The 71738-nt window shown below is 32.3% G+C and overlaps 6 protein-coding genes and 2 long non-coding RNA genes across 14 annotated transcripts; 1 reads left to right on the forward strand and 7 right to left on the reverse strand.

The window, feature by feature from the left end:
• Positions 1-12030: 12030 nt before the first annotated feature.
• Positions 12031-14250, reverse strand: LOC129285059 (uncharacterized). The gene is made up of 4 exons (XR_008587070.1): positions 14016-14250; positions 13706-13797; positions 12662-12735; positions 12031-12554 (listed from the first exon to the last, which is right to left on the reverse strand). It is a non-coding gene; the product is annotated as an uncharacterized LOC129285059 (long non-coding RNA).
• Positions 14251-23761: 9511 nt separating this feature from the next.
• On the reverse strand, positions 23762-25030 carry LOC129287037 (disease resistance protein At4g27190-like). Its single transcript, XM_054923180.1, has 3 exons — positions 24378-25030; positions 24053-24275; positions 23762-23850 (listed from the first exon to the last, which is right to left on the reverse strand). Exons 1-3 carry the CDS (start codon positions 25000-25002, stop codon positions 23784-23786), a joined length of 915 nt encoding a protein of 304 aa, XP_054779155.1. The 5' UTR covers positions 25003-25030; the 3' UTR covers positions 23762-23783.
• A 1094-nt stretch (positions 25031-26124) lies between these two features.
• LOC129287038 (uncharacterized) lies at positions 26125-31502 on the reverse strand. The gene is made up of 2 exons (XM_054923182.1): positions 31474-31502; positions 26125-27620 (listed from the first exon to the last, which is right to left on the reverse strand). Exon 2 carries the CDS (start codon positions 27616-27618, stop codon positions 26563-26565), a length of 1056 nt encoding a protein of 351 aa, XP_054779157.1. The 5' UTR covers positions 27619-27620; positions 31474-31502; the 3' UTR covers positions 26125-26562.
• Positions 31503-37303: 5801 nt separating this feature from the next.
• LOC129284968 (uncharacterized) lies at positions 37304-39337 on the forward strand. The gene is made up of 2 exons (XR_008587039.1): positions 37304-37408; positions 38778-39337. It is a non-coding gene; the product is annotated as an uncharacterized LOC129284968 (long non-coding RNA).
• An 11896-nt stretch (positions 39338-51233) lies between these two features.
• Positions 51234-57721, reverse strand: LOC129284803 (disease resistance protein RPS2-like). 6 transcript variants are annotated; one of them, XM_054920275.1, is made up of 10 exons: positions 57617-57721; positions 54118-57040; positions 53911-53974; positions 53709-53816; positions 53398-53603; positions 53123-53264; positions 52213-52436; positions 52030-52108; positions 51819-51932; positions 51234-51726 (listed from the first exon to the last, which is right to left on the reverse strand). In XM_054920275.1, the coding sequence occupies exons 2-7, from the start codon at positions 57008-57010 to the stop codon at positions 52265-52267; spliced, it is 3585 nt and encodes a 1194-aa protein (XP_054776250.1). In that variant the 5' UTR covers positions 57011-57040; positions 57617-57721; the 3' UTR covers positions 51234-51726; positions 51819-51932; positions 52030-52108; positions 52213-52264. The 6 variants fall into 6 exon arrangements, with proteins under 6 accessions (XP_054776250.1, XP_054776251.1, XP_054776252.1 ...); XM_054920276.1 differs by having other exon boundaries at positions 52030-52111; XM_054920277.1 differs by having other exon boundaries at positions 51819-52108; positions 53911-53971.
• Positions 57722-62799: 5078 nt separating this feature from the next.
• LOC129285663 (FHA domain-containing protein FHA2-like) lies at positions 62800-67231 on the reverse strand. The gene is made up of 5 exons (XM_054921430.1): positions 67145-67231; positions 66877-67042; positions 66615-66714; positions 63872-64046; positions 62800-63132 (listed from the first exon to the last, which is right to left on the reverse strand). Exons 1-5 carry the CDS (start codon positions 67229-67231, stop codon positions 62899-62901), a joined length of 762 nt encoding a protein of 253 aa, XP_054777405.1. The 3' UTR covers positions 62800-62898.
• On the reverse strand, positions 63901-68653 carry LOC129284935 (transcription factor WRKY45-2-like). Of its 2 annotated transcripts, none has more exons than XM_054920455.1 (9): positions 68418-68653; positions 68127-68256; positions 67934-68035; positions 67602-67810; positions 67371-67434; positions 67174-67275; positions 66877-67088; positions 66523-66714; positions 63901-64029 (listed from the first exon to the last, which is right to left on the reverse strand). In XM_054920455.1, the coding sequence occupies exons 1-5, from the start codon at positions 68458-68460 to the stop codon at positions 67376-67378; spliced, it is 543 nt and encodes a 180-aa protein (XP_054776430.1). In that variant the 5' UTR covers positions 68461-68653; the 3' UTR covers positions 63901-64029; positions 66523-66714; positions 66877-67088; positions 67174-67275; positions 67371-67375. The 2 variants fall into 2 exon arrangements, with proteins under 2 accessions (XP_054776430.1, XP_054776428.1); XM_054920453.1 differs by having other exon boundaries at positions 67371-67446.
• Positions 68654-69222: 569 nt separating this feature from the next.
• On the reverse strand, positions 69223-70440 carry LOC129285664 (disease resistance protein RPV1-like). The gene has a single exon (XM_054921431.1). The coding sequence runs from the start codon at positions 70438-70440 to the stop codon at positions 69223-69225; it is 1218 nt and encodes a 405-aa protein (XP_054777406.1).
• Between the last annotated feature and the right edge of the window lie 1298 nt (positions 70441-71738).

Here is a 71738-nt window from a genome sequence, read left to right on the forward strand (position 1 = left end):
TCTCACATGTCATTTTCATTAAATATACCTAACAACTTTATTTTTTTAAAAAAAAAATATCAGCTTTTAAAAATATCCTTCATAAATCTATATTTAATTATTAAAAAGAGAGAAAAAATGTAATATTGAAATAAACTTATTTAATAAAATATTTATCTTCTCATAGTATTTTATATTTTAAAAATTTAAATCTTTTTCAAAAGTGTCTTATAATTTGAAATGGATAGAATATTAATTATTAAAATTATAAAATACTTTTCTATTTTCAATATTAATTTTAAATATAATTTTCATAATTAATCCTACATGTTAAATATCATATAAATTTATTTGAACTTAGATACATTGATTTATTTTTTATATACATTAAATTATGAATGTTACAATATGATATAATTGAAATTTCTATAATTAATCATGTATATGTATAAATTAAATACATATTTTTACTTATTAAATGAGTTGAATAAATTTAACATCATTATATATAATTTTATCAATATTTTAATTTAAAAACAATGTACTTTATAGTAATTTTTAGATCTAAAATTGATTTTAATTATATCATCCATACATTTTAAATTTTGTTAAAATTAATTTTAAAAAATTATATTTAAATATGATCACATTATAATATAATTAATTATAATTATTTTTATTATTAATTATGTTCAATTGAAATTCAAACGGTCTTATAAATAAATTTCTCATAATTAACTCTCAAATCATCCCTTATCAAAGACAAAAATTGGGATGCGGTTTCGTACTGCCATGCGGTTTCGTAATCCATTTGATGGACCCGACAACCCGCTACCGGTATAATTAGGGGTAGAAAAACATACAAGCTGTCACCAACAGTGAGATTGAGAAAAGAACCACCAGTAGCATAGTATATGGCCACTATATACAGAAGAGCCATTTTTAGTCATAATTAACGTCCTAATTATCCTTTGATCAAAGTTCCAAAATACTCAGTCTGTTTTCTCTCTAGTCTATTCTCAATCAGGTATCAGCCGAGCCCATTGTTGGATCACGTTTGGCACCGCTTGGTTTGGTTTCATAGTTCATTTGATGGACCCCACAGCCTGCAACGGAAAGAAATGGGTCATAATTACGGGTAGAAAGACAACAAGCTGTCACCAACAGTGACGCTAAATAATGATAATAATAATAATAATAATAATAAAGCACCAATAACTAGGGCTCAAAAGATTGATTCGATAGGATTTTGACCTCATTTAAAATCTGATTATTTTCATGAAAAAAATTGAATTAAGCAACTCATGATGTTATTTAATTTTGATATAACCCAAAGCTGAATGAGATTAGATTAGTTTAATAGGACTAGAAGATTGGTTCTGATCCTGTCTAGCATCTCACTTTTTTTTTCTTTTTTTATTCATGAGAGGTAGTAATTTATCTCAACATAATAAATTCAAGTAATATAATAAAATTACTTATAGTCACATAACATTTATCATAACAATAAAAATTATAAATTCACAATAATTTCTAACAATAAAAAAGTATTTCAGTTACAATACAAATTATTTAAATTAAATAAACTTCAACATGTTTAAAATTTAGTACACCAAGCTAACAACTGCTTTCACTAATAAAAGGAGAAGATTGAGATTGGTCAATATTAAAATTTTGCTCGATATTCATGACTTCTCAAATATAAAGCACAAAAAATACTAATCATTATGATAAATTAACTTATGGTAATAATAATTAATACATTAATTATAATTATATTAAATAAATTTATAAGATTGAACCGGATCAAGTGGTCTAGATGTTTGGTCTTTTATCCCATCCAATTCAAAAAAAGAGTCTAATTTTTTTTATTTTTTTAATCTTAAAAAACTAATTTTTATTTAAATTAGATAAAATTGAATTTGTCTTGAATTGAATCGAACCGTATTAAATTAGAAGACCTTTATACAACCTTCAATAGCATAGTGTATGGCCATCATGTCAAGAAGAGCCCTTCTTAGTCATAATCAACTCCCTAGTTATCCCTACATCAAATTTAAAAATTCTCTCCACTCTAGTCTCAACATGTATCACCCTGAGTCCAATGTTGGATAAGGTTCTGTACCGTCGGTTAGGGTTGCATGAGAGAATTTTAATAAAAACTTCTCAATCACACTTATATAAATTTAAAATTCTTCAATTTTAAACTTATATGGTAGTTTAGGATTACTTATTTGATATTAATTTTAAAAAAATAATAAAACTATTTTTCATTTGAATTAATATCAAAACTTTTCTATTTTGCTTATTTATTATTATATTTCATTTATTAATATATTTGCAAAATATTATTAATTGTTTTGCTTAACTTGTTTTTCATATTTAAATTATTTTAAGATAACTTATTAATTTTTATACTGTATTTTATTCATTTATTTATAAAATATTATTCATTATCCCACTTTACTTAATCATTGTCAGATTTACACTTGATTTCATTATAAGAAAATGAATAAATGAAGTAAGGTAATGAACAATATTTCACAAGTAAATAAATAAATAAAATAGGGCAATTAATAGGTGAAGTAGATCAGTTTTAATATTAATTTAAATAAAAGACAAATTTATTATTTTTTTAAAAAAAATTAATATCAAATCAGTTTTGTTGAGTTATAATAAAATTTTAAAAATTTAAAAGTTTTAAGTTTAAACAAGTGTGGTTGATTTTTTTTTTTTTTTTTGGAAAATTTCTCCTTACCTAACTAATTTGAAGCCACAGAAAGAAATAGGTCACAATTAGGGGTAGAAAAACAGCAAGCTGTCAAGCACCCACAGTTAGGCTAAATTAAGAAAAAATTAATATTTTAGTTGTTATAATTTTAATTTAGTTATAATTTAATTTTTAAACTTTAATTTATTATAACACAATTCATAAATTTGGACCCTTCAATTCAGTCCTTATATTACTAATATTTTAAATTATTAAATTCTTTTAATTTTTATAAAAACTATAAATATTAAAATTTTAAAATATTTTTAATATTTATATTTTTTAAATATAAGAATCAATATTTAAATAGTTGAAAATATGTGAACTGAGTTGCAAGACGCAACATTCAGAGAGTAAATTATAATTGAGTTAAAACTATAAAAACTAAATTATAATAAGTTAAATTTAGAGATTAAGTTATAATTACATCAAAATTATATAAATTAAATAGTTGATTTTTCCTTAAAAAACACCAATATTGTAGTGTACTATATTCTAACAAAAAAAAATGTAGTATATAGCTACCATGTAAAGAAGCACCATATTTAATTATAATTAATTCTCATTATCCCTTGAGAAAAATTTAAAAATACTCATTTCTTTTTCCTTCATCTAATATCATATCCTGGAGCACCTTGAGAAAAATCTTAATTATATAAGCGAGTACATTATATATTTTAATAGATTAGTTTTTTTAAAAGAGAGTAATGATTTTATGATAAAGCGATACCAAAATCAAACTCAAATTTAGCTAATCAGTAGATTATCTGTGATGGGACATCATGAATTGATTAGGAGAATTATTATGTTTTATATTGGAGGGATTTGGAGAAAGTTTCAGTTATACAAATGGTGAACTGCATATTTTAATATGCTAGCGTTTTGAGAAAAAGTAATTCGCGACACTAGTATCAGTCCATCACTTCTTTAATCTAGTCTCTATTAGCTGAGCCGGCAATGGTATGGTTTCATAATTCATTTGATGTACTGACGACCTGCAACGTAAAGAAATCGGTGGTAATAAAAGGCAATTAAATAGAAAGCACCTGCACCTTGCCAGACCCGACTTCTCTCTTTCCCCCCTCACTTGCGCACACAGTATAAAATATTTATTAAAGTATTATTAAAATTTTAATAATATGTTTTATTACTTTAGTTCAAATTAATATGAATAATTTAAATTTAATATTAAATTTTTTTCATAATATTTACAAATTAATTATAAAAATATATTTTAAATAGTATAGATTTAATATTAAAATTTTAAAATCTATAATATTAAATTTAGACCATGGATATTAAATCTAGACTATCAACACCAATAATTCAATTTAATAAATTTCTTGAATTTTTAGAAATGGATTATCCAGAATTCCAAATATAATCCGGATAGAGCACGTTTAATATTAAAATTATAAAAAAATTAATATTAAATTTAAACTATTCATTTTAAATTTGAACTGTCCAAATTGTTCATCAAATTTGACAATAGATTTATATTTTTTTATTTAAACAAATTTAAAATAAAATTAAAAAATAAAAAATGAAAATATTTAATCTGAAATATGTGGAAGGCGAATAATCATGCTGAATATACTGTACAACAAGCTGCTTCTTTGGAACATCTAACAGCTGTGTGATGCAGCTTTCCTTCTTTGGAACTCCTTGGAAAATTTATAGAGACCAGAAAATCAAGGAGAAGTAAGAAGGAATTTACTTCATTTCAATTTTTTGTGGGATGTGAATACTCAATACATCCGAAAATCCTTGAGCTTTTCGACTATAGAATTTTCAAGTATGTAAAGTATCACAATGGTGACAAAAAATTTGACTTGGCGATCACTGAGATACTCCCTCAAGCCGACACATTTGAATTAATTGGTCATGAGAAAGTTGAAAATATATTGGGGTTGTTAAACAATACATCAAGCTTGATATTTCTCCGTGGTTTACTTATAGAAAGGTGCAGTCAAATTTCAACTTTTGTTGCAGGAGATATGGTTTGTAATGCTATTAATGGCACCTTACCTGAAAATGCAAGTCTCTTACCAAATTTGGAGCAATTATATTTGGATAATTTGCTGCATTTGGAGTGGGTTTTTAGGGGTCCTTTACCTCGTCATAGCTTTTCCAGGCTGCATACTTTGACATTGAACAACTGTCCAGAGTTGAAAAGTATCTTTTTCAAGGTAGGATTTGAAGATTTTCATGAACTACAGAAGTTAGTTGTTCAACATTGTTCAGAAATTGAGGTTCTTATCGTGGTGCAAGATGTCACTGAAAGGGATCAAAGCATACTTCCGAAATTGAAGGTCGGTGATATTGGATAACTTGTCGAACTTAAAATTCATATGCCCAGAAAAAAATTTATCGTGGCGTGGTTTGGAGCAGCTAAATGTACACCAGTGTCCTGAGTTGAAATCCTTACCTTTCAACACAAGCAATGCATCTAAACTAGGAACCATTGAAGGTGAGAGTGAATGGTGGAGCAACTTGGAGTGGAGTGATGAAGTCCGCCAACGATTTGAATCAGCATTTTCAGCTTTTACTTAATATTTCTTCATGTTTTTGGTCTCATAATAATCAATCTTGGTGTCAAAAGTGAAAGACTTGTTTGGTCAAGTGTTCTCTTTGATTCAAATGTTTTCTTGTTGCTCGTAATTACCTGTACTTGTGTGAAAAGTACAAGACTTGTATTTTACGTTGTGCTTTCAAGTAATACTACGCTGTAAAATCTCAAAAAATATTGTCATCCTTGATTTTTGTTTTAATTATTACTAAAACTCATTTGGGTAATTTTTTTACTTTTCATTTAAGGGATTTGGTCTATCGTAGGATCTAGGTGATAGACCTCATAACATGAATGATATTGTATTAATGACAACGAAGTTTGAGGATAGTAATCATGAGTACAGTGACATGAAAGGAGCTCAAGGCAAGGAGCAAGAAGTCCAATACTTCTAATCCAACATGTTTAAAGACCCTTTACAACATATTGGAGGTTCAATGATAAGAGCCCCAACTAAAGCCATAAAACAAGCCTTATTTAGTCTTGTGCAAGAAATCTAAGAGCTTGGAGAGCATTGGGGCACTCTTCTCAAACCCAACTTAAAGCATCTATACATGTATAATGTGCTTAAAATCTAAATTCATGAAGAGTCAAGCCTAAGAAATGCAAACCTTAACCTAATGCAAGGAAGATTACAAGTTGAGTTTCTTGTAAGTAAGGAGGTATGAAACTCTAGTGAAAAAGTCAAGGGCGGCATGATTTTAAATCTTTTATGATTCCTTGATTGTCTCCTAAACTGTTTCCTATTTTAATAGTCCTTTAATTTGACTCCTTTTTTTAAGGAGCAAAATTAGTCTTAGTTTCCTATTTTGAGTCCAGTTAAAGATTAAGATTAATTATATTATTAATTTTTAAATTTTGTAATCCCATAATTTTAGGATCACATCTCCTAAATTATGTGGCTAAATATTTTTTTATTATTTTATATTATTTCTCCTTTTAGTATTAGGAAATTAAGGTTTTAATTTTAAGAAATAGTTTTCTCTATGAGCCTATATAAATTAGGCATGCTCCCTCTTGTAAACGGGACAGTAGTTGAATGAAATTATTCATTTTATAGTTTATAACTCTTCTAAGTCTTAGTGCTTTGTGGCGGCATCCCGTGTGAGAAATAAACATGATCAACTCTTATAGTGTCTTTGAAAGTTGAAATTTCTAGAGGCAAGTGCTCTAAAGGATCTTATCCTTGATCATTATCCTGTTGTTTATTTTCTTTCTTTCTTTATTTTCGTTATAAATTTCATCACTTTCTTTTTTTTTCTTGCGTTTTTGTTGTATTTCAGGGTTCTGTTCCTAAACTAACATGATTCCACTTCTGTGTCCCTTATCACTAGGTTGATGAACTTGGTTTGAACTAAGCCCTTTTTTTCCCCTAACAATGCCACATGTTTTACGGAGCGTTAATTTCTTACTTTCGCTGTAGTTATTCATGTTTGCAACTCAACTAGGCAATGATAAAATTGTGTGCATCCATTGATCAGGTTTTTTTCAATTCACTTGGTTAGTTCTATGCTAATATGCTCTAATTTGTCTCTGAACTTAAATATTAACATGAGACCATAATTAATCTCATTTCATATGTTAAAAAAATGAAAAGGGAACCCAAACAATCCATATAGTTAGATTTATCTTGTATTAACTATTAAAGCCCAATACAAATTCATGGAAAACATGCAAAAAGATCCACATTCATTATAACTTAATCATGAACAATAAGTTAAATATTTGTAGTTTTGAGACCTTAGACAACATCATATTTTCAATATTCGCAAGCCTAATTGCGGGATAGACAGAATTTGATTTTAATCAATTTTCAGTAGCCAGTAATTCCATCCTTTGATCTTTAATCATGAATAACTTATAGTCATGCACTAATTTGTAGCAATTTTAAAAATGTCATACTCTCTCCGTTTCAAAATAAAAGGCATTTTTGAAGGAGTTGGATGTTAAAAAATGTAAGATATTTTTAGTTTTTCGAGATGTAATCATTACTTTTTTTTTTTTCAAAAGTGCTCATATTAATAGTGACTTTATATTTATTGTAGGATATTTAATAGGTATAAATATAAAAAGATAATGTTAGTTTGAAAGTAGGTAACTACTTTATTGAGGGGTGAGATTTAATTAAAAATATTTTATATTTTTAAACAGAGAGATTATATATGAAATCAATTCAGGTAGTTGGAAAATTTACAATTTCAGTATTTAACACTCAAACTAGGAAAATTTACAAGTCACACTTTGAGTATTTGACACTCACACTAGAAAAATTTACAAGTGCATGTTCAAGTATTTAACATTCAATGCTTGAAAGATGACCTCCACTCCTTATCATGACCTCTATCATGATGATATCCATAGAGAGAGTGACAAGCTTTTCAAATTGTTAAATCTAGAATCTCGTTTGGCAGGTGAGAAATTTGAATCCCGTCAGGATCAAGCATCATAAGATTTTTCAGTCAGCCAATCTTTGAAGAAAGTTCAACGAAAAGCTCACAATCTTTTATGAAATTTTGTGTGCTCTCCTAACTTTAAAAAAAATTAAAGATTATTTTATTCTTAAAGTATACATAAAAAGTCACAAATAATCTTAAATTTAATTATAAGTTAATTATATTTATTACAACAACAACAACAACAAGCCTTTATCCCACTAGGTGGGGTCGGCTACATGGATTGCAAGACGCCATTGTACTCTATCATTTATCAAACTTTTAGGAATATTATTAATTAAGAGATCTACACACCAATAATGGCAACAAATATTTCAATCAATCCTTGGGATCATTCCTTAGTAACCATGGCATTATCCACCAAAGTACTTGTGTTCATACCCCAACAAAATGGCATAGAAGAGAGAAAAAATAGACATATGTTAAAGGCTTCCCGAGCCCTCATGTTCACTTGTCATGTTCCAAAATACTATTGGTGTGTCGCAATTCCCACTACAACATATCTCATAAATAGAATGCCAAGCCAGGTTTCGTCCTTTGAATCACCACTTAAAAAATTACAAAGCGTACACCCTACAGCTCATGTTAAGACCAATCTTTTGCTACATATTTTGGATGTGCATTATGTGTATGTTGATGATATAATTCTCATAAGAGATCATGTTGAGGAAATAGCAAGAATGAAAGCTACTCTTGGAAAAGAATTTGAAGTCAAGGGATCTTGAAAACTTGCAATACTTCCTTAGGATGGAAGTTGCAAGATCAAAACGAGGTATCTATGTATCTCAAAGAAAGTATATACTTGATCTTTTAAAAGAGGCAAGCATGTTAGATTGTAGATTTAAGGAAACTCCTATTATAGTCTCCAAAAGAAGAAAACGAAGTCTAAGAAGAATTGTGAGGAAGGGTTAGAAGAAGATGAAGATAACTTCAATGATGAAACCGAAGAAGTGGAAAACAAGAGGCTGCCGATAAAGAAAGATACCAGAGACAATAACAACAACAACAACAACAACAAGCCTTTATCCCATTAGGTGGGGTCGGCTACATGGATTGCAAGATGCCATTGTGCTCTATCATTTATCAAACTTTTAGAAATATTATTAATTAAGAGATCGCGTTCAACAACTTCCAAAAGTGTTCTCTTAGGCCTTCTTCTACCTCTCTTAATCGGACTCAAAGTTATATGTTCCACTCTTCTCACTGGTGCCTCCCTTGGTCTTCTTTGTACATGCCCAAACCATCTCAACCGATTTTCTACCATTTTTTCCTCAATAGGTGCCACCCTCACTTTTTCACGTACGTGCTCATTTCGAATTTTATCTTTACGTGTATGTCTGCACATTCATCGTAACATTCTCATCTCTGCTACTCCAACTTTATGCTTTTGCTGTCCCGTTAGAGCCCAGCATTCACTACTATATAACATTGCCGGTCTGATAGCAGTGCGATAAAACTTTCCTTTAAGTTTATTAGGCATCTTACGGTCACAAATATTTTCTTTGTCATTATTTTAATATTAAAAATATTTAATGTTCATTAATTATTAATATATCTCATTATTTTTTAAATATTTTTTATCATGTTAAGGGTCATTTTTATCCCTTAACTTCTATTTGAATGATTATTTTGCCCTTTAACTCAAATATTTTATTAAAAAATATAATATGGGGCTCATAAATGATGAGAAAACGGCAAGATGATAAAAAAATATTTAAAGTTGAGAGATAGATTGACTCATAATTAAATTTAGGATCATTTATAATCTTTTATGTATAGTTTAGAGGAGAAAAAAAAGACTTTTAACCCATTAGAAAAATGAGCTTGTAAGATCATCTATGCTAGTGCATGACAAATCAAGAGTGTTGAGTTGAGGCAGACGGTCAAAAAATGATAATGATATTTCCATCAAATTGAGGTTGTTCCCCAACAATAAACATTTCAGTTCAAAAAATTTACACAAGGCGAAAGATTAATAATTAAAGTCCCATCAAAATTAAGCTTCCCAATGTTATACCTTGTCCATAAATTATTAACTTCCTCTAAAAATTATAAGGTGGAGGGGTTAAAATGTTTTTAAAATGAACACTCATTGTCTTTATTTTTTAAAAGGAATAATATCAACCTCAAAGTATGAAAAATGAAACAACGTCATTTTTTTTAATGTCTGACCAACATTTGACTAACGATTGATTAAAAGAAGTAGAAAACTTTGATGTTGCATTCTAATTTTCTTAATTGTTGGATTCAATTTTAAATCTTGTTTTTCTTTTCACCTTCTTTCTTAAGGTCTATTTGATTCAAAAGGAGGAGAGAGGAGGGGGGGAGGGGAACTCCCCCCTAATTTGGGGGGAGGTTTTGGAGGACAGAAGAAAAAATTTTAAAAATTTTCACTTCCTTCTCTTACCTCCAACTAAACACACCTTTAGTGGCTCACGCCTCTCTTTCCTTCCATACCCTCCCACAACCCAAAGAATCTCTGATGACAACAAGCAGACTTATCAAAGTAGCGACGGCGATTTGGCTTAGGAGATATGAGGGATTTCTTTTGATTCGATTTGTCCCTAGCCTTCCAACTCCAACTTTGAACAGTCAAAGCCATCCTCTAAATGAGCAACAGATCTCTAAAATCCTTCACGAAGGATGGTCAATATGAATGAGGAAAATCAAAATCAAGCAAAGAAAGAATACATAGTTCTAATATGGCTCAAGGAAGAAGTAGTATGTGTTAATTTGGGAACTACATCATTATTATTCGAAAACTAATGAGATAAAGGCTCCATCGTCACTGCTTGTAATTTTCCAAAAAATAAAAAAAATTAGATCAAAAAAATTTCATCGACAAATTACTGTAATTTTCCAGTAAAGCAAAGCGTTTCAGAGTGGGTAGAGGGGAAAAAAAAAAAAAAACGCTCGCACCCAAACGAGACTGCCGATACCTGTAACTTGCAACCTTCAATGAGGAAAGAAATCGGAATGATTCCGAGTGGGTAGTGGAGGAGGAGGAGGAGGAGCGGCGATGGTGACAACCTAGAAGGCTAGAACGACGAGTGAGAGCTTTCACTCGGTCTACAACTTTAGGCTAACTAGTTGCTGTTGGAAAGGGATGAAGAAGATGAAGAAGAAGACAAGTGAGGGCATAGTGGACGAGAAGGTGGGGCAAGTGGAGGAGGAAGAGGAGGAGGAGCGACAGCGATCCAGAGTGGGCAGAGAAGGAGGAGGGGCGACGGCAAAGGGGATGAAGAAGACGACGAAGATGTCCAATAACGTAGGAGAAAGAGGAAGGAGGGCAAGTGGAGGAGAGAAGGGAAGATGGGAAGTTATATGTCAGAATTTTTGGTTAAAAAGTAACATTTAATGGTGAAAAGTCTGTACAGATTAATAAAATAAAATTGTTTTCTTGCTAAAAGTTTTTGAGGTAATATTATTTCTTTGCAAAAGCAAACGTACTGGGTGTTCATTTAAAAAAAATTTTGAGATATTTTTTTAATGTAAAATTATATGATAATTGATAATTGATATTTATATGCAACTTTCGAAAGATAATTAACGCGTGAATAGAACTTGCGAGTTGCATTCTGATTCTCTAGTTACACCATCTTTGAAACATACTCCATAATAATTTGGGGAAATGAAAGGTGGAAGAGGGTCCTACTAATTATAACACAATTATAAGAAAAAGGATGAAGAGAAAATATATCAAAAGTTGCTTTAGACATTTAAAATTCTTTAATTGCATCAATATTATCAGAAACTAGGCTGAATATTAAACCAAAAATATCATTGATTCACAATTTACATGATTTAATCAGGTTAAACTAATAATTAAATTATATGTATATAATAAAATAAATATAAAATTGTTACTTGACTTAAAAATAAAATTAAATATTTTAAATTTACTATGATTTAATTAGTTACATGATATAATATAACATTAAATAATTAAAAAATGAGTCATTTTCTAAAAAAATAAAAAGAAGTGGGTCAGTTTTTGAGCTGTTCAATTTTTAAGAATCAAATTCAATTCTTGATCCCAAGCGATCTAATTGAATCCAACTCTGTAAATGGTTTTTTGTCCTAACTGAATTGTTAACAGTTTCAATTAACAATTCAACTAGTCTGACAATCTAGTTTGATTTAGTTTTTAAATCATTGAATTGTGTTGAGGTATTAAAAAAAAAAGAAATTGAGACATTTTTGCCACACTGTTCAGGAGAAATCAATATACATCTACATTTTAAAACTCCATAACAACAAAAAACAAATCAATAAATTTATTAAAACAATGATACTCCCTACCCATATGATACAAGTTGCCAATCAATCAGCCTTTAAAAATGGGCACGCACAAGATACCCAAATGCCTAGCCCCAATGTTTCGAAATCACTCAGTTACATGCCTGACAACCAACGCTATTTTGTTCAAAAGACAACAATAGAAACCTTGCTAGTAAGGCTGACGACGATTTGTCTCGCGAGTTCTTTCAGACTTCATTATCAACATGCTCGAAATCCATAATCGATTCACCTGAGGTGAATCATCAGACAGCCAGCAACAAAGGCGGTCGTATTCCCCGCTTGTCCATCCAAAAAAGTCTTGGTCACAACCAGGTCCACCGTGAATTCTTGACGTGGGCTACACACTCCTTACAACACTTGTATGGCCACCCCATTATATATAATTCACATGGAAGTTGCCCAAAACACCAGTATTAGTGCCACCAATCGCCCATTGTTGTTGAGCTTCTCTAGAGTAGTGACAGTCAACAAAATAGTCAACCTAACAAGAGAAAGAACAATATCAGTTTGTGGATTTGTGAGTACAGAATATGCATGGTGCTAGTCCAGTTCGCTAAAACATATTCCATTAGAGAGGGAAGAACTCACATTATCCAAGCTCCAACCTTTGAAGAGCATCTGTGAAGTTTACTTCATTTCTAGCATCTTTCCGATCCCAGATGCTATAAGGAATCAGAGTAGAATAAAATATTAGAATCAACCTAAACAGGCAACAAAATAAAACTTAGAAGAGAAAAGGAGTCAGGATACGAATGTGAAAGTTCTCAAAATCCATATTAAGTGCAATAGAATATAATTGCTTCTGCAGACAGTGCTGCTGGAAGTACTATCATTCTCCGGAACCGGTTTCTGCTGAGCACCGTGATGCTCATCATCCAGATTATCTGGACCATTCAAATTTTTAATCTAGATGATCCATATTTTTTCAATTTCAATTTCAATTTTATATTTTATAAAAATAAAATTTATAATTTTTTTTGATAAATATATTCATCATCAATCTGGACAGTATTGATTCAATCTGAAATTCAGAGTAATTCAATTTAATATTATAATTTTCATAAATTGAATATCTAAATGTACTCTAGACAAGACAGATTTAATATTAAATTTTTTAATAATTTTTTATTTTATTAATTTTTTAATATTTTTTATTTTAATAAATATAAAATAAAAATAAAAATAAAAACCTTAAATCTAGACCTTACAAATAAAAATTTAATATTGAATTTAGATTATCTAGAATACATTTAGATAGTTAATTTATGAAAATTATAATATTAAATTGAATCACTCAAATTAAATCAGTACTGTTCAGATTGATGATGAATATATTTATAAAAAATTATAAATTTTATTTTTGTAAAATATAAAATTAAAATTAAAATTAAAAAAATCTGGACTATTCAAATTAAAATCTAGATAGTACCGAAACCAGTTCCATCATTCTCCACACACAATATGAGTTCACATGATAGTTATTTTAGGCTTTTAGCAGTGTGAATTGCCCTTGGCAACTGTTAACAAAACTGAATGCAAGATAAAGGCACAAAGCACATCGTCATTTACACCACCAAAGTGCTGAGAGGACTATATAACTATCAAGCAAACAAATTTAAGGAGATAACATACCTCAAGGTTTCAATATGCGTTAAACACCAAAGCTTCAGGCAACTTTCACCAAAAAAACCCGCCTTTGAGATTGAAGTTCCCACATTAATAACCTGCATTTTAGGTAACAATTTGTATGAATAATGTACTGGAGTCCAAACTCAAGTATAGAATAACTCAACCAAAGATAATGATTTTTCAAAATCTAAAGCTCTAAATATGTATGCATTGCGTAATGATATATACATCTTATATTTATCAATTTGAAAGCTAATTATAACTAGTGAAACTAAAAAACAATGGCACATCTGCATTGGAATCCCATACTTACTGATTCCAGATGATCTTCATCATCGATATCTCCAGCAATGTCAAATGTGCAAATCAACCCATCTACCGAAGAAGAAACTATTATAGGTATTATCAATCATATTTAATAAGTAAGCCATATTTTTGAGAAAAAAACCAGTTTAATATTTCTAAATTCCCTCAATTCTAAAAATTAATAAAGAAAATTATTAATATAAGAATGATTACTAAAACTTAATATTTTTATAATTAATAAATTTTTTTATACATTCTCTAGAAGTTCATTTTTTAAAATAAAAATAAAAATAGTTTTATATTTTAAAATTGTTCAAATGGATCCTTAATAAAGCACATAAATTGAAGTTCAAAAAAAAAAAAATTAATTAATCTACTATATAAGAAATATTGAATAAGAATCATTCCCTCATTGTCTACCAATGAAAATTATGAAAATGATAGATGCCCAACTATCCCATGTCCTATTCTTCAAGCTCAGTCAATAACTGTCGATATCAAGCCTGGCAGCCTTCATCTAGAACTTTTAGTGCTTCCCAACACGTGGATGAAACTTTTTAAAAATATGTAATAATTTAATTAAAAGAGATTTATTATTTATCTTTAATATCTTGAGAGAGATCATTCTTAATGTTGCTGAAATTAAACTTATCCCTTATACTTACCAAAAAAAAAAAATTAAACTATGAAACAGATTGCCTAAATCACCTAGCCACAGGGCCATGTTTAATGTAAGGTTATTAAGGCTACCAATCTCCTAAAGTCTCAAATAATGTTTACTTATTCTCTATATAACAGGACATTAATTTTCCTGGTAAATATTAATGTTAATTAGATATTTTTATTAGAAATTTATTTTTTGCTAATAAAACCTGTTATTACTTTTTTCATTAAACCATGTTAATTACATCTTTCTATTAAAAATTCATTACACAACATGTCACCACACCTATCACTCCCATTTTTTGATATCAATTAATCATTATCTAATTAGATAAGTAACATTCATATATTGTCAGTCTGCCACAATATAAAAGGGGAGCATCTTGTCACAATCTAGCAATTCTCATTTCTCCTTCTCTCTCAAACGAATCGTTTTCTGTCATTGCCGTCATTTCATATTGAAAAAAATTTTGCTATGTTGATGTTGCTTGAATATGGCGCAATGTGGCTTTGTTAATTTACTTCTCGTCACTACCGATTCCAAATACTTTGATTTTCTTATTGGAGTTTTTTACTTTCTATCTAATTGGGGGGAGCAAAAAAAACTCCAATTTTAGATGAGGTAATACTTTTGACTATATCGATTCAATTTTAGTTTTGACTTTACAATACTAGTAATAGTTGTCATTGCTGGAAGAAATTTTTAAAAATTAAAATTTTTTAAATCTTATTTAAGATAAACCATATTATAAAATAAATTAATAATGTATTTAAATTAATAAAGATTTGGATTAGGATATATAAAAATCATAGATTTAATGACATACAAATCCATTTCAAATTATAATATCTTTATAATTTCAAATTCATATCAATCATTTGAAATTCTAATTATTTCAAATGTCTCGTTCTTTTTCATCTTTTTTTAGTATTTGTACATCTATAACTCTCATATTTTTTTCATTTTTTGTCAGTTAAAAAATATAAATAAACTTATTATTTTGAATCTCAATTCATCTCTTTCTTTCATTTGAAGTTTTTTAAACTACTCAAATAAATAATTTTAAATACATGAATGTTAAATGTAAGAGTTTGCCACATCTAAATCCATTAATCCAAATGCAACTTAAATGAATTAAATATATTATCTATTAAAACTGAAATGTTAGAATTACTTGATTACAAAAATTTAATCTGATTACCCTTGAATTGTGAGTACCACATGCATCAAGAAAAAAAGTTTTAGGACCAAGGAGAGATGAGTGAGAAAAAGAGAGAGCGTCTAGAGATCGACGAAGGCAACAGTGGTGAGGGAAAGGGTGGTGATCCTGGAGGTAATTGATGAAGGAAGGAACAACTTTATTTTTTCCAGCACGAACAATGATAGATATCGTCAGAGTGGGAAGGAGGATAAGGTGGATGAAGGCTTGAATTCTAGGAAAAAGATATCCTATAAGGATTCTTTGCTGAGTTTGAATTCTGCAGGATTTCTTTCTCCCAATGATGAATCCGATGATATTATACATGGCTGGAAGGGCTACCTTGAAGTTAAGGGCACAGGAGGCTATTAAGAGGGCAAAAGGGAAAATGAGTGAGGAAGAATCAGAGTAGGAAGACTTGTCTGAAGATTAGAGGTCCATGAAAATCCTAGAGTTGAAGATCCTTCAATAAGCATATCTTGCCTAGTGCAAGCCCTGGTTAAATTCCCTTATTGTGAAATTATTGGGACGTAATATCCCATTAAGGTTTTGGAGAATTAGGTTAATAAGAATGTGGCAAATTAAGGATCCTATGTGAATTACACTACTAGGCAATGGATAGTTTATTGTCTCCTTTTCTAACAAGGATGATATTGACCATGCTTATCAAGAGCAACCATAGATAATAGATGATCACTATCCTCTTATGAAAAAATGGAGACCTAATTTCAATCCTTGGAAAGCATAAATACAATGAAGGATAGCAGCTTGGATTTGTGTCCTGGATTTTCCTGTTGAATTATATAATATAGAATTTTTGAGGATGATAGGGGATAAAGTTGGTACTATTCTAAAAGTTGATTGATATACTTTCATATATGATAAGGGTGCCTTTGCTAGAATATGTGTTGAACTTGACTTAAGCAAACCCCTTATGCCCGTCTTCACTGTGTATCGGGAAGAATATAAAATTGCGTTCGAAGGTCTTCATCTCATTTGCTTTCATTGTGGCCAGTTTGGGCATCATTTGAATGCTTGTCTTGATCGAGTTCAGACCTATGAACAAGAAAAAGAGATGAATGACAATTTCACTAAAGAGAAACAACAAACAGATATGTCTATTGGAAATATACAATCAGGGGATGACCAAAAGGTGGAGGTGATCATGTTGAAAAAACAAGGAGAGATTGACGACACTTAAGAAACGGGCCAGAACGACGAAGGCACACCAGAGATGGTTTTTAGCAGTAAATACGGACTTGATATGATTGTTGAGCAAGATTTTCATAAGAAGATGCCAAAATCAAAGCTTAAGGGAGCTGCAACTGGTTCGAATAAGGGAAAGGAGAATTGGGATTTGGTGAGTAGGGAAGTAAAGCTAATAACAATTCCACTATTATGCATGGAAAGAAATATGAGGTGCAGCGTAGATTTGGCAGGGAAGTTGTAAACTATAAATCAAAGTGGACCTCAGTGGGAGGAAAGAGTAAAGCTACATTGAAAGTTAAAGGAAAAAAGAAAGAAAATGTAGCACCAAGCATAGGTTGAAATGGGCTAGATTTTATTAGCCCAAACTCATTTGATGCATTTACTAATTACAATAAGTGAATGTCTGGTAGGGATAATCCTCAAATAGATAATGGGCCAATTTCTTTAAAGTTGAAGGCTGATCAACATGTGAATGAAGCGGGCCAGGATGCTAGTAGGTGCCATGTCGTGAATCAGCTACCTATTAATGTTGAGTTATTTCCTTAAGAGCTGGATGCCGTGTCTAAAATAGACATCACTTTTTGTGAAGGTACTGATACGGGCTTATAAGCCCACTCTTTTTAATATGTTTTTATGAATTTTATATGGAATTCTAGAGGCATTGGATCACGTTCTTTTCTATGCCTTATTAAAGAATTGAAGTGTAAATATAAGGTGGAGGTTTTGGCAATAGTGGAAACTCGAGCTAGTAGTTCTAATGCTGTTAATATTGCTAAGTCTCTGGGTTTTAATAATTTTCATATTGTAAATGCAAGAGGTTATAGCAGAGGTCTTTAGCTTTTGTGGGATGATTTAGACTAGAAAATTGAGATTCTTAGTAGTCATGCTCAATGTATTCATTTTAAGGTCAAGAAAAATGATACAAATTGGTAGGGCACAACTGTGTATACAAGCCTAAATGTTGTTAACAAAAATCTTCTTTGGAATGAACTTAAGCGTATTAACATGAGTATTAATTATCCCTGGTTCATAGGAGGGGACTTTAATTGTACTTTGTCTAGCCATGAAATATTATCCTTATCTCGATATTCTACTACTGCTGATCATAATTTTTGCTTAGTGGTAGATGAATTGGAGTTAATTGATATGGAGTGTAAAGGGCCTTTGTTTACCTGGCATAGAGCTAGGTGTGAGAGTAAACTTGATCATGTGCTCATGAATGAGGAAGGTAGGTGTAAATTTCCTAATGTATCTGTTGTCAGTTTACCTTATTTCAAATCTAATCATAGGCCTATTATTCTTAAGTTGTATGAAGACATTATTTCATGTTCTTCACGGCCTAAACCATTTAGATTTGTCACTTCTTGAGTTCTTCATAATGAGTTTGATCAATTGGCACATGAGAATTGGAATAACCAAACTAGCTAGAATGAAAACATGTGTTCTTTTATTGAGGCTGTTGTGAAAGGAAAAGATGAAGCTTTTAGGCATCTCAAGAACAAGAAAAAGTTATTGATTTGTAGGCTAGAAGGCCTCTATAAAATGGACCAACTTTGTTTCAATGCACTCGTGATAATTGAGCTGCAATATAGACTTTGGCTTGAACTTGAGGAAATTCTTATGTAAGAAAGTCTCCTTTAGGTGCAAAAAGCTAAGTATGACTGGTTTGTTTTTAGTGATAAAAATACTAGATATTTTCATGCTAAAGCTAATGCTCGAAGAAGAGTGAATATAATTGAAGCTCTCAAGAAGGAGGATGGCAGTTAGGTTTATGATACTAAAGAGATTGCTCAGATTGCTAGAAGTTTCTTATCCAATCTTTTTAAGGATGATGGGGGACCTAGACATACTATTCAGTCCTTTCATTCCTTTTCGAAGGTTGGTAATGTTCAAATCACTCAATTATCTAGAATGTTTGATGCCGAGGAGATTCGTGGAGCTTTATTTGACATAAGATCATTGAAATCTCCTGGACTAGATGGGATGAATGCTCTTTTCTTCCAAAGCCAATGGAACTTAATTGGGCCTTCTATAATCTCTATAGTGCAAAGAAGTTTCAGAGATCCCTCTTTAATTAGAGATATTAATGGTACTTTTATTGTGCTTATTTTTAAGAAAGAGAACCCAAAAACTATTCATGATTTTAGACCTATAAGTTTGTGTAATGTAATCTACAAAATTATAACGAAGGTGATTTCTAATTGAATTAAAGGGATTTTACCTTCTATTATTGCCCCCAACCAGTGTAGTTTCATGCCTGGAAGGAAAAGTTCTAATAATATCATTGTTGCATAGGAGGTGATTCACTCAATGAGAAATATGAAAGGAAAGAAAGGTTTTATGGCCATTAAGATAGACCTTGAGAAGGCTTACGATTGTATTAAATGGGATTTTGTTTGGAATTATCTAGTTGGATTAAAACTTCCAATTAAATTGGTTGATGTTATCTCTAGATGCTTAGACACTTCTAGTTTACAAATTTTTTAGGATGGCTACAAGATGGAGGAATTCTTTCCTACTCGTGGGCTTCGACAAGGTGATCCTTTATCCCCCTATCTGTTTGTGATTTATATTGAGAATTTAGCTCATATGATATAGGATGAAATTCATAAGAGTGCTTGGCGACCAATTAGACTTTTAAAATTGGGACCTGCCTTCACAATTTTAATGATCTTGTGATTTTTTTTGAAGGCTTGTATTAATCAAGTAAAGTTATTAAGAACTGCCTTTCTCAGTTTTGTATGGTTTCAAATCAAAAAGTTAACCAAGCTAAGTCTCAAGTCCTTTATTTTGCTAATGTACCTCATCCTAGGAGGCATCAATTATTCAAACTGTTGGGTTCTCCAGTACAGTGGATCTTGAAAAATGTCTAAGGGTCCTTATGCATCATAAATATGTTACTAAAGCAACATATGGGTATATGATGGATAAGGTTAAGAGTAGATTGAATAATTGGAAGATTTCTAATCTTTCTTTGGCAGGTCAGAATACTTTAATCAAGTCTGTGCTATTTGCTATTCCCCAATATCCTATGCAAACAGCTTTGCTTCCTACTATAATTTATGATGAAGTGAAGAATCTTGCTAGATCTTTTCTTTAAGGCTCTTCCCAAGAGAAAAGAAAGATTCACCTAATGGCTTAGGATAAGGTTTGTCGGAATAAGGATAATGGTGGTTTGGGGATTAAATCTCTCACCGCTCAAAATCAGGCCTTCTTGATAAAGAAAGGGTAGGAGCTTATCCACAAAAAGGATTCTCTTTGGACTAGAGTTGTATGTGCCAAGTACAAATATGGGGATAACTTATTACTAAAAATTGAAAGGAACAAACTTGGGTCCAAAATTTAGAGTGGTATTAAGAAGACTTGGGACTTATTAGAAATGAGCCTACAACAATTTACACTTCCTAATAGGTAAATCTCTGTCTGTTGGAGACCAAAAAAATAATAGGCACTTCACTATCAAGTCAACCTATGAGTTATGTTGTGATGATGACATTACTCCTTCGCAGGTGTATAGGAAGCTATTGAAATTGAAGATTCCATTTTGGTGTAAATCCTTTTTGTGGCTGGTTGTACAAGATAGATTGTTGACAAATGAAGTGCGAAGTAATCAAGGTATGTGTGATGATGCTAAGTGCTTTAGATGTGATTATGATTGTGAAGATATTTTACATGTTTTTTAGGACTGTGCCTTCTTAAAAGAAATCTGGCTTAGGAATGTTCGTCCTGAACATATTGAAGAACCTTTTACCTTAAATGCATCGAACTGGTTTAAATGGAACCTGTGCTCTAATGTGGGTAGAAATGGTGAGGATTGGACTGAATAGTTCTCTATTGTTTGCTAGCTTTTGTGGAAGAGACGAAATGAATTTGTTTTTTAAGGGAAGGATACGATCATTGTCAATATTGGGGCGTATGCTAGAGGTATTATTAGATGTATGAGCTTAAGTCACAATGAGCTTGGCTTGAATAATCTTGGCAGGCAAGGATTATCTCAGCATTCCCTTGTAGTAAATCGGGATGTTGACAGCTTTAGTATCTTTGTTGACGGTGCTTACTTGATTAGCACAGGAGCAATAGGGTGTGGAGGTAACACCGGGCAAACAGGTTACGGGTCAACCTGCAGGTTAGCCCGCATGGGCTGACATTTTTGCGAGTTAGGTTGGGCTAGCCTGTCAAATAAATCAGGTTAAAAAATTCAACCCAACTCATTTTCTAGTAGGCTAGCCAACCCACGGGCTGGCCCACAAAAATTTATCAAATTTTTTTAACAATTTAAAATTTATATAATATAAATATATATTTATTTCATATTTTAAAGCAAATTAACAATTAAAGAACTTGTACATAAATAAAATAAATATAGAATTCAATCAACAAATTCATTTTGCTAGATTTTTACTATCAATCATCTTCTCGTTTAGAAGTGTTATCTTTCTCAATGAAAAAAATTTAAATATAAACCCATATTATTTTTCTCAATGAATTTATATTTATGATTTCAATTAATAGATCTTATGAGATTAATAAACAATATATATTCAAAATATTTTTATGAAAACTAATAAATTATTGATTTACAAACTATAACAAAAATTTTATTTGCAAAAAAGATTTACACTATATTTTAAATGTAAAGAACATATTTGGGAGTCCTAAATTATATATTTGAGAAATATTATCATTATTGTAGATTTATAAAAAGATATAATGTGATTAAAAATAAAAAATTATTTTAAAAAAATATGCTAGCTTGCAGGCTAGCCCGTTTTAGCCTGCTAGTTTTGCGGTTGGGCTAGCCCAACCTGTTTTAAAAAATGGGCTAATTTGTTCAACCCAACCTATCAAATTTGTGGGTTACATGAGTTAGCCCGCGGGCTCAACTCGTTTGCCCAACTCTATGTGGAGGTTTAGTCAAAGATGGAAATGATGTTTTGACAGGTGGATTTCTTGTTAGATTTCATGAAGGTGATGCGCTTTTTGCTAAGTTATGGGCATGTCTTATGGGCTTAAAGTTTGCTTAGGATGAAGGAATTCGGGTTGGAACTTTGTTCTTTGATTGCTCAGATGCGGTTAACCTTCTCCAGGGAGGTGATATAAACTTTCATGAATATGCCCCAATTATACAAGAAGCACATGAGATGCTAAAAAGGGATTGGAGGATATGGGTTGATCTTATTGCTAGAGCTAATAACCATGATGCAGATGGATGTGTAAAGAAAGCACTGAATATTTCACAGAGATTTCATTATCTTCAAGCTGAAGACCTCTACAGGAATGTTCTCTTTGAGCCTCCTTAGTTTTCTGTCTTTCTTCTTTTTTTGCTTTGTGTTTGCTTTGTTTTGTTTTATTTTCTCTTTATAAAAAAAATTAATCTGATTTTGTAGTTTAAAAAGTTAGAAAAGTGATATGAAAATAAATAAATTACAATATTTTAAGTCTCCAAGATAATTTTACTTTCAGCCTCAAAACATTCTATCTTCGCCATAGCCACGACCCTCAAGGATGAAACTAAAATCCCAGGCCACTGCATTAAGAGATCTCTATGTCTTATTTCTTGCGTCATAACTAAGTCGGGGCTTCAGTGTTTTGTACAACTACGTTTTATATGGATCCCCTTTTTCTGCTTTATATTATTGTTTTCAAACGGTAGAGTTAGACCATTCAAGTTTAAATTTGGATAATTTAGGTGACTTTATTTTATTTTTTATCATGAATGTTTTTTTTTTGACAACTAACATTAATAGATTATTTTTACTTTGTATTCTATATTTTAAAATAAAAAATATTAAAATGTGAAAAATATTATCCAGTAAATCTGTACCGTCCATGAGGATCCTATAACATGCCAATGGGAAGCCTTAAGATTCAGGAGGAGGAATAATCAGCGTGTAGAGGCTATATCATGTAACCATGCTTTGCTGCTTTATGTATATGCTTTCATTTTCATTCCAGGAAAAATAATAATTAAAAGGAAAAACTTATATATTAGTGGACTAATTAAAAACCTGGACAATTTGATGCTTTCATAATTGAAGGGGTTTGATTACATAGATTTTTTTATTATTATTAATACTATTATTCATATTACAAGTGACAACCTTAATAGATTGGAAATGGATCTACGATATTATGAACCTGTGGTTCATTCTATTCCACTTTTGTTCTCTGATTTGGATTATGCTTACCAAGCCTTGGTCACGTTTCTTAATTAACAACGTAAACGGTGCTGTTAGTACTAAACACTAATATCAACAATCATTTACAATTGAAGTCAAGCAACGGCACATTTCGTGTCCTGTATACATTCAATATCTTCAAATTTATACGCCCCAAAACTTACATTATGAAGGGAATAGTTTCATTAACTCTACCGTCTGTGCAAAGGCATGCTCTTCTATGGCGTGATAAGTTATTATATTTGTAACTACAAACTCATTATAATCTGAAGTAAATATGTAACAATTCTAGTTTTGGTACTATTCAACAATTAAAAACGTTTTGCTAAAAAAGGAAAAAAAAAAAAGACAATTCACAAATGAAAAGGAAGTGAAAGATTTTAATTTACAGAACAAAGATCAAGGACTGTTTCAAGAAGATAACACTACAATTATCCCAACTAGAACTACTCTCATGTTAGGTATGAGGAGTGACCGCCCACAAGCCTGGAATATACAAAGCTTACATCTAATTTGTATCAGTCTTTAGTGAGTTGTTGCAAGTGTTGTCCATAACAAGGGCTGTTCCACAGGGCATGCTCCACTTGAACCTCTGCATATGTTTGATTGTTTTAGATAGGGACTAATATCATGTTTGGTATACAAAAAAATGTTTTCTAGAAAGGAAACAAAAGATGTGCATTTCTCATTTTCTTTCTAGGAAGCATTTTTCTACCTACTAAACATTGCATAAAAATTTCAAGTTTTCCCCGAGAAACAAACGAGATGCATCAATAAATTTTCAGTAAGCATACCTTGAATGGAAAACCTCTAATGGGTTTGTGTCTATATTTTTGGCAGGTCCACTGCTTTTATGACTATGTATTAATACGGGTGGCCTTGGAATGTGCGTCTTTCCTGAATTCATAACAGATTTTCTGCTTCCAAGTTGTAATGGTGTTGGCCTGTTGGCATTTAGCTTTGTGCCCTTGAAGACCCTCTCACTAGAAGCCTGCAATGGCTCATCCACCATCCCACCTGTTGTGATCATATTTAACAATGCAGAGGAATTCATTAAGCTAAGGTAACATTTATGTCATTAATATATAATGCAAATAAAATATTTTTGGGATTACTTACCTGTACTATCATCAATATCATCATTGAAATCTAATTGACTTATAATATCAGCCTCTTGATTGATTGGGGAAAATATGCTATCAAACATTGATGGCTGACCTATTTTTCCCCATTCTGCTTCACTCCATGTTAGTGCCTCCCACCACTTAGTTTCTCCTTTGATGATTTTCAAATTTTTGCTTGACAATTCCATCTTGGAAAAGCTCTGAAGTTTAGGGCAATCATAAATTCCAATATTTTCCAAACTTGGACCCATGTGTAATCCATTGGATATGCTGATCAGCTCAGGAAGATGGATAAGTATCATTGTTCTCAATTTTGAGAGAAAAGTTCCTGCTTTGAGTTTGGACGATCCACAAGATATTAAAGCACTTACTTTTGGACAACCTTTGACTGCAAGCACCTTTAAGAGTGAAAGATTGCTTATAAAATTCAAGGTGAAAATAGTTGATAACTTGGGGCAATTGTGCAATGTCAAGGACTTCAACATACCAAAACAGTGACTGGAATGAATTTCTCCTTCACAAATGCTTCTTAGATTCTTCATGTAGGATACGCTCAATAATAGCAAACGAGGAAATATATCCTCACTTCTTGAGTATCTTCCATCAACAATTGTTTGCATTTCTTTACACTCAGCCAATAAGCACACTTGTAATTGTATATTTGTCATGCCAAATACAGAAAGATCTTTGATGGTCAAGTGTCGATCTAGGAATAAAGCCTTGCTATATCTGACAACATCTTTTATTTCATGAGGGACATCAACACCTTTCACAAACATTAAGCTACACTCACTCTGTTTAAATTTTTCTTCAGCTGAGGGTAGCGCACCTGATATGATTCGTGACATATGTTGGCCAACAATGAATCTAAAATCAAGCTTAAAAATGTGAGCTGGCAAAAGATTCAGCAGTTTTGGTTCTGGAATGTATAAACTAATAGTTTCCAAGCAATGCAATGCCAAGATTTCTGGTAGAATAACTTGTACATTCTCTTGCCATCTCTCATCATTGGGGTTTACATCAATGCTTAAATGTTTTAACACCTGAAGTTTGGAAATCACCCCAAAAGGAACAATTGTTGAGCTAGTATATTGTTTGCTTTTCTTGCCACGATACTCATATAAACAAAGTGTCAAACTTTGGAGATTGGTCAACTCTTGGATCTCTGCTGGCAAATGTATGATTTGAGTCTTGTCAAGATCAAGCTTCTCAAGTTTCTTCAGTCTTCCAACCTCTGGAGGTAGTTTCTTGAAGCGCTCGCAACCTTTCATAGAAAGTTCTCTAAGTTATTCCAACTCAAAAAAGGAGCTTGGCAGTTCTTTTATACTGGTGTAGGATAAATCCAGGAAGAAAAGAATGGGCATTTTGAAGAAGAAAAGGGATGGGATTTTTGTCAAGTTGTCATTGTTGTGTAACATTAACACTTTGAGTTCAAGACAATTTGGGGTCAAGGGTAACTCAGATAGCTTATTGTCTGCTAAATCAATGTGTACAGAATTATGCCATAGCTCAGTATTTGGCGGTTCAACCAACCCTTTCCCAGATTTTTTCAAGAACAAAGGATTCTGATTGTTTAATGATTGCAAAATAGAATAGATGTCTTCTGGCATTTGGATATACCTTGAATTAGTGTCTTTAAATTGCAACAAGACAAAACAGTCCACTAGCTTTCTCAAGATAAGCTCTCCTTCCCCACCGGGCACCAGTTGGGAAGAAATCCAATCACTGTCAGATTCATTTTTGAGCTTCACCAGCAACCACTAATTGATTAGAAATCCAATCACTGATCAATTCATTTTCAATCTTCCCAAATTTGATACCAGGAATGAACAAACATGATGTAAGACAATGCTTTTGTGTCGTACTTAAATCATGCCAGATGAAGTTTATGAATGCATTAACCATCACCCTGCTCTGACCATGAAACACAGTTAAGCAATAGGAAGGATGAAGCAAATGCAATTTAACAACAGCATCTTCCCAACGTTTGACATCTTTCTCACTCCTTAGTGAATTTGCTACTATAGAAATGGCAAGAAGATTGCTACCACACTCTTCAACTATCTGAATTGCTATTGTTTGGATTGCATTAGGTGAACATAGAAGCTCATTGCTTACATTGCGACAGAAGACCTCCCATGGCAACAAGTGATCCTTTGTCTTGATATTCAGATCCATTGCTATATTAATTCATCATTAACTTGCTTTGGAGATTCAGAAGTAATTAACACCACAACTCCAGGAAGTTGTGTCTCTGGAAAACCCATTTTCCGTGGGTCCAAAGGCTCTTCATCAGCATCTCTATCCACCAGAAGCACTAAGTATCTCTTGCTTGACATCTCTTTTTCAATACTTGTTTTAAGCAAATCATCATTGCCTTCCATCATCGCAGGAAGCTGAAGGTGTTGAGCTATCTGTTGTCGAACATGGACCTCCGCTTGACTCTGGTAATTTGAGGCATCGATAAGTATGACTTGATTGAAGGTTTCATGAAGACGAAGCATAACTTCATTGTCTTTCAAGACTGATTCTACCTTTTCCATGACTAGTCTTTTCTCAGCTGCATCTCCAGTAGATAACAAGATATGATGTATGTCACGTGCATGATCATCCTCAGATAGTAAAGTTTGAACCAGTTGATCCACAGCAAGTTTCGCAGCAAGACTAAGAATGTCTTGAGGGATCCCATAATAGTAACCATATATGGAACTCCAACTCCAGCCTGTTTCTACGATCTCTAATATGTCTATTGGTAAAAGGCCTTGAAAGCATTTAAGGGGCTTTTGAGAAAGTAGGCGATTCAAATCTTGAAGTGAATGTTTCCTATTTGATGCTTCACGAATCCAAGCCTTGAGTTGGCTATCATGCACTTTTTTTACAGGATAATTCAACAGAAGCCTGATAAGATCTCTTATGTGGCTCAATTGCAGCAATAAATTCCTTCTCTCCTTGTCTTTAAACGTTGATGATTGTATCAGCGGTTGATCATACTCCTTCAATGCTCTGGACTCGTTGGAAAAATCAAGTGGTTTTCTTCTCCCAAATGGCTCTGCTTTTTCTTTTTGAATAAGATCCAGTGTCTCAGTTTTGCCAAATGGCTGAGCTACTTGGATTGGATATAAATCATGTGGCTCCTTTTTGGTGACAGCATGTGCTTTGCTACTACTAAACTTCATTTGTTCGTCTCTACCCTCCACAGTAAGTTGTCCAAATATGTAAAATGGCGTGCCCTTCATACCTATGCATGTGACGAGGGAAAACTAACGTTAGAGTTAGTTAAATAGAAGAACGTAGCTAATAAGTATTTGGAGGATAGATAGCGGAGGACAAAGCTCGTTATCGGTTTATCCAAATCTGTTGTTTGTAGGGTGTTTTGGGCATGTTTGGCTTCTCCTCCCATTCTTTTATTTTATTTTAAAAAAAGCTGTTTTCTAATATACTTAGAATTGTTTTTTTTTAAAAAAAATATAATCATTGATTCTTTTAATTTTATCAAATTTTGTTGTTAGTCTTTTTAATTTTTTTCAATGTTTTCAATTTTTATAAAAGTTAAAAACGCTGAAAATATTAAAATTATAAAGATTCAAATAATAAACATCACTCAATCTTATTGAAATTATATAACTAAAAATACTGGAAAAAATTATAGGAATAACTCAATAAAATTATTAAAACTAATGGTTATGTTTTTCTTTATATTAAAAAAAGGTAATAATAGTTTTAAAAACAATTAAATCCAAAACACTTATTTGTTTGATGAAGGTCTTTAAATAACAATGCCTTTAGCTCAACACCATCTCCATCATTAACTTACTCATGCAATTGAGGTTGTTTGTGTAACACCCTCAAATTTACAAACCGATTTTTCGCAAATTATTAATTTAACAACTCATTTTTTTTTCGTTGAACCCTTATCGTACCCTTATCATGGTAGAAAAATTTCTACCATGATACATCCAAGACAATATACCACAGGTCTTAAAATATTTCGAAAAGCAATTAGAACCATGAGGGACAGATATGATCCTCATAGCATGTTATTCAAATCAGGTCATAATTAAAAGGGACAGACATAATCCTCTTGAACATATAAATGCATTTATTAAAAAGGATTAGAGTTTACATGCTCCACAAAGAAGATATGTCCTAAGTTGGCACAAGATACATTGTATAATTCAAAATAAGAGGCAACGTAAAAGATGGTGTCTCATACACCATAATTACACCTCTGGTGCTTTATCGGCCGGACTCGCTCCTGTAAAAATATTAACCACGGGGAATGAGACTTAAAAGTCCCAGTAACCAAAAATTAATATGTAATGATGCATGCGGATGTAACTAATCATGCGATTGCTAGTGGGCACACAAAACATTTAACCGAACAATATTTTCAAACAAACCGAACGAGTATTTAATTGCATGACTGCACCTTATATCCTCCTTTCACCATGCTCGGACGCCAAATCACCCGGCCAAAGGTGAGTTGGACCAAGCGACACGCCACTCATTGGGTCCAATGAGGGCTTACCACGTGGTAATAATTAACCGAACAGAAATTCCCATTAACACCATACATTAAATACCCTGACAAGTCATGCATCATTCAAATATCCAAACAGAAATATATCCGAACAATAATATCTCATCATGATAAACAAAAATAAATCTTTTAACCCACTTGGCAATAATTTCAAACAAGTATATACAATATTTATTTTCAATAATTCATAATTTTTCAAACAATAAAACAACAAATAATCATTCATAAACACACCCATCACAACACATTAATAATGGTTACCTTGTGTCTTGAATAATAAGTTCCCCTTCACAACTCCTTTTTCACTACTATCTTTGTCAATATAATCTACATAATTATTTCACAATACTATATATTAATTTTATATTAAAATAAATAACTCTAATTTAAAGAGTTAGAAAGTCTTAGATCTATAGTCCATATTAACACTAATTTAAGATTTATGCCTCATTTAACTTCCCAAATTCTTTTCTAAAATTCTCATACCCTAATGAACTATTTTTTTTTATCCTCAATTCACTTCTAGTATCACAATTTCATCCTTCTATATTCTAAAAATTCATCCAAAAATAAATTAAAAATTTTAGAATTATCCTGAAGCCTCAAATCACCTTTCTAGAACCTCAAAAATACCTATTCATACTTAAATAAATATTTAATAATCATAGGTTTATCCCTACGTCTCAGATTCCACATAAATTTAATCATATAGATCTAGATTTTAACTCAAAAATTCTTAAACATGAGTTTCAACCTCAAAAAAAAAATATTCTATAATATTTATTATATCCCTAAGAGTTTTAACCTATATTTTTACTCCATCATGTCATCAGATTAACTATCCTATAGAAAAATCCTAATCAGAATATTTACTCTATCCTACAAAATAATCATATCACTAGAAAGCTAATATTATTTAGAAAATAACTATAAAATTAATTTTGTAATTAAATAAATTTTTAAATGCTAATCTAAACAGGAAAGTTAGAACATATCTGAAGAAAAAGAAAATAATCCCCCCTTGTAAGAAAAACGCCGAGCAATGTGAGAGGAAGAGAGAAAAATAATATAAAAATGGGATTGTGGTCCCAAAATTATATTTAAAAAAATTATAGGTTCGAATTTAATTATTCAAACCTTTGGGCCAAAAGTTGCAATTTCTTCTAAATTGTATCTTAGCCTCTCATGCTTCCTAATGCACACACCCCCTCCTTTTTATACATAAAGGCACCTCTTCTCTTCCCTCATCTAACCAATGTGGGACTTAAAAACAACAACCTTCCACCCTCCTTTTTTTTTGTTCCTTCTACCTTCTCTTTTTTTTAACACACAATAAAAAATTATTTATGTATTATATCTTAACTAAATATTGCTTATGTGATTTTAAATTTAAATTTTTAAATTTATAATTAAATACCTAACCATAATATCATTTCTAAATAACCTCAAATAATATAAATTCCTATTATTATTATTTTTTTTCTCAAAACCTAAATTCCACAATTTCTTTATTATATAAAAATCAGGATGTTACAGTTTGTATATAACATATATTTATTATATCATTATTGAATAATCATATAGTAACTATCATATTTTGACTAAAAACTTGACCACAAAATGGAATTGAATACAATATTTTTATATTATTTTTTTTAAATCAATACACTGTAATGCAAGAAACCTGCCGCCCGCTGGCGGACAAATACATACAATTGGATTTTTGTTCTAATTAAACTATACTAGTGGAGATTTTGTTAGTATTTCTTATCACAAGAGAACCACAAGAGCAACGTACATAATACTCGTGATTGTAAAAGCTGTATAATTATATTATATATAAATTATTTATATAAATATTCACCAAAAAAATTATTTATACAAATATATTTTTAAATAAATTTAAATCTTCTGTTTCGTTTTCAACCACGTGTATAATACTTATACAATAAATTATTATATTTAAAAAATAATTTAAGTATAGTACTAAATATTTTTTCAATGGCTTACAAGGTATCCCTCTATTGATGGCAAGATAGCATTAAATATGAGTATTTTTTTCTAGATGAGATTCAAATCTTGATTATATTGTAAGGTACATACTAGCTTTTTCATTAGATTCAGCCTTTATTATATTATAAACACAGTTTCCATAAACATGAAGCGATTTTTCTGCCAATAAAAAAACCGAATGGAATGGTGGATACTCTTAAAAGATATGATGCTATAATAAAAGGATTAAAGATAATCAATATTGCATCCAATCTAGATTTAAACCAAATTTCGTAACTAATTTGCTAAGCACAGAATTGAAAAAGAAAAGCTACGAATTATAGAATTGTAAGAATCCTTCTAATAGCACTCCATCCGTAATTAATAAGATTAGAAACAAAGTTGAATAATAGATTAATTGGTACTTCTAACAAATCAGCTATTTGTACTTCTAAATCATTAATATGTAAGAAATTTGACCCAAAGAAAAAAAAAAAGCATATGTAAGAAGTTGGCAAGACTGAACAGATCAATGAAAAGAATGAATCGTAGTACGTACCCAACGGTGCTTCCTCACCCAACTCAAAAACCTTAATGGCCTCAGATAATAATGTTGTTTAATGGATAACGCCTTCATCTTATCCTTTTATTTTTGGCGCCATATCGACTTTGACTTGTTAGTTAACCAACTACCATTCTTCTTTCCGCTTGAATAGTAAAATACCAAATAGTCAGCCAGTATTTTTCGGTGCATCCCTCTTTTTTTTTTTAAAAAAAAAAAGCTCAAAAATTTCTCGTCTGACTTATTTATGAGGTTATATAATTAATGAGATGTCGGTAAATTTTCTGGAGTTTAACTTTAAAGAATTAAGTACTTAAACTTATGTTCTTATTTCTAATTAGATCAAAACAAATGGATTATAAATTTAAAAATAAGTTAAAAGTATTAATAACAAATTAACAAGAGTTAAAATAATATAAATGATAGAATAAATGAATAAATTACCCACTGAACCTTAAGTTCAATAGAATTATAGACTTTGAATTTATTTATTGTGTAAATTATTTCTTCAACTTTTAAAAAAAATGCAACATGGGCTTTGCCATTGACAAAAGTTATTTTGAACTTTAGTTGAATATAAAATAATAGAAATACCACGTAATCATTCATGTCCTAATAATTGGGCAAGATAATAGTGACCTATTTCTTTTTTCTCTTTTATGAATATATTGTTTTTTTTGTCCCGGTCAGCTTATGAATATATTGTTATACTTTAGTGTTTATCATCTTTCAGGTGAAAATCATGGGGAGATGTAGTAAGCCATCCAGCTCTACGCAACTCAAATCTATACTATTTTTTAAAATTAATTTTTCTTTATGTGAATTATTGCAATTATGTATTTGATTGTGAATATTTTGATTTGCATTTGATTAGGACATGCTCCCAATTTAAGGTAGAACATTTTTTTTTAGTCTAATCATTGATATCTTCTCAAGTCTTATGGTATTATGCTAACAGTAGGCGTAATGGTAGCAATTTAAGCCAGTTGGTTTGCATTTGCGGGTTGTTGACCTTTCAATCCACCTCAAATTATAAGACAATCTTGAAGGTATTTTATTATCTCAAAATATAAAATAATTTGATAAAAATAAAGTTTCATTAATAATACTTTTTTAATATTACCTTTTAAATAGAAAAAGAGAGTTGAAATGATATTGTAGTGGAATGATTAAGTGTGTAGGGGCATTTTGAAAAGTTTATAGTTTTATTTTAAAAAAGTAAATTTGTAAAGTATTATTATTGAGCTTTATTAACATGTATAATTTTGTCTCAAATTATTTTATAATTTAGGATAGATGTGGAGTAATACAATAAAAAAAGGTACCCCCAAGTGGAAAAATATAGGGTCTAAAGTGCATATCTGATTATATTGGTAATGTAATATTCTAGTTTTTATAGGAGTTTAATTATGTGAAACATGAATTTTGAGGATTTTACCTTGGGATTTATGTATTTTGTTGAGGTTGAATTGAGGGAATTAAATTTGGGATAGTGATAATTGAGGTTTGATTGAGTAAACAAAATTAAGTTTAAGGAGGTTTAATGGTAGTTTAGGCACTTAAATTTAGGCTAAAATGGACCTAGAAACACGTATAAAGGTTAAATAGATTCAAAATACAGATGCTAGGTTGAGTTGGGCCCACCTGATGGGTTTTAATGAAGTGCCCCATTTTTGTACCGTGCATCGTGACTCATGGTACATCTGTTGTGGTATAAAAATTTGAATATTAGATTTGTCTTCATGACATACCCAAAAGTAAAGGTTTTGAGGTAGTTGTGGACGATTTTTTTGGGAGCACGGCTAAGATCTTGAAGTCTCCAACCTTAAGGCACGTTTTTTGGATCCAAATCTTTAAAGTAAGTTTGTTTAATCTTTATGCTAGCCTCCAATCCCTTCTCTTCAAGGACTTAAATAGCTTTGGGTGTTAGGGTTTCATTTTCAGAAATACCCACTTTATAAATCTGAATTTTAAGTGTTGTTTGAGGTTAAATAAATGTTGTTTAAATAGTTTGGTGTTGTTTATGGTCAAAGGATGATTCAATTTGAAACCTTAAGTTTGAAATTGACATATTAGTGATGTTGAATTATAAGATGTTAAATCTATACAAGAGGAGTATAATGAGAATTGTTGGGACTAAGTTTAATCATATAAGTGTATGGGAAGTGCTAGGATTAATGAAATTAATTAACCTAATCCTAAGATTAGTGTTTGAGTGTTATGATTAGCCCTAATTAGAATTTATTAATGTAAAATTTGCATTATTATATTGTGTAGATTGTGGTGTTGACACTGTGGTGAATGGCTATTTGCATATTCAGGGAACTTCGCATATAAGGAAGGAAGGTAACTATTCTAACTTGTTTTTGGTGTATGACTTGTAACTGATGGTGTGAAATTTTGATATGAATATTTGTCTTATGAAAATATGCATTTGAAAATAAATATATGTGTTTTGGAAAATTGTGTTGTCAAGTGAGGCTATGATATGATAACTTGTGTTTTCAACTAAGTTATTGCACTTATAAGCATGATAAAAATGTGTTTTGATTAAATGTGGAAAGCAATGTGTTTTGGATCACATAGTTAGTGTGTAAGGTTAGGAGCTATGTGTGTTGGTTCTTATCGCATGGTGCGTGGTATATCCTTATTTAACCCAATGGATGGCATGTGTGGCTTGTACTAACTTATCTCTAGCCAGGTGAGCTAGAGTATCCAGCATGATGTAAGGTGGAAATATGGTATTGTCATGCATAATTGTGTGCAAATTGAAATATTGGTGTGTGTTCAAATTTGTTTATTTGCCTACTTAGCAATTCACATGATTATTTGCATGTTCATGCATCATGACATTTTAATTTGGTTACCGGGGGCCCTCATGTCTCATTTCCTGTGATTAACTATTTTTTTCAAGGAAGAGCTTAACTGGAGAAGAATCCAAGCAATAGTTTTAGTGTATGGAACACCTTTTATTGTTAAAGCCTCGTTTTAGCATGTAATATGTACATTTGCTAACCTAAGGCATTTTATTTTGTAAAGTGAGCATGTGACTCCTCTTTTGGCTTAACAATTAACTATGATAACCATGAGAATGTCTTTTTGACTCTCATGGCGGTGACGTTTAATACATTTTGGAACATCAAATGATTATATGATGAGTTGTGTTGCTTTATGTTTTACAACTATTATTGTTCATTTTAAGCTGTGTTGAGTGGCTGCGATGCATCTATAAATATTATAGGTACTAGCATAAAATTTGAGGTGTGTATCTATTGTTCCATATGTGTGTGATGTGTTCAAAAGTCCTACACATTAGTTAATGGTTTTGGTGTCAATTTGGAAGTTTTAGAAACTTTGACAGCGTGTTTTGAAACTAATAGATGTTTTAGTGGATAAAATATTTGCATGGTGAAATTTGTTGACAAACCAACTTTAACAAGTTTTACCATGGTAAAAAAAATTTTCTTAAATATATAAAACAATTTCTACACCAAATACTGTGGCAGGAAAAAGTCTATCATGATAAAAAAAAAGTTTTACTTAGATCCCATTTCAAAAAGAAGATTTGAAATCCAAGTTATTGTAGCATTTTCCCACAATTATAAAATCAAAGATCCTAGGGCAAATAATACAAAACATTTTTATCTTTTTCAAAAATATTCAAACCTAGCGATTCTAGTGTCCATCCAACTATAAACAATAAAAACTCATTCATTAGCTTTGGTTTGATACACAAATAGTTTTAATAGAAAACTTATTCTTTAAAACCTATTAAGGGTCTAGACATCTTTTCTCAAATAAATAACTTCATAACTTACAAACCAAAGTCAAAATTTAGGGTAAACAACTTGACCACAACTCATTTATCTCAAAACATAATATACAACTTCTAAAAATTAACAATACAAGTTAAAATTTACAATTGAGTTACAGTCACCTAATATAACTTATATAGAGAAGTAGTAAAATCTCATCTCATCTCTAAAATACAATTTCAATACTTTAAGTCAAATCAAAATTAGATCATAAGTGTCAAACACAATTCTTATGACCAATATATATAAAGTATATAAAAATCTAAATAGTTTATGTTTTATATTAACATGTATCTTCAAATAAATAAATACGGTGTGTAAGTTAAGGATGTTTCACGTGACATCTGTCGGCCAACGATGAATCTAAAATCAATCTTGAAATAGCGGGCTGGCTGCATAAGATTAAGTTTTTGGTTCCTTAAGGTGCTAACTAAAGCCGCGTTTGGTACATTGGAGATTGACTTGAGAGAAACCAAAATGAAATTGGAATCAAGCTTTGAATAGTTTGGTATATGTATCAATTCAATTTTTTTTTATGAAATTCAATTCTATTAAAATATCTAAAATTTAATAAATATCATGGTAAAATTGGGAAATTGCTATCAGTCAACCCTTCATTATCGTCGCCATTATTGGGCCACCTTCCTCCTGCTGTCACGACCACCACCACTTTCCTCCCGCCGTTCACAATCATTCTTGATTATTACTTGTTTTTCTTTGGCTCTCGTGCACCTGCGAAGCTTCGTAGAGGAGCATTATGGGGCGAAATATGAAAGCAACTTCATATACTATTATAAATTTTATGATTTACTCCCTCCAATTAAAAATATATTTTGAAAAAATTTACATATCAATAAAATCCTCATTCTTATAAAAAAATATATATTAATTTTTTTTTACCCTCAATCACAATTATATAAAGATATGTATTTACACATACATTTAAGGTAATAAATACAAAGGGTAAAATGAATTTTTTTTATATAAGAAAAATGTTTATATTTCGGATCGGAGGAAATATTGAGTTGTGGGGCAATTTTTTGAATTAAAGAGAATCTTCTCTTTCAAAAAAAAAAAATCCTTATCTTTTGTTAAAAAAGTCACCCGATTTTAGACTGATATATGTTCTCAAATATTAAATGATTTATTTAACCAACCAATATAAATTTCGCAAATATATGTCGGTCTTATATATAACTAATCCAATTTTTTTTTAATAATAGTGACTATTCTTAGTTTTGATTTTTCTAATCCTTTATCCATCAGTTGTTGGAACTTCACGTCATGATTAATTATAGGAGGGAAAATGTGATATGCACCGACGCAATGAATTCGTCTGAAGCACATCAAATTAAAGAACCGTAACCTATCAGGTTTACTTGCCGGTTCGAATAAACTTATGTAACATGAAATTACACGAAAGACTATATCTTACTTCCAGAAATGGGCCGACTTTTTGGGAAAATTAATGTCTTGTTTTGACTAAATGGGAAATTTGACTACTAATGATAGTATCACGCGCAAAGAAAGATAAGTAATGATATAAAGTAAAAATAAATTATCATCACTTTCTAGAATCTTTGAAAACAATTAAATAAATACTCTTTTATTTTTATTTATAAATTATTTTTAATATATTTTATTGAAGTTAAGAAAAATTTTAAAACTTATTAACTATATATATATATAAATTTAATAAATTTTTAATTTTCTCTTTTTAATATTTAATAGAGGTCAAATAAAAAAATTTATAATAAAAATTTAATGATATAATTTATAAAAAAGATAAAAAAATTTTATCCTATAAATAAAATTGATTGGAGTATATAGCAAAAATTAAATACAATTGTAATCAGTGATGATAAAAGTATTAAAGTGGAAAACTCTCAATACAAAGATCAATTTTAAGTTACAAATTAGGCATTCTTAATTTATTCTATCATTAATTATTGTTTCGGTCCTTGATCTCTATATATAGAAGCTAAATGAGTGAACCCGAACCATATCGCCATGTGATACTTCATTTTTTGCTTGCTCGTTCTTGTGCCCCCTTCTTTTCCTCCATTACAGAATCAATAAGCTTCCTTTCTAGCTCTTAGACGCTTGGAACAACCTAGGTATTATTTTTCTCTTTTAAATCACTCTCTAGAAATAATAGTCTCACTGTCAGTACTTTTCTTGTGAAAATATGTTGGTAAAGGAAAAACTATATATGAACAACTAATTAACGTGATAATTCAAACAGAGCCAATACTAGAAAAGATGCATGATTGAACTCTTGGCAACGTTTCCATTTTATCTTAGCATGAATAACTGATCTATAGGATTTTGTCTCTCGTTTGTTTCATTTAACCAATACTCTTGGGGTATAGTCGCTAGATGCCTCTCTTTTGGTCAACGTTGGCTGCAATCTCGCCATTCCTCTTCCATCGAGCAATTCTCATCACTGTTTGCTGCAATCCAGTAGTTCAAGTTCTACTTTGTGTTCGATGGAAAAGGGTTCAGAGAGTTTATCACGGGATGAATTGATAGGGTTTATAGTTGACGACTCTTTTGATGGGGAAAAAAGTTTTCTACCGTTTGACCTCTCCAAAGAGGTAATCTCTTTTAATTGAAAGATTTTAATAGCACCTCATCCAAACGATGCTTCGCTTGTGTCTTCAAACTTTGTCACGGTGGAGCATTGAAAAAAAAAAAGTCCACTCATTTGATTTGAATGAGGAGTCAATCGATGATGGTGAAGGAGTAGTAACAATAGCAGCACGGTTCTGTGGTTTGGGAGGAGTATCTAAGTCCAAAAAAAAAATGTTGATGCCTAACTCCATTTGTTCATTTACTTCATTGTCCCCATTGTCTTTCCTCATTCTCCCACATGGCTAAAGAATTTAAATTAAAAGAGAAGCACCATTTTTTCGTGGGGGAAGACCCACTCGTGGTCTCTTCTTGTTTCTTTGTTTTGCTTTTCTATGTCTGCAATGTGACTCCCTTTTAAGGGTTGGAACTTTCACTCTTCTATGCCCCACCGAATCAAAAAAGTTCCCATTCATTTAGCTCTTTCATCCATCATTGTGATTTGCTTTTCTATGTCTACAAAGTAAGGGAGAGAGATAAAAAAAAAATATCATATGGTTTGCTCATGTTTTGTTTTGTTTTGTTTTTTTAAACTTGAGAGTTATGTTTGAAATTTCACTTATATTTATCTCTTGTGTTTTTGTTGTATTGATAGTAATAGGGTTGGTAGAAATAACTTATACATTAAAGTATTATATGGTTTGATCATGTTTGTATTTTTAGTTGAGGATTACATTTGGAATTTTATTTACTTTTATTCTTTATATTTTTGTTGTATAATATTGATGATGTTGGTAGAAGATGACTTATAAATAAGACTAGGAGGAATATTTTGTAATTCAGTAAAAAGAAAAAATTGTTTCGTTATTATTTTCTTTAGTCGGCGTTAACATTTCTTGAACTATTTTTCTCCAGGCTTTTAAGTTTCTCAATGGGTCATGATACTAAGAGCAGCGCTGATAATCAAATTCAACTTTGGGCACCTTCTTTGGGAGAGGTGGTGCGTTTTTCTCTTGAGAAAACAACGTCCTACGTTAGCAACATATATGCATCATCTAGCCATATGGAAGAGGTACACAAACAGCTAAACGATGAACTGGAGTGCCTAAATACTCTAAAAAGTGACTGTGACGGCCAAGTATTAGCAGCTTGGAATAAGCGTACAACTAATGAGTACAACTTGTGGACGAAGAAAGTGGAAGAACTGAACGATCAAGTGGCTGACCTGAACAAGTAATATGACAGGTTAGATACCGTGGAGAAATGGCGTTATTGGAAGCGATCTAGTCTCAGTGCAAATATGGAAATAAAGTTTAAGGTAGTTCGAAGGCTTATAAAACGACGCCCACAAAATTTTCTAGTTGACAGTACTGATGACCATGATCCATCTTATTATATTTAATACTCTTTTTAATATTTGATCATAAATCAATTGCGTGAACTTTTGTTCTAGTAATAAAATATGAAAGGATCAACGGATAGGGTTCTATGTTAATTTTTTTTTTATTTAGTGAAAATGAAATCCATTCTAAAAAGAAGACGGCATCAACGAACGATGTCAGGTTAATTAATTGGTCTCGAATCTCGATCGAGCTTGGGTTCTGGGTACACAATTGCGTTGGATGCTTGTTAAAAGCATTTATTTTGGTTAAAAAACATTGACCTCGTAAAAAAGTTGCAGTCTGTATGCTATAAATTGAAATACAAGTTACGAGGTTATTGATCTTAAGAAAGAGTAAATTATACTCCCTTCATCTCAAATTATAAAATATTTTTATATAAAATTTTATACATTAATAAATTTCATTAAATACACTTAATAACCTTATCTTTTAAAAATATAAATATAAACTTTTCAAAATATTCATCATTTAATATAATGAAAAGAGAAGTGATGGAAATTAATTATAGAAAGAAAAAGGATAATATTGAAATTGGAGTATTTAATAAAATTTTAATCTACTCAAAGTGTCTTATAATTTGAGATGGAGAAACTTTTTAAAAAGTATCTTATAATTTGGAATGGAAGGAGTACTACGTACTATTATATTATATTTAATAAAAAACAAAGTTAATAAATTTTGTGTTTATTAAGAGATGTTAGTTATAATTTTAAAATTGTAAAAAAATTCAAAAGTTCCAATTTTACCATATTTGTAATTAATAATCATAATAAATTATTGTTTATAAATTTAAGTAATAATAAATAAACAAAGAGTAAAATTGAAAAAAAAAATTAATTACTCAAACTTCATTTTATATTTAGAATAAAAAAAATTTTAAACTTCATCTTATATTAAAGAAAAGAGAGAGTATTCGGTAAAAACAAAAAAATAAAATAAAGGACTTAGGTGACTTTGAATCTTATCCTTCTCCATCTACAATGCTATACATTTCATTACACTAATAAAAAATACATAATTCTGAAGAAAGTTCCATGAAAAGCTCACAATCTTTTAAATAAAACTTTATAAGCCCTTGTATTTCTTTTTAAAAAAAACTTGAAAAATCATATATGCAAATTCGTAGCAAGACAAAAATGCACAACTGAAGCATGCAGGCGACGAAAAATAAGGGCGGTGGTATTTCGGTCAAATCAAGATTACCTCCTAATAATAAATTCTTCAACTTGTGAAAATTTAGAAAAAAAATATAAAAGATGAATAATTAAGTTCCATCAAGATCAAGCTTCACAATACAAAGAAGTTATGCCTTTTTTTTGGGGGGGGGGGTCAATTGCTTGAATTGGTTACATGTATTCAAAGACAATAAGTAAAACTCGCTAAACTACTTTTTCCCCAACAACCACCACAACAACAACAACAATTTATCTATCAAGAACTCCATTTAAATTGCAAGGAGAAAAAAAAACTTATCTTTGACTAAAGGAGTTGAGAAAATATGATCCCTAATCCATGGAAACTTACCACATACAAGATAAATTATTAATATCAACAACTATTTACAATGGAAGTCAAGTATTGGCGGGCAGATTACCAGAACCACCTTCACTATCTTCATTAAATATATACCTCCAAGCTAAATCGTTATTAAAAAAAAATTGATTCTTTTTTTTAATTTTCTGTTTGAATTATTGCAGAAAGTGTTTAACCCACTCTACAATCTGCAGCCAGCACAAAGTATTCCCTCGTTGCTTTGCTGAGACAAGTTATGTTTCTAACTACATGTTCGTCAGAATATAAAGCGAACTGAAGCAATGCGAAACTCGTTATTGCTACACCGTGCAAAAAGGAAAAGCCAGTGACAATTTTAATTTGAAGGACAAAGCTCAAGTTGTTTATCAAGAAAATGAAGCTGCAGACTTACAGACCAAAAACAAACCCACCTCATTCTGAAATTGTGATGCAGGATTAAAATTGATTTTAAAAAAAAAAACAAAGAAAATGAAGAATTCCAGCCACTAAAAAAGCACATCTCACTAAAACTCAATTCAGAACACAGGGCGTCTATAGAAGTTAAGGAATCTCATCCAGCGTTGCACTCTAAATTCATTGGTGAAAGTGGTAATAAGAACGTTGGATTGTCATGTTTAGTTGAGAGGTGATCTGAAAGCTAGGCTCAGAACAAGTGCGACTGCCACAATAGGCGATCCTGTAAAAGGCAAGGCCGCTCTTGGATTCTCTGCACATGTTTCATAGCTTGACAGATCTAATCATATTCATGACTACGTCTGAAATAGTTTCTGCGTATAGGCCAAGTGTAGCATGAGCCAAAAGTGAAGTATATAGTTTAACCCCAAAAAAATTGTCGGAAAATTAAGATTGATGGTACCTTGGAAATTTGGCTCCAGGAATGGCTTCCTGGCCATATTTCCTCTAATTATATCCTTCTTCAAAAGACCCAGATTCCTTCGTCCATGCAGTCACAGTCTCTCTGTAATTTAAGAATTGCCATTAGAAAATGCAACTTTTTTGATTTGAGCCTACGAGTTGACGTAAAAGGCAAACAGTTAGGCATATATATACTATATACATCCTCTTACAAGTCTCTCCTGTCCTTGAAGACGTTGTCACTGAAAGGCTGAAATGGCTCGACCATTATCCCATCTGCTGTGATAGTATTTAACAACGACAGTGAATTTAAGATAATTGCATGTCATTTTAATATAAATTCAACGTGTTTAAGTAAGTAAATGTGGTTTAGCATGCAAAATAGCAGTAAAAACCAATAAATTTAAAATCAAATATTGGTAAATATACCTAGAAGTCATTGATATCATTCTCTATAACTCTCTCTTACCATTAATATTTTTACTTATCAAATTTAACAAGGTAAAGGAATAAAGGGTTTAGGACATTCAAACTGAAATCAAAACCAAAAATAAAAAAAAGATACAGTACTACCTGGATTGTCGTCAATATCATCATCTATCCCGAAATACCCCGAGTTGAGTCAACCTGATTATTCATGGAGGACTCTGTTACGCTAGAGGCCTGTGTGCCAGTGTGACAATAGCCGGTTTTATTGTGGTTGTGAATGCCTTCAAAGGTTGTCATAACATAACTTGAATCATCCCTATCTCTCTCAATGCTCTTTCTCACCGGGCATCCATTCACCAAACACTTATAGTAATTCCTGTAATCAATCAAATTTTATAATAAGCATAAACATGTTCTAGGCTGGCTATATGGCAGTTTCCATTTATGCACATATCTAAAACAAAGTGAGAAGGAATTAAAGCTTTGTGAAGCATTCATCTTTCCTGCCAATGATCATCTTCATGTTTCTTGTTATTAATCTTCTTACAGCTTTCTTTGATAGCTATAGGTCCCGTTTTCTTCTACTCCTTAAGATTTCAGATTTCTGGGAATTGTCTTTCTCATAGTAACTATCATATATTCCAATACATCAAATTTTAATGATTTTACTCCCATATTTGTTTAACCATATCCATAAGAATAATCTGTTTAATGGTAATTCGCATTCTTTAAAAAAATTAGAAATCCAACTAGATTTATGACCTTATACATGCCAGTCCTTATCCACACATATCTGTTACTTTATTGCTCCCATCTCATGAAAATATATCTATAATCATCTTAGTTCATTTTATCTTCTGTCACCCAACTCCATTCTATTATTATCAATTCTAACAACAAAAGATGGGCTCTCTCACATATATGTACGAGTGCAAGTGTGTGTCCCCAGTAACAGAGCATGTACAACGAACCTCACATGTTGAAAACTCTTAAGGCCATATCATTAAGCGTTTGTAACACTATGTCACTCACAAATAGTTAACAAATAAATAGCATCACAGGCATATATATGTTTACCTGGGGTAGGGGCTCTTCTTCAAAGTCTTGATGCCATGCTATATCCACTTGTACCCATCGTTCATCATTTCTACCTCTGACTTTGTCAAGAGTATAGTTCTTTGTTTAATGCCCTTCCTCTCCTTACTACTGATTATGTCTCCTAAAACACATGACAAGATAGTATGAGCGCTCAGAGTTAAAATAGAAAAAGGTTGAGGAAAGCTTCACTAGCTCACACTGAAATAACAACCTAATTTAAAATTAGAAATTCAAGATAACTATAGAATTACCTAGATCATTGTCGAAGTCATCATCATCTACCCAGATTGAGTCATTGAGTCAAGCTGATTATTCATGGAGGAATTTGTTCGATTTGAAGGCCTGTGTGCAAGTGAGAAATCCCTGGTAAATGATTTCGACAATAGTTGGGTCTTCTTCAGATATCTGCACTCACTTTTTGGCATAACAACCTCCTTGAACAAATTTGAAATGGCTTCTGCACGTTGACAGCGTACATTATTAGCCAAATGATGCACATTGAAATAATTTTCTCTTTTCTCTTCTTTTTTGGGGTAATTGAAGTAGTGCTACCTTGGATTTAGTACATCCTCTGTTTTCTGGTGATATTTCCTCCACTTTTACCCATCATCTAAAATATCTTCACCTTCAGATATTTCCTCTGACACTGAAAAGATCACTCTGTGATACAATAATACATGTTAGCCAGAAAGATACACCACGTTTTTGTATAAGCCTCTGAATAGAGGCACATAAAATTCAGTTATCCATATAGACACACACACACCTGATTATTTCGGTGTTTTGCCTCGGGTGCTCAAATAAAGACAGCAATGACGTCATATCTGCTGTGATAGATTTTAACAAGGTAAGGGAATCAAGGGATAAAGGTGTACTGTCAGTTTATTGATGAAAGTAAAAGAAGTTGTGACATTCAGTATTCACACTGGGAAAAATTAAATTAACATGCATGCATGCATGTAGAATTACCTGGATCATCGTCAATATCATCTTCATCCATCCCAAATTGCAGTGCAGGAAAGTGTTCCCGTCTCGTCGCTTACGCGACGCTGAGCCTTCCATTTGCGGAGCAGCCGTTGGAAGAACATCCGTGTTCTTAGGATGCACATGGCCCAGAACCCCTTGATGATGCATGACGAGATCAACGAGAGCAGTTTTTTTTTGGTTAAACCTTCGGCTATCGAATCTTTAGGAGCGAAGGGGTTTAGATAGAAGTCATCTTTACAATTACAATTGATGGCTTGATGCTGCAATAATAATTTTCATTTTTCTTTAGATTTGGGTTCATTTCTTATTTTAAAATTGAAAAAAATTATCTATTTCCAAGTTTTTTTTTTAAATAACACTGAAAACATTGATTAAAAGTGTAGGCTAATTCTTCAATCCCAATAAAAGCTAGCTATACATGTCATCCATTTTATCGGAAAGGAAAGATCCCTCATCATTCTCCAATCCCAATTAAAATGTTGAAAGGTAATCAAAGATATTAAAGTAATCATTAAAAATATAGGATGATTCAGCTAATTTGTCAGCTAAAACAGTTTTTTGTCTGAACAGCTGTACAAACTCAACAAATGCCAATCTTGATGCACCAGCAATTTAATATTTTCAGTGATGTCTCCGGAGGGATGATTTTCACTACATCCCCTCAATGCCTCTACACTATTTGAGAACACCTGCACAATACTTCAAAGTTAAAATGCTTCAAAATAAGACATGCAATTTTTTAATATTATTTATTATATAATGACTTTTTATTATTAACATTTTAAAATTTGGTATTTTAACTTGGATGAAAATATATTATATATATATATAGATAAACACTTAAATCTTCTTCAAAATAATAGAAGTTTGAGTATAATTACATAACAAAATATATTTATCCAATAAAAAAGTGAAAGCACTATTTTAATTCCAACACATTGCTCGAGTTTTGATATAAATTCACACTTTTGTTTCAATGTTTTAGGTCATTATATTTTTCTCCATTTGTAATGTTGATCTCTACATTTTCAAAGAAACATTGCCATGACACAAATGATACTAATAATATTAACATATCAATTAACACTTTTAATTTTTTGTGCTTATATGTCAAACTGATGCTAATATAAATTTTTTAATAAGAAATTTTTTTAAAAAATGTCTACATCAGATGAAGTAAAAAGATTTTTTTTCAAAAATCTTTTATTGATCATTTAAAAGTCCAAGCCATCTTTTTTTATTTAATCTGATGTAGGCTTTTTTTCTTATTAAAAATTTATATTAGCATTATTTTGACATGTGAGCACAAAATTATTGATATATCTATATTATTAACACTATTTGTATCATGTTATCGTTCCTCTAAAAATGTAAGGACTAACATTACATATGGAGAAAAGTGTATTTCTGCCTTTCTTTTATTGTTAGAGATATTTTAAGTTTTTATTACTTTATATTATATTCTATTGAAAATTTGCATTTTAAATATGTGACTTTGTCAAATATTTTTATTTGTTATTGTTTCATTATTGCCCCCACACATTTGATTTTTTGAATTATTTTTATTTGTGAGGAATATTTTTCCAAAAATTTTGTTTTTTAATTTAAATTTAATTTTCATAGCATTGTTAGAGAACATAGGACAAAAGTTCATTATTGTCATTTTAAAGATTATACATTTTCAATTCAAAAAACTATTATATGTATAATCTCTTCCATCCCTTTTTCGTTGGTCCAGGTATAAGAAGAAATAATATTATATCGCTATTTTTATCTTCCCCGATTTTTTCTTCAAGTCTCCTCCCTTTTTTTTTTAACAACTTTTTTTCCTTATTCAAATTCAAATATATCATGAAGTTTGAGATTGGGTTTGAAATTAGCAATTATTTTCAGTTAAAACATTCAACTGGTTTAAGAACTCATGATAAAACAAACTGAAGCAATTCGAATCTTATTATCACTCCACCGTGCAAAAAGGAAAAGCCAGTGACAATTTTAATTTCAAGGACATAGCTCAAGTTCTGTGTCGAGAAGATGAAAATGCAAACTTACAGACCAAAAACAAACCCAACTGAAATTGTGATGCAGGATTAAAATTGATGAAAAAAGAGACTGAAGAAGTGTACCAATTAAAAAAGTACATCACTAAAACTCAATTCCGAATACAGATAAGCGTCTATGGAAGTAAAGGGATCTTTTTCAATGTTGCAATCATGCCAGATGAAGTTTATGAATGCTTTAACCATGACTCTGCTCTGACCATGAAACATGCTAATGTTGCAGCATGGATGGAGCGAACTCAATTTGTCCAAAGCACGTTCCCAACGTTCAACATTGTTTGCATTTCTCAATGACTTTGTTACAACGACACTGGCAAGAAGATGACAACCACATTATTTAACCATATACACGGCCATTCTCTTGGCATAAGAAGATGGTAACAATGTGGTGTCAATGTTTCGACAGAAAACCTCCCATCGAGCAAGTGATCCTTTGTGTCGATAGTCAGACCTATTGCCATTGTTAATTCACTATAAGCTTGCTTTGAAGATCCAGTGGTAATGTACACCACTACTCCTGCAAGCTCTTCTTCGGTAAAACCCACTTTCTGAGGATTCAGAAGCACTTTGGCTTCCACCAAAAGGACGATTCAAGTCTTGGAGCAAATAATATCTCCCATTTGAAGCTTCGCGAATCCAAGCCTTGAGTTTGCCATCTTGCACTGTTCTCATGGGATAATTTAGTACAAGTCTGACAAAATCTCTTATCAAGCTCAATTTCAGCAGCAAATTCGTTCTCTCATCATCATCTCTAAACGTTGATCCAATCGGTGCTTGATCAAACAGCTTCACTCTTTCGGCTTTGGGAACATTCAGTGTCTCACCGCGCTCTATTGTGGATGAATGAACTGACTCTGTCTTCCCTGACTCTGTTTTCACAGTAGGCCCCACTTTTCCCGAATTTTCCATTCCTTCTCTTCCACGAAATTCGTTTGTATTTATTTTGGCAAATCGCTCCACTATTGTTATTGTTGATGGATTCAGTGGCTCCATTTTGGGGTGAACATGCACCTTACAATTTTTCCTTGAATTTATTCGTTCCATGTGAATAGTTCCTGCGTATATGGATGAGGGGAAAAATTCAATGAGAAGAATGAAAATAAAAGGTAAAGCGATCATTTATTTATAAATAGTTTTGGAAACTGGACTGAAACACATGTGCATGCACGCGTAAAAATGTAATATTTTTGGCCAAAAAATGTATATTTCATGTATATAATGAAATTTTTGCTGACAGCAAGTAGAAAATTCAATTATGAGTCATGCCGTAAATATACTATTCTTAATAATTATTCTACCACACAAGTTTGGTCACACGGTAGCTTTCTAAGATTAAGTGAACCCTCCTGCACAGTTAGTCAGGAGCACAGAACAGAAGAAACTAAGCAGGAAATTAACTTAGGAATATAATGCAGAACAAGAGAGGAGGAGAGGAGTAGCCCAAAAGCTCAAACGCTGGCGCAATTATTATGTCTACATGAAAGCCTATATACAGGCTGACCTGGACATGAACGTTGGGACTCAAAACGCCAAATTAAACTACCATAAAGCACTGTTTACAAACCCATAAACCACCATCAAGCACTTTCCTGGAGCCGTTTGGAGGATAATTATCCTTAATGAAATCCGGTTAAGAAATCTATTTAAAGCCCAGAAAATGAATGAAGTTCAAATTACAATTTCAAACAACCAAAATAAAAAGTTTTCTAGTAAGCAATTTTAAATAAATAACTAATTCATTTTCTGCAAAAATAATCCAGTACAAAGTGTCCCAATATTGCCTTAACTCACGCACAAGGAGGGCTAATAAGCTGTTTTCATCTGCAATTGCCCTGCGTTGGCCTGTCTCATACGTGTAAGTTGACTTCTCCTCAAAGCCTTTTAACTAGCCACTTTCACTTCTTGGTATTTATATCTTTGAAGCTTCTCTTGTGTGAGCAATGGGGGACATTGTCATTTTGACAAAACACTCTCAACTATTATAACTATCCCCACATTTGTCAAAAGGACCACTATTATTTGAGTTAATCACACAGAAGATAATAACTTTGTATTTGGTGTCTTTCGACTTGAACCAAATGTAGACTAATAAACCTTAGCACATGGATAAGTTGGTGTAACTTTATTATTAAACCAAAAGATCTTGAGCATGTACTAGAGGTCTTATTAATCATATTATATCCCCATAGTCTATGCTATTAATGATGATTTTGAATGTTATCGGCCATGCGCGCACATGGTTTTAACAAATTTTTTAGAGATTTTGCTACAATCTTATAAGAGTAACCCCATTCCACATTCGTATAGGTGTTTTTATCAAGTGTCTCTGCAATGAATACACCATCCATAACAACTATAAAAAACATTAAGAGCTTTTACTCAACCTTCGATCAATACATTCTAACACTTTCTTAAGTCATAGGAAGGGATAGGAAATTTAGTACTTTGAGAACTAACAAGTGATTTGTTCTTATTCATTAAACCTTCTTTATGGAATATCCAATCATAAGAGTTGTGTTGCGAAATATCTCCTTAACTAATCTCCAAGTAACATCAAAATTGAGGTAATCCAGTTATCCAGGTCTAACTTGATAGGGATTATCAAGTTTGTAATTTAAAGAAATGGGATCTTAAATTTTTATAAATCAAATTTACTAAAACATCATTTAATAAGATTTAAATCAAAGTAAAAAAAATGTCTTGGATGCATGGGATACTTTGTGAGAGTGAAAAGACTTAAGTATAGTTGATAAATAACAAGGAATGAAAAACAAGGCAGTACGCTGTGGCTTGTGCACATGCGCCAGGGCTTTCCCTTTTTTGTGTCACTCACCATGGCTCAAGCGCCATGTGCCACGACGTGTTGCACTCATCAGACAATAATTCTGCTATCATTTGATAGCAACTTTGAGGTAATTTTTGACGTGCCTCATTTCCCCATCCAATATTCAAATGAAGTGATTTAAGTGTTTATGAAAACCTCTTTTTATAAAATAGCTAATGGCATGGTTTTTACTTCCAAATTAAGTCACACAAGAAAGTTGAACACCCAAACCATTTTCAAACCATTTTGACAATTTTCACAATTTTAATGATAATTAAAAATTAATTTTCCCTGTTGTTTTGCCCCTTGCACCGCTGTTGACATGTTCATTCGATTATCTTGATGAATAATCATTCAGGTAAAAGGTAGCTAAACAAGAATAATACCATATTGAGGTAACGAGGTAGTGAAAACAGTATACTAAAACTATAAACATCACTTCAAAATATGCACACATACGCACATCACAATCTGTAATATATAAGAAGCTATATTAAAATAAAACATAGAAGATAAATTTCAAATATATTGGCATAAAGAACATATCTTATTAATAAAAAATGAGATGTAAAACATGATGAGAAAATATATGAATGATGTGGCTAGTTAACAATAAGAGATGCACAGAGATTAATGCATCAAATCCACCATTCCGATATGAGATTATATGGATGTGGATGACATTAATTAGAATCCAATCAATACCCATCATTTGCAAGAACAATTGTATGCACAATAAAGTATAAACCATAGCTTGAGCATATCACGAGACTGCATTATGCTTGAATATGACAATGGTACATGTCATAAGTTTTATATTGAAGAGCCTTACAAGTAGTATAGAGTTTATAAGTTCATGAAACTCTTTCACCCAATAAGTTAGTATTTTGAGATGAACTCTTCCTTTAGATTATAATTGTTACATTGATGCTTTCATTGAGAGGCCAATGTTATGAAAAGGGCTATCCATAAAGGATTCTGATAGGAAAGGGCTACCCATGAAGAATTTTGATCGGCAGGAGGCCCTCATAAGTGATGTGAGGTTTATAAATTCAAGAAATTCTCATACTCAATAAATTAATATTTCAAAATGACCTTTCCTTTTAAATTTGTGTTTGTTGCAGTACGTACTAGACAGTGATATCAAAAGGTGTGAGTTTGAAACTTAAAACCCCCAAGCTCTGCTAGTAATTGAAGTAATGAAGCTTTTCCTCCTTCCTAGCTATCACTTTCTTCTTTCACACCAAACTTCGTTGACTTTGAGTTCATCAAGTTAAATATTAGTACAGCTTGATAATGATTAAATATCAACTAAATTAAAAATAATCACAAGTATTCGAACTTCTAGGACACGCGCACACACAACTATATTATCTTTTTATAGTTTATCAATTTTATGGGGTGGATGATGAAGCTACTACGCATCTTCTTGTTAATATTAAAATCATTGCGAATGCTTGATGGCTTTCCTCAGTATATAGAGTCGCACTAATAACACCATCTTTGAAATAATCACGTCAAGATTACACACACATCATTTGAATACATGTGTACTTAACATATTTAATATTTGAGTACATTCTCATTTTAATACATGTACACTTTATTTTCATTTAGTTTTGGTCACATTCTAATGCTTTTATATATTATGCATGTCTCGCATTTCTAGATCCTTCTACATTTATTTTCTACCCGTTGCTTTAGAATATTATAATCAAGTAATAAAATAAATAATAAATAATCCTCTAAACTTTTCTTTATAAAAAATCTAATAATTAATAAATGTATACACAATCAATTAATTGATTTACTGAATGAAAAAAATAAATGAAATAAAGATTAGGAGAAGGAAAAAATATTTATAGATGTCAATTTTTTTAAAAAATAATTATAAGATTACATAAATTTTTTTGGCCTGACAAGACTACTAATTGAAATTGAAATAAAGTCTAACATATTAGTCATCGAGAAGCAAGAGATATAATAGTCCAAGAGAGAAGACATGCAAAATATTTTTAATTAAATCTTACTTTTTAATAAAATAATTAATTATTTTTAAATTAACCTTATTTTTTATGTTTTCCTTTATTTAATAGGGTATTTTACTTTAAAATAAATATAAAGTAATTAATTCAATTAAGGTACTTTTAAAAAAAATTACACCTTAAAATGCTAAAATGTCTTAAATTATTAAACAATTAATCCCTTAAAAAATACATTACATTTTTAAATAAACAGAGTGCGTTTGCTACATACAAGTGACTTGCGAGTTATACATCATACTCTAAGTTCTAAAAAGACGAAAACACTCGTGGGCTTGAGCTATACTATTCGGACCTGTTCGTTAAACATTGGTTCGGAGGGAGTCGAGAAAGTCGTCGGATGCGTGATCGTCACTTTCAGAAGGACTATAAGGAACTCGTAGTGGCTGTGTCTCAGCATCGGAGTCATATGGTTCTTCAACAACAAAATCTTCATAAAATGGGGTTGAAGCAGAATTGTCCATAGAAGAAAATGACTCAAGATCTGTATTGGACGCTGTGCTGCCCCTAAAACTGAGAGTATAATCTGTTGGATTGGAGGCTGGGACTTCTGTAGGGTCTTCATCAATTCTTTGCACTTGCTTTTTAGCAGGGCAACCAAAATGAGTACCATGAGTACATCTGTAATAGCTTCTGCACATTGACAACACATCATTAGCAAAATGATGCATATATTGAAGTAATAAAGCTTTTTTTTTTTTTTTGGTAATTAAAGGCGGTGCTACCTTGGATAATTGGATCATAGAATTTCTTTCTGGCCATCTTTCCTCCATTTTATTACATCTGCCAGAGGAATCTCTTGATTTCCAGGTGAGAATGTTATCATTGAAACAGTCATTCTATGACACGGGAATTCAGGTTAGAAAATCCACCAAATTTTTTTGCATGATCTTATAAATAAATAGAGCTACATGCAATGCATTTATGTATATATACTTCTCTCCGTTGGCATTTTGCTTTGGGTCCTTCAAGGTCCTCACACCTAAAGGCTGTAACGACTCATCCTCTGTCTTCACTGCTATGATGATTTTAACACGGCAGGGGAATAAAGGGTTTAGGACATTCACACTGAAATCAAAACCTCAAATAAAATTAAAAAAAAAAAAGATACAGTACTACCTTGATCATCGTCAATATCATCATCTACTCCGAATTGAGTCATCAAGTCAAACTAATTGTTCTTGGAGGACTCCGTTACGCTGGAGGCCTGGGTGCCCGTGTGACAATAACTTGGGTGGTTGTGGATGCCTTCATAGGTTGTTATAACATAACTTGAATCATCCCTATCTCTCTCAACTCTCTTTCTCACTAGGCATCCATTCACCGAACACTTGTAGTAGTTCCTGCTAGCACATTCTATAAGCATAAGCATGTTCCAGGCAGGCTAGCAGTTTCCGTTTATGCACATTACAAAAACAAAGCGACAAGGAATTAAAACTTCGTGAAGCATTCATCTTTCCAACCAATGATCATCATCTCCATGTTTCTTGTTATTAATCCTATTACAGCTTTCTTTGATAGCTTTAGGTGCCATTTCCTTCAACTCTTCAAAATTTCTAGGAATTGTCTCTCTCACAGTAACTATCATATATTCCAAATTCCCTATACATTCAAATTTTTATGATTTTACTCCAATATTTTGGTTGGCCATAACCATGAGAATCATTTCTTTTATTGTAATCATCATTCTTTAAAAATTAGAAATCTAGCAAAATTTATGACATTATACATGTCAATCCTTATTCACACATATCTATTACTTTATTGCCCCTATCTTACATAAATATATCTATGATCATCTTAGTTCATTTTATTTTCTATCACCCAATTCCATTCCATTCTTATCATTTCTAGCAAAAAGAAGGGCTCTCACATATATGTACGACGAGTACATGTGGTAACAGCGCATGTACAACAAAACCCCCATGTTGAAAACTCTCAAGGCCAGATCATTAAGCATTTGTATGACTACATCAGTCACAAATAGTTAATAAATAAATAGCATCATGGCGCGCGCATATCAACCTACCTGGGGTAGGGGCTGTTCTTCACGGTCTTCTTGCCATACTTTCTCCACCTGTACCCATCGTCCGACATTTCTACCTCTGACTTTGTTCTGAATCGAATTCTTTGTTTAACGCCCTTCCTCTCCTTACTACTGCTAATGCCTTCTAAAACACGACCAAATACTATAAGCGCTCAGAGTTAAAATTGAAAAAGCTGAAGAAAGCTGCACTAGCTCACATTGAAACAACAACCTAATTTAAAAATAGAAATTCAAGATCATGATAGCTACAGAATTACCTAGATCATTGTCAATATCATCATCATCTACCCCACATTGAGTGGTTAAGTAAACCTGATTATTCATGGATGAATCTGTTACACTGGAGGCCTCTGTGCAAGTGTGACATCCCTTGTATGTGATTTCGACAATGGTTGGGTCTTCTTCAGATCTCTGCACTCGCTTTTTAGCAAAGCAACCTCCTTCAACACATTTGAAATAGCTCCTGCACATTGACACCCCACAGTATGAGCCAAATGATGCATGCCAATTGCAATAATTAAGTTTATCTCTTTTCTGCTTTTTTATTGGGTAATTAAAGTGGTGCTACCTTGGATTTAGTCTGTCCTCTGTTTTCTGGCCATATTCCCTCCACTTGTACCTGTCGTCTAAAGTATCTTCACCTTTAGATATTTTCTTTGACGCTGAAAAGATCATTCTGTGATACAAGAATTCATGTTAGAAAAATACACCACACTTTTGTATAAGCTTCTAAATAGAATTGCCTAAAATTCAGTTATGCACATATATACCTGCTGATTCTTTCAGTGTTTTGCTTTGGGTAATCAAATAGAGTCTGTAATGGCGTCATATCTGCTGTGATAGATTTTAAATAGGTGAAGGAATCAAGGGAAATTGGAATACTATAGGTATAATGTCAGCTTATTGATGAAAGGAAAATAAGTTATGACATTCAGTTCCACTCTGGGAAAAATTAAATTAATATGCATGTAAATTACCTGGATCATCGTCAATATCATCTTCATCTATCCCAAATTGAGTCATTATTTCTACATGATTATCAATTGAGGAAAAGATGCAATCAAACATAGATGGCCGACAGGCTGTTCCCCATTCTTCTTTGCTCCATTGGACTGCATCCCACCATCTGGTTTCTCCCATAATGACCGTTAGATTTTGGCTTGACAGTTCCATCTTAGAAAGGCTTTGGAGCTTCGGGCAATTATAAATTGCTATACTTTTCAAGCTTGAACCTATTTGACATTCATTGGAAATGTTGATCAACTCGGGAAGATGTAGAAGCATTATCTTTCTCAATTTTGGGAGGAAAATCTCTCCTTTATGTTTGAATGATCTGTCACTTATCAAGGTTTTTACTTTAGAACAATCCTTAACAATCAGCTCCTTTAATAGTGAAAGATTGCCTAAAAAATCCAGGGTAAAGACAGTTGTTAACTCGGGGCAATTTTGCAGTACTAAAGACTTCAGCATACCCAAAAAGCAGTGAGGTGGCATTGGCCCTTCCCATATGCTTCTTAAACTCTTCATGTGCGATATATATAAGTACAACAAATGTGAGAAAACATCGTTAGCACTATCTGATTGTCTTCCATCAACAATGGTTTGCATTTCTCTACATTCTGCCAACATACAAATACGCAGCTGCTCTAAATTCATCAGTTTAAATTCAGAGAGATTCCTGATCGTCTTATGTCGCTCCAGGAATAAGGCCTTACTGTGTCTAACAAGCTTCTTAATTCCATTGGGTGTATCATCACCATTTACAAACTTCAAGCTACAACCACTTCGCTTAAATTTTGCTTCACACGTGGATGGTGTGCATGATATGATCCTTTGCATGTGCCTACCAACAATAAATCTAAAATCAACCTCAAATATATGGTCTGGCACGAACTTCAAAAGTTCCAAATGTGGGATATATAATCTCAGGGTCAACAAATGCTTTAGTCCCAATATCTCTGGAAGAATGTCTTGTACATTTTCGTACCATCGCTCATCGTCAGGGTTCACATCAATACTTAAATTTAAACCCTTGAGTTTTGAGATTACCTTGGACGGAATGATTGTTGAGCATGTATATTGCTTGCTTTTCTTGCCACGATATTCATAGAAACAGAGGAACAAGCTTTGGAGATTGATCAACTTTTGTATCTCTTTTGGCAGATGTATGATTTGAGTTCCATCAAGATCAAGCTTCTCAAGTTTCTTCAATTTTCCAATCTTTGATGATAATTTCATGAAGCATTCACAACCTTTCAAATATAGTTCTCTGAGCTGCTCCAACTCAAAAAGAGAGTCTGGTAGTTCTCTTACATTAGTGTAAGATAAGTCCAAGATCCAAAGCAAGGGCATTTTAAAGAAAAACATATCTGGGACTCTCGTTAAATCAGCATTTTCCTGCAACATTAAAACTTTGAGTTCAGGGCTGCTTGGAGACGAAGGTAGCTCAAATAGTTTATTGTTTGCAAGTTCCATGTGTACAACATTATGCCAGAGCTCATCCTTTGGTGGCTCAGTCAACCCTAACCCACATTTTTTCACAAACATGGGGGTTAGGTTGTTCAATGCATGCAAAATAGCATGACTGTCTTCCGGTAACTGAACATGCTTATCATTTGATTGAAGTAAGATAGAGCGATCTACAAGCTCTCTCAAGTTATCCATAGCTTTGCAGCCATCCGCCAACCGATAAGAAATCCAATGATCCAACAATTCATTTGGAAACTTCCCGGTTCTGATATCAGGAATGAATAAGCAGCTCATGAGGCAATTTTTTAGTGTTCGATTCATATCATTCCAGATGAAATTTATGAATGCAGTAACCATAACTTTGCTTACACCCTGAAACATATTCAAATTGTAAAATGGTTCGAGGCAGCGCAATTTGTATAGTGCAAGCTCCCAGAGTTTGACATTTGTCACATTCTTCAATGACTTTGCCACAAGGACAATAGCCAAAAGATGGCCACCACATTCTTGAACTATACGCACAGCAATTTTTTGGATGGCACTAGATCTAAAAACAATTATATTGTCTACATTCTGACAAAATACTTTCCATGGCAACAAATGATCTTCTGTATTGATTGTTAAATTCATTGCCATTGTCTTTTCATCATTTGCTTGCTTTTGAGTTTCAATGGTAACGAACACCGTCACTGCCTCATTTAAACATGCAGGCAAGTTCACTTTCCTCAGATCTAAAGTTTTCTCAGCATGATCCAACAGAAGCACTAAACATTTCTTGTTGATCATCTTTTGGAGATTACCCAGGCTAAACTTCTGAAGCTGAAGCTGCAGACGAATTTGTTGTTCAACGAGTACCTCTACTTTAACTTGGCTTGGATACATCGACGCATCAACCCACAAGACTCTATGAAAGATTTCATTAAAACGATGCATATTCTCCATATCATTGAAAACTGCTTTCATTTTTTGGAATATTTCTCTTTGTTCAGCATTATTTCTGGTAGAGATCATGACATGGTGAATGTTGCGTACATGTTCATCCCCAGAAAGTAAGGTTTGAACTAGTTGATCAACAGCAAGATCAATGGCTAAACTGAGCATAGCATCTGGTATCGTTCCAGCTTCTATCTCATTATCCATGATCATTTCGATTGGTGCAAGTCCTTCCAAATAATGAAGCGGGTCCTCCCGGATTAGACTATACTTTTCTTCTACTGAACCATTAGCATTTGAAAGTCGATGAATCCAAGTCTGAAGTTTGCTATCATGCACTGATCTCATAGGGTAACTCAGCCACAAGCTGACAAAATCTCTTATTCTGTCTAACTTCAAAATCCTCTGCTTTCTGAACAATGGGGGAAAGCCAAGTGACTCGGTGTAGGATGACAGACCACCCTCCATCAGACTCCCAATATGATTTGTTGTGTTTTCCTGCCAATAACTTCATTAGAACTCCCATGCAATATCTATGAAGAACCAACCTAATATTTTAGTCAAATCCCTTACTGCATAGGATAACTTATTTTGATCTAAATGTTTGTTTTTATGGAAGACAAAAAAGCTATGTTACTTTTAACTATATTGCTCTACTGAATAATTATAATTTTTTTCATTCCCCTAAAAAATTATTCCTTAAGCCTGGATTTGAAATAAATCATTTATACTTTAATTTTTTTATTATTAATTTAAATCATTATTTATTCTAAGACAATAGTTAAAAAGTAAGATCCAAAGAGGTTAAATCTGATTTTTTTTCCAACTAAACTAATTTCAAATATTTAAATCAACAAATACACCCAACAATATTTGAATCTGATCTAACCTGATAATCATATAAAAAAAAAAATTAAATCAACAGACCCCCAAAAAACAGAAATCTAAGGCAATAACCGTATAATATATAGTTATATATTATTGTTCGAGAAAGCAAAGGGAGGATTCCTAATTCATAAACGCTTGAAACTGAAGAAAAACAAAAGAAATTAAATATGGATGAGAAGTACATACCAAGCAGGAAGATGTTGTTTCTTGTGTTGAAGAAGCCCAAACCTCCGCTAGTAGTTGAGTAGAGAAAAGAGATAAGTGGACTCTGCCCTCTCAAGTAGTGTAGTCAACTCAACCCCTTGCACTTATGCTCTCCATCCATAGTGCAACTGCTTGACCCACTAAAGATAAGTGGAAGCTTGCATGTCAATTCGCTTTTTCTATTTTATTTTTTTTTATTAAGAAATATTTGTCTTGTCATTTTGATTTTTTTTTTTTGCTTCCGATTTTTTTTTTTTTGCCAGCCCTAACAATATGATGGAGTTTTACTTAAACATGGCCCTTTTCATTTTCAGTGCACCTCAAATGTTTTTACTCAAGCTAATTACATAGATTTTGTTTTAAGTTTGTATGAAAATTCTATATATTTTTATTTTTTAAAACAATGAAAATATTTGTAAATTTCATTAAAATAAAACATTTTTTTAATTTTAAAAATTTACACAAAAACATGTGGTAAAATAAATATCAAATCATATAATTTTTTAGGGGTTAGATAGACCTGCATAGACCATTTTTATTGGCCTCAAATGGTTTTCAATTCTATTGAAATTACATAAATTTCTCCTTTATCTCAAAATATGAAAAAAAAAAACACCAAATCAAAATTTATGAAAATCACAGTGTTGTTTATCTTGAGTTCACCACTCTAGTTTAAAAAATTTTTAAAAATCCTGTCTATTTTATTCTTTCTCTGTTTCTGACTTTTCGTAGATAGTTTCTCACTTTCTTTTTAGGGAAAATAACATTTAAAGACTTTTGTGTGAAATTTATAATATCAAATAAGGATCAAAGGATTGTAGAATAAATAGCAAAATGATGAAATTGCTTCTCAAGTAATTAAAAAAATAAAGAAATCTCACTGTCGTCAACTGTTAGACCACCACCGGTGGCAAAGTCGCAGGAGCTCCTGCCTCCAGCAGCAGGTCACCGAAGCTCCGGCGCCAATAACATTTTATTTAAAAAATAAGTTTTTTAGGTGACTAATAGAGGATTTGATCCTATGATCCTTGCCACTTAAAAAGTTTGGTAGCCTTTTAATAACATATAACAAAAAAAATATAAGTTATAAATTAAGTTTTTAACTATTTTCATGTAATAACGTAATGATGTGTTGTTAATTTATAAACGGAACTTATTATTTTACAAACATTATTTATTAATTTAATATGAATAATTATAAATTAAGGACTTTTAAACTTCATGTATTTTATTTATTAAACATTTTAATATATTATTCTCAATTATAAATAAATTATTATTAAAATTAAATAAATATTTATTAATAAATGACTAACACGGAATCATAAAACTCTCAATTTTTTAATTTGTTAAAAGACATAATATATATAGCGATGACGACTTGTGAGAATAGGTCCTATTATTTCGGCTTTCTCTCTCAAGTTGAGAAGCTGCGAGGGGAGGGACCAAGTAGTATTACTCCTTCTTCTATTATTGAGTCTTCACGCAATCGAAAGAGCATACCCATACATGATCTCTGGGGCTCTTGTTTTTCTTTAACCAAGTAATAACTTCGCTCCTATCAAGTAGCTCCTAGCTACTGCGTTGTACAACCCTGGACCAGGTTCTGGAAAATGTGGTGGCTTTGTTGTTTTCTCAGACTTGTTTATTTCTCTGTTAAAGGATCCAGTCTTAGTAACCAGCAGTTACTGATTCTCTTCTTCCTCCAATTAGTTCGTACCTAGCTAGCTAGTGCTTTTTCTGGGGGGTCTTTACATGGTCAAATATTTCTGACATGCTCATGTCTTCTCTCCTTCTATCCCCGGGAACAAGAGAAGGTCAAGTGGATTTGGTGCTGCTATATCCATCCACGGCTAAGAGATTCTTGCAGATATTTTCCTAATGTGAAACCAATTAATATTTTCATAATATTATCATTATTATTATATTTATGTTACTGTTCTTTATCTTGTCTGTTTGTGTCCATTAGGCTTTTGACCTTTAGTATTTGTGAATGATTGACTCTCACTTTACTTGATTAATTCCTCTCGCTCGTAGAGTTTTCTCGCCAGATACTTAACACGTAATTCTCTTTTTTGGCCAAAAACACACACGTGATTCTCTTTGAAACCTCTCATAAATTAAGTAAATTCTCGCTTCATTTTTCTAATTTTTAATTGTAATTATCCCCTGATTTTTTTCATTTATTTTATTTTAGTGAAAATACTACATACCGCGATACCACTTATATGGACGTTGAGATTTGAGACTGAAAATTCATATTATATCACTCATTTATATTATACCACTTATTTTATTGAAATTTATTTTATTTTGCAAACAGCCAGAGCCTGCGGGATCCCCGTGAACTAATGAAGCTTACTACTCTCTGCGTTCTCCCAAATTGTCAGTTTTTTTTTAATAAGTAAATTTTAAAAGTTAACCACATTTATGTTTGAAGAGTGGTTTTTACAAGTATATCAAAATCAAATCATATTTTTTGGAAAGAATTTCATGAAAAGAAAATGAAAACGAGAAGAAGACGACTATACAGAGCTAATCAGAATTCAGAATAGATCCTTATTACAGGTTCGATGGGACGCTTTTTTTTTTTAAAAAAAAAACATTTGTGATCAGATTCCAAGTTGTGAAGAGTTTTAAAAAGCATAGATGACCAGTAAAGTAGCAATGTGTGCATGTGTGTGTGGTTGGGCAATCCCTTTTTGAAATTGGATGCAACAAAAGAACAAATTAAAAAAAGGGGACGTCCTCGTTTGCTTCATGTTGAGCCAGCATCTCAGGATGAACCATTAATTTCACTTCATCAGCGTCCGATGCATTGTTAGAAATTCAATTCTTCATCAATTACGCCCCATCTCTTCCACTCTGGCAAGCATCACGGAATACATACACATAAACACAACCTATACATCAAATTCCACAAAACTGGATAATTGTTCTGTGTCAAAACTCAAGTCTCGATTCCAAAACCCACTGAAGAAAATGACTCCAGATCTGAATCGAAGAAGGTTGACTTGCCCCTCTGATTTCCGCTGAAACTTAGAGTAGAATTTGTTAGTTGTTACACAGGAAGCTTGTGCCAGCGTCACTTGCCCATTCCCTATGTTACACAGCGATCATTAGAGGTTTAATTTGAACCTTCTTATTCTCCCAAGTCATTCCTTCGTTCGAATTGCACTCCATTTTGTAATAACAATAATAAAACGAGCAGCACTAATTTAATTCATTATGTGCATTATGCTTTTTAATTTTTAAAAAATGAGCAACAAGCAACCTTGTAATCTGTCAAATGTGCAATAGGTATGTGCCTATAATGTGTTCCAATGTGTTTCAATTATTACAGGTCTACCTGATTCGCACATATCATAACAAATTATACCAAAATGAAAATACTAAGATTCCAAAAAAACTACATTTCCCAAGCCCTGACAAATAGATATATTAGCTACATAAGACATCCCAAACCAGGGGAAAAAAAATTGACAACAGCTTCTCTTGTATTTAGCATTCTCTTGCTTCAAGTGAAAAAGCTTATGACAAAAGAAACCACAAAAAAACAGTTTATTTCTTAACAATCTAAATTTATCAGCTTAGCCAACAATAAATTGCACGTTACATGACAGTAATATTCCAGTAGCCAGAATCGATTAAGAAGCAATATTCAAATACCGAAGCTCAAAGCTAAAAACAGAGGTTTAAACTCTATTATAGGAACCAAAATTTGAAGGTTGAAGATTCAGAAGAGGCCAACAACAATAGAGGAAGCTTAAGTCCAGTCTTACACCCTGTTTTATTGCTTCAAACTTGACAAAACAACAAGAGAAGCCGGACAGAAAATCAATCCGAGACAACAACAGAAGAAGTCAACACTAATCTGTTCGATTGCGTCTTCCACGGATCTTCATCCACGGTAAATCCACCGATGGAGCTTTTGCGATCTTCTTTCTTCTCAACAGCACCAAACTCTTACCCTTTTATTTTGATCTTTTTATTGTTAATATAATTTTGGATGTACATTGCCAAAGCTAGCATTAACTGAAGTTGTACATGCTAACATGATTTATATTTGGATACTTTTTTTTTTTTTAAATCAGGTTGACATGCTAAAAACTTATTTAGATAATATAATTTAAAAGCAAATTTAAATATATAATGAGAAAAAAAGGCATGAATTTTATGATATATATATTTTTGTGACTAATTTAATCTTTTAGAAAAAAAATATATAATGAGAAAATAATTTCTTGCAAGTTGAGAAATAGTATTTATTTAGAAAAGTCTGACCCTCCTTCGCTTTCTCTTTCTCCATCTTACGAAGATAGGGACAATAAGGGTGCTTTGTACTGTGATTATCTTTTTCCCCCAAAGAAAGATGCTAGTGTTCTGATTCATAGGAGCAGAGAAGGAAAGAGAAGATAGTGTGCGTCTATAGTCCATACATTTCACCTTCTATTAATTGTTTGCCTACCAAAGATGCACGGGTTCCTTGCGTTGTCCACTACTTCACACACTTCCAAATGGTTCAGGGGCTAAGATTTCCATTGGAGAGTTGCATAATTTATTTACCACTCTTTATTTTTCTTTCTTTTTAGTCAATAATTTAGACAATAATAAAGGATATTATATGTAATTTATAAAAGAAAAAATTATATTCAAATCCCACAGAAAGAAGTTTATTGTTAAGAAGTCTTATAAATTTTATAACATACTTTCAAGTTTTAAATCTTGCTCATTGACAAATTGACAAATATTTAAATAATATATTTTTTATTAATATATTTTATAATTGTAATGATAATTTAAATTATAATACTTCTTTTCTTTTTTTAAAAAAACCATATTTACTCTTTGATGAGATAATTTGAACACACACGCCTGCTGCACGTAATATCATCATAAAATTAAAAAAAAAATCATTGAATAAATATTTATATTTGAAACGATGATTTAGAACTCTCTTATTTTAATCTTGTTTGTAAAGAGATAATTGTTTTTTTTACCAACAGTAAAGGGATAATTGTTGAATAGATTCATCTAATTCATGTGCTCCTATAAATTAAACTAGCACCTACTTGCCACTACCAATGCAAGTCGATAATAATTTCATGACAACCAATGTACCAAAACCTTTCTTCTAGCTTAAACAACACAGGTACGGTATAGATATACAAGGATTTAATCTAGTGGAGCAGAGCCACGTAGATTTTTGTCATGACAAGCAAGTTTGGGATAAAACAATTCTGTACTTTAATGAACTGACAGGATCAAGCATCTCTGCATAAAGGACGTTTCACGAAAGCAGAGACAAGAGAAACAAACTCCAGAGTGACCCTGCCCTTGGACCTTGTGTTAATGACGAAGTTTTCAGGGTACTTCCTTAACAGCATCAGTAAACCATACCAAGGCTTCCCTTTGGATTCGGGACCGGTCCAGTTATCCGATGACAGATATCGCCTTACTCGACTGTGGTGCCACACATTTCCATAGCGCTCCAGCAACTGCACAATCAAGTCCAACATTATCCACTAGACAAGACAACTGAACTGAGCTTTCCATGCATGATGTTTTTTACAAAATCATTGATGTTATATTATAAGTCATAAGAATCAATAAAGTGATAGCCAATGGAGCGAAGCGATCGAGCAGAAAGGGTCAATTCAGTGATAGTTAAGGCATGCACTCGGATTTAGTAATGAAGGCTGGAGGATAAATGTGAAACAAGTTTACAGGGAAAGCAACATGCATGCTGACTGGTTCGCCATGTCTGGAATCAAGCAGAACTATGATTATGATGTTCTTTTGGAGCCTCCTCGGTAGCTATTGCAATGGTTGTATTGAGATGTCGAAGGCGTTTCATACCCTCATGTTATTGCTAATTGAATAATATAGTTTGGGCTTTGTCCCGTCTCTCATAAAAAGAAAAAAGAGAATCTATAAAATGTGTGATCTAAATACAAATAAACCTGGGAGACTGCAATATGCCTGACAAATCAGTAGCCCAAGAGATGGAAAATTATGTCAATGCATAAGCAAATTATTACCATAAGCATAGAGGTTGGAGACTAAGGTGATCTGTTCTATTATTGGGTAGAAAATACAAACTTTAAGATGAGATTCTTGTGTCATCTATTAAAATGGAAAAAAAGAGTTCTTCTCCCATTCTTGCGACTCAACAAATATCGAAAAGGATAATGCATTGCAGAGGCGTAAAAACAATGGTCAGAACTCTGAACTAACCTCTGTATGAAATTTCTCCATAGGCATCCATTCCCCAGAACCATAAAGATCAGAGAGAACAGTTGCTACTGATGATACTACATCCTTTTCTTCCAACTGTTGAAGCTGAAGATTATCAGCATCACAATCTACTCGAGACCTGCCTTTTGCCTTCTTATCTGCAGCAACTGATAATCTTAGTGAAAGAATTCAACGGAAAGGTCCAGGTAAAGAATTGTGAACTAGACTAATAGCTGGAATCATATGCGTAAGACTTAAGAATAGAAACAACGAAACAATGGTTATTTTAATTTGAAAAGAGAAGACATCAATTAAGAAAAAATAAAAGTTATGCCATACGCATGGCTTCCATGTATTAATGAAGAAACTGTCGAAGACCTCAATTCTGTCTGTCTGATTTCTTCAAAAATTTTAATGAGAAAAGAAACTCAGTTCCGTATAAGTCCATATTCCACAATGGATCACACCCATCAAGAGTTTTTACCTACACTTCTGTTTTGTGGCTTTAGCGCAATCTCATTTCATGTCCTTCACACTGTTATTTTACAAGTGAACATACATTCACTAGCCAAAAGGGCACAATGCGTGTGCGGAGCTGAAAAGCAAAGGAAGGACAGAAAGAGCCAATTGCCTTGATTTAACTGAAAGAGCAACCTAACATAACTAAAAGACTACATAAGCGTCGACTGAACTGCATATCATTGCAAGTTTGCAACTGAACACAAAAAGCACAAAAGAAAAAATAACTTGACAAAAAGGATGGGAAAAATTCATATCAACATATTCTTGCTTATCCCACAGTTTCCCAGAGGTTTTGAAAGAAAAAGTTGTTGATCAAAAAGTTCCATGTAAGTCTAAAGCAATAAAAAACCTAGAATTTTATTACACTAGAATTCTGAAACATGCATGACACTTCTAACTATTCTGGGGGAAAAATCATACCAAGATTAAAACCATGACCTAAATAATTACAAAATTCAGCACATTCAACAAAGCTATATCATTTATATATTCGATATCAGGATTTTATTCTAAATTTTATAAAAAAAAAGTATATGTTTCAAGAAATTAATTTGACATTCCTTTTAAGAAAAGTAGTTCCTGTCAATCTGATGTATTTAAAGGACAAAACAGAAGAAAAAAAAATATGGTACTGCAGTGACAAGAAAAAAAATATGGTACTACTATATCCAGCCTAATATAACATGTCTGCCTAAGTTTTTCTTTTCTATATTGTTTATAGATTATAGATGACTACTGCCTGTGAGTCTCTTGACACTTTGGTAGGATTAAACTCTGTCCTGACATGGCAAGTGTCACAAAACATATTAGCCCAATAGGAAAAAAAAAAAAAATATATATATATATATATATATATCACCCATTTGTCGTTTTTGATAAAAAAAAAATATTATAGCCCAATTACCTCATCTAGAACAAGATAACAGAGCTAACAGGAAGACAAGTAAATAAGCAACTGGTAAGAGAAAAGGAATGAGCTAACAGAGAGAACAATTACTGCATAACATGATAAATAAATTGCCAAACATATGTCAATTATAAAAATTAGGACATACTAAGATCTTGATATTCGATGATTCTACGGGCACAAATTCATATGTTTTAAACACCGTTACACTTTAAGAGATCAGTGTAAAGACCCTTTATATGATTTATGTTGACATGACAATCCAAGTCCAATTATCACAATTATAGTCAACACTGTCAATATATGGTCAGAGTTTCACAGTCATTTTGGATCCAATGCACGCCAAATTTCTCAATAATTTGTTAGAGAATATAGAATTTAGATATTTATGAACCAATTGTTTGTTATTCTCCTAACAATCTAACCTTCCGAGAACCTCTTGTGCGTGTTTGGATAACCAAATTAATCAATTATAAAGGTTAAAATCATGATTTTATAAAAAATATATCCAAACACCTTTCTTACACATTAAAATCAATTATGAATTCAAAACCAAAATTTTCTTAAGAATATATAAACACTCATTATATATGACAAAATTAATTATAAATTCAAAACTATGATTTTCTTAAAAATATCTAAACAACTTTATACATGCCAAAATCAATTTGTAAAATAGTTTATATGATTTTCAGATTAATTTTTAAAAAAGTATAATTAAAAAGTTGAATTAAAAAGAAGGTAATAATAACTTACGAGATAACTATGATTTTGGATTCATAATTAATTTTGACATGGATAGGAATGTTTGGATATTTCTAATAAAATTATAATTTTGAGTTTATAATTAATTTTGACATGTTTAATGAATATTTGGATATTTTAAAAAAAATATATATTTAGATTTATAATTAATTTTAACATGTAATATGTGTGTTTGGATACATTTGTATAAAACCATAGTTTTACATGTTTTTCAATTTTTCTTTTTAATTTTGATTAAAATAAATTTTATAAATTAATTGTATAGCACATAACATAATCAATTATATTTAAAATTAATAATATTATTTAATTTTTTATAATTAATATTTTTTTAATGGAAATCCAAATTGCCCCTAGAAGCTAAAATTTTGAGCTTTCATTTGAACGGCTCTAATGGGTCAAAAAAAAGAAGTAAAAGCTGTTTTAAATTTATTTTATCCAAAGTCCAAACACATACCAATTTACTTCGCCAAAGTTAATAAAAGGGTGCCAAACCCTAATTGAGACATGGCTGAGTTTTTCTTTCTCATTTTTTAATGTGCTTTTCACTTTATTTGTTGCCGCAAATTCTCGGGGTCAGCAGCCGCCACATTTTCGTTATCCTCCACTGTTCTGATTCTGAAAGTTATCAAACTCCTCGCAAAAGATTCTGAAACCAAAGGGGCCGATGTCAGTAGTCAACGTTGTTTTAAAGTGCAAGGGCAGGGACCTAAATAGTTTAACTCTTGGCCACTGAAACCAAAACCCAAAATATAGGAACTTGAAGGTTCTATTTTCCCTAATTTTAAATAAAAAATAGATATAAAATTACCCGGATCAAAGTCGTCGTCGTCATCGTCATCATCTACCCCATGTTGTATCAGTAAGTCGGCCTGATTATTCATGGAGGAATTTGTTGCACTGGAGGTTTGTCTGCAAGTGTGACGGCCACAATAGGTGATATTGTAAAGGAAAGGCTCCTCGTCATCTCTCTGCACCTGTTTGGAAGCTAGGCAACCCTTGTGAGTGCATTTGTAGTATCCTCTGTGTATAGAACACTTGTAGCATCAGCCAAAATATCTGATTGGGATATAAATTACGATTCTTGGAGAATTAGAAGAGGAGGCACCTTGGAAATTTGCCTCCAAGAATGTCTTTCTGGCCATATTTCCTCCAACCGTATCCATCGTCAAGAGACTTGGATTGCTTTGTCCATCTAGAAGTGACTTCTCTGTAATTTGAGGATCAGTATTAGAAAATAAGAACCACGTTGTTATAAGCTTACAAGCCGAGGTAAATAGAATACAAACAGTTACACCCACACACCTCTTCTAATAATGCATTTTGTCCTTGAAGACCTCGTCATTGGATGGTCGTAATGGCTCATCCACTATTCCCCCGTCTTGTGATAGCATTTAACAATGACAGTGAATTAATTAAGGTAATTGTCATCTCATTAATACAAAATCAGCATAATTAAGGAAGTAAATGTAAGTTATGGCACACATACTAACAGTAAGAACTTGTAGAATTAAAATCAAATATTGACAGATTTACCGGGACTGTCGTCAATATCATCTACCCCAAGTTGAGCGATCACGTCAACCTGATTATTCATGGAGGAATTGTTTACACCGGAGGCTTGTGTGCAAGTGTGTTTCCCAGAATAAGTGATACTGTAAAGGTGAGGCTTCTCGTCAATTCTCTGTACTTGTTTGGTAGCTTGACAACCCTCATCACATCTATGAGTGCACCTGAAATACTTTCTGCGTATGCACCACATGTAGCATAAATGAAAAGAGGCTTACATATAGTTAACCAAAAATAAGTCATATATAGATGTGAAGTAGATTATCCATGATTCATGGAGAACTGAAAATCGGTTGTACCTTGGAAATTTGGAATTACGAACTAATTTCTGACCATATTTTTTCCAAAAGTATAAATCGTCAAGAGACTCGGATATTATTGTCGTTTTTTCCTTGGTCTTTCTATAATACAAGAATTATATCAGAAAATACAACTACATTGTTATAAGTCTACGAGCTAAGGTAAATGGCATATAGTTATGCATAGATATACCTCTTCCCGTACTTGGAGACCTTGACACTAGAAGGCTGTAATGGCTCACACACTACCCCGCCTGTCGTTGTGATACGACGACTCGTGTCCTCAGGGATCTTGCCAATGGAAGACTGCAATGGCTGGTCCGCTGTCCCCCAGATTGCAATAACATTTCACAAAGATAGTAAATTATAGCAATTGCCATGTGGATTATTGGTAATTCATCATATATTTAAGGAAGTGATTAATGAAGTTATGACCTACATAGTAGCAACAAACAACAAATAAAATTGAAATCAATAGGTTTACCTGGACTGTCATCAATATCATCATCCAACTCCAGTTGACTCATAATGTCAGCCTGTTTATCTATTGGAGAAAAGATGCAATAAAAAATAGATGGCCGGCCAATTATTCCCCATTCTGCTTCACTCCATGTTAATGCCTCCCATCACATGGTTTCTCCTTTGATGACTTTCAAATTTTGACTTGACAATTCCATTTTTGAAAGAGTCTGAAGTTTTGGGCAATCATAAACTCCTATATTTTCCAAACTTGGGCCCATGTGTAATCCATTGGAAATGCTGATTAGTTCAGGAAGATGGAGAAGTGTCATTGTTCTTAATTTAGGGAGGAAAGTACCAACTCTCACTTCGAATGATCTGCAAGATATCGAAGCACTTATTTTTGGACAATCTTTGACTAGAAGAACCTTCAAGAGTGAAAGGTTGCCCAGAAAATCCAAGGTAAAAACAGTTGTTAGCTTCGTACAATTGTGCAATTCTAAGGTCTTCAACATGCCAAAGAAGTTCTTGCAATGAACTCGTCCGTCACAAATGCTCCTCAGATTCTTCATGTACGATACACTCAACACCAACAAACAGGGAAATATATCCTCAAATACACTTGAGCATCTTACGTCAACAATCGTTCGCATCTCTTTACATTCAGCCAATATACAAACTTGTAATTGCTCTATATTCATCCTGCCAAACATTGAGAGATCCTTGATAGACAAGTGTCGATCTAAAAACAAAGCTTTGCTGTGTCTAATAGCACTTGTTATTTCATAGGGGACATCAACACCTTTCACAAACTTCAAGCTACACTCACTTCATTTAAATTTTTCTTCAATTGTGGGTAGTGTACTTGAAATGATCCGTGACATATGTTTCCCAACAATGAATCTAAAATCAAGCTTAAAAATGCGAGCAGGGATGAGATTCAACAGTTCTAGTTCTGGAATGTACAAATTAACGGTTTGCAAGCACTCTAATACCAAGATTTCTGGTAAAATGACGTGTAAATTCCCTTGCCATCGCTCATCATCAGGGTTCACATCAATGCTCAAATGTTTTAACCCTTTAAGTTTTGAAATCACCCCAGAAGGAATAATCGTTGAACTCGCATATTGCATGCTTTTCTTGCCACGATACTCATAAAAACAAAGAATCAAACTTTGGAGATTTGTCAACTCTTGGATCTCTTTTGGGAGATGTGTGATCTGAGTCTTGTCAAGATCAAGCTTCTCAAGGTTCTTCAATTTTCTAACCTTTGAGGATAATTTCATGAAGCGTTCACAACCTTTCATATAGAGTTCTCTAAGTTGCTCTAACTCAAAAAAAGAGTTCGGTAATTCTCTCACACTAGAGTAGGACAAATCCAAGATGCAAAGTAGGGGCATTTTGAAGAAGAAAAGGGGTGGGATTTTTGTCAAGTCAGCATTGTCGTGCAGCATTAACACTCTGAGCTCACCACAATTTGGGGACAAAGGTAGCTCAGACAACTTATTGTCTGCCAAATCAATATATATAGCACTATGCCATAGCTCACCATTTGGTGGTTCAACCAACCTGAACTCAGATTTTGTCATGAATAAGGGATTCTGATTGTTTAATACTTGCAAGATGGCACATGTGTCTTTTGGAATTTGAATACACCTTGACTTGTTATCCTGTAATCGCAACAAGGCAAAACGGTCCACAAACTCTCTCAAATTATGCTCTGCTTCTCCTGTAACCACTAATCGAGAAGAAATCCAATCATAGATCAACTCATCTTCAGGCTTCCCAAATTTAGAAATGAATAAACATGATGTAAGACAATACTTTTGCGTCTTGCTTAAATCATGCCAGATGAAGTTTATGAATGCTTTAAGCATGACGCTGCTCTGGTCTTGAAACATGCCAACGTCGTGGGAAGGATGGAGCGAACACAATTTGTGCAGAGCACGTTCCCAATCTTCAACATAATTTGCGTTCCTCAGTGACTTTGCTACAATGACTTTGGCAAGAAGATGACCACCGCATTCTTCAACTATACGCACGGCCATTAATCTCTTGGCAAAAGATGATTCTAAAATCGGAGTGCCAATGTTTTGACAGAAAACCTCTCAAGGCAACAGGTGATCCTCTGTGTTGATATTCAAATCTTGTGCCATTGTCAATTCACTATTAGCCTTCTTCGAAGATTTACTGATAATGCACACCACAACTCCCGCAAGTTCTTCTTTGGGAAAACCCATTTTCCTTGGATCTAAAGGCTCTTCGGCATCTCCATCCACCAGAAGCACTAAGTACTTTTTTCTTGACATCTCTTTTTCGATAATTGTTATCAAAAAATCGTCAAAGCCATCTATCATCGGAAGATGAAGTTGTTGAGCTATCAGTTGTTGAACTTGGACCTCCGCCGCAGCCTGACTTCGGTAATCTGAGGCATTGATGAGTAAGACTCCAGCGAAGGCTTCATGAAGGCGATGCATAATATTCTGGTTGTTCAAGACTGATTCCATCTTTTCAGTGACTAGCCTTTTTTCAACTGCATCTCTGGTAGAGAACAAGACATGGTGAATGCCGAGTGCATGATCATCCTGAGACAGTAAAGTTTGAACCAGTTGATCCACAACAAGATTCGTAGATAAAGTGAGAATGCCTTCTGGTATCACGTTGTTGTTAAGCAGTAGACTCCAACATCTTTCCACGCTCTCCAATATGTAGAATGGCAAAAGGCCTTGGAAGCACGCAAGGGGATTTTGACTGAGAAGGTGGTTCAAATCTTCGAGAGAATGCCTCTTCGCATTTGAAGCTTCTCGAATCCAGGCCTTGAGTTTGCTATCATGCACCGTTCTCATGGGATAGCTCAACAGCAGCCTGATGAAATCTCTTATCCGGTTCAATTGCAGCTCCAAACTCTCTCTCTTCTCATCTCTAAAGGTCGATCCAGTCGGTCGAAGGCCAAACTGCTTCACTGTTTCAGCTTTGGAAAAATCTTTAGAAAGATTTTTTGTTTCTATCTTGGGAGAATCTAGCGTCTCTGTTTTCCCAAATCTCTCCGAGTTTTCCATTTTGGGAAGGTCGAGTGGCTCTGCTTTCACAAATGGCTCCACTTTTCCTACTTGGGAAAATCAAATGTTTCCCCCTTTTCTATTTTCTCCATTTTCACAAATGGCTCCATTTTGGTGACAACATGAGCTTTGCCATCGTTATTTTTCATTTTTTCATGGCTACCCTCTATGGAATCTCCAAAAAGAAAATGTTTCCTGCAAAAATAAAATGACGACAAGGGGGAAAACAATTAGGGTCATCCAAAAGTATTACATCTGAACATAATCGATTCATTGGATAGCCTCTC

The sequence above is a fragment of the Prosopis cineraria genome, unplaced genomic scaffold (assembly GCF_029017545.1).
Source record: "Prosopis cineraria cultivar Desert tree isolate PC_DT_omini unplaced genomic scaffold, ASM2901754v1 PC11, whole genome shotgun sequence".
Classification (NCBI taxonomy): domain Eukaryota; kingdom Viridiplantae; phylum Streptophyta; class Magnoliopsida; order Fabales; family Fabaceae; genus Prosopis; species Prosopis cineraria.

What these genes read in the sequence shown, in the direction of transcription:
- LOC129285663 (XM_054921430.1), bottom strand. Translation starts at nt 67,231, where the DNA reads ATGGATACGGTTGGAGGAAATATGGCCAGAAAGACATTCTTGGAGGCA. An exon ending in AATTTGCGGCAACAAATAAA is followed by an intron (nt 64,047 to 66,614) that starts GTGAAAAGCACA and finishes TCTTTCACTAAG; the next exon opens with ATTATCAGTTGCTGCAGATA. An exon ending in TGGAGAAATTTCATACAGAG is followed by an intron (nt 63,133 to 63,871) that starts GTTAGTTCAGAG and finishes TTGATTGTGCAG; the next exon opens with TTGCTGGAGCGCTATGGAAA.
- LOC129284803 (XM_054920275.1), bottom strand. Translation starts at nt 57,010, where the DNA reads ATGGAGGGTGGTCTGTCATCCTACACCGAGTCACTTGGCTTTCCCCCA. An exon ending in AACACTGAAAGAATCAGCAG is followed by an intron (nt 53,817 to 53,910) that starts GTATATATGTGC and finishes CTTGTATCACAG; the next exon opens with AATGATCTTTTCAGCGTCAA. An exon ending in TGATATTGACAATGATCTAG is followed by an intron (nt 53,265 to 53,397) that starts GTAATTCTGTAG and finishes GTCGTGTTTTAG; the next exon opens with AAGGCATTAGCAGTAGTAAG.
- LOC129287037 (XM_054923180.1), bottom strand. Translation starts at nt 25,002, where the DNA reads ATGCAAACAATTGTTGATGGAAGATACTCAAGAAGTGAGGATATATTT. An exon ending in TGATATTGATGATAGTACAG is followed by an intron (nt 24,276 to 24,377) that starts GTAAGTAATCCC and finishes TGATCACAACAG; the next exon opens with GTGGGATGGTGGATGAGCCA. An exon ending in TTAGAGGTTTTCCATTCAAG is followed by an intron (nt 23,851 to 24,052) that starts GTATGCTTACTG and finishes AAACATATGCAG; the next exon opens with AGGTTCAAGTGGAGCATGCC.
- LOC129285664 (XM_054921431.1), bottom strand. Translation starts at nt 70,440, where the DNA reads ATGGCCGTGCGTATAGTTGAAGAATGCGGTGGTCATCTTCTTGCCAAA.
- LOC129284935 (XM_054920453.1), bottom strand. Translation starts at nt 68,460, where the DNA reads ATGAGTCAACTGGAGTTGGATGATGATATTGATGACAGTCCAG. An exon ending in GTCTCCAAGTACGGGAAGAG is followed by an intron (nt 68,036 to 68,126) that starts GTATATCTATGC and finishes CTTGTATTATAG; the next exon opens with AAAGACCAAGGAAAAAACGA. An exon ending in TGATATTGACGACAGTCCCG is followed by an intron (nt 67,447 to 67,601) that starts GTAAATCTGTCA and finishes TGCTATCACAAG; the next exon opens with ACGGGGGAATAGTGGATGAG.
- LOC129287038 (XM_054923182.1), bottom strand. Translation starts at nt 27,618, where the DNA reads ATGAAGGGCACGCCATTTTACATATTTGGACAACTTACTGTGGAGGGT.